Source organism: Bos indicus x Bos taurus, chromosome 20 (genome assembly GCF_003369695.1).
Source record: "Bos indicus x Bos taurus breed Angus x Brahman F1 hybrid chromosome 20, Bos_hybrid_MaternalHap_v2.0, whole genome shotgun sequence".
Classification (NCBI taxonomy): Eukaryota; Metazoa; Chordata; class Mammalia; order Artiodactyla; family Bovidae; genus Bos; species Bos indicus x Bos taurus.
The window spans coordinates 66,935,938-67,008,026 of record NC_040095.1 but is presented as its reverse complement, the minus strand read 5'-3'; positions in this window follow the sequence as shown (position 1 = coordinate 67,008,026).

Sequence of the window (72,089 nt, the reverse complement as noted above, 5' to 3'; positions counted from 1 at the left end):
TCTGTCTGCAAGTGTCCGGGTCAGGCTTCGCATTTCCACTGCCACAGCATGGGGCTGACTGTGCTCGCCGGAACAGAAACATGCTGTCCTACTGTGTGTCCAGAGGGGTGAGAGTTAGAAATGCAGACACTGCCCTGGGCCCTGGGCCCTGAGCCACAGACAGCTCTGGTCATGCCCTTCGCTTGCCTTTGGAAGGCAAAAGGAGAAGCGAGTGGCAGAGGATAGGATGGCTGGATGGCATCCCTGACTGAATGGACATGAGTTTGAGCTAGCTCCGGGAGACACCGAAGGACAGGGAAGCCTGGCGTGCTGCAGTCCATGCAGTCGCAAAGAGTCAGATGTGACAGACCCACTGAACATCAGGTAAGTTTTTTCTTTTCCCTTCGGCCACTGAGGGCCCTGGTCATTTTTTTTCACTGCTTTTAGGTGGTTTTGTTTTGGTTTTTTTCTGGGAAGAACTGGGAAGAGGTAGAGTTTGCCTCTGAGCTTGTCTCCTTGGCCGGAGGTCCAGAACCTTCTGTCCTCTGCCTTCCCTGGCACGAGCATCAAGCCCTGACCTCCTCAGTGGTACCACATCCTTCTCTTCTCATCCTCAGCTGAATACTGATGACCAGAGATGTGTAATCCCATTCATTCTAGGAATTATTAGCTATCCTAGGAAGTATTCTCACCATGCAAGCAGAAACTATTGGTCCAAAATAATTCCTCCTCGGACTTTGTTGGTGGCCCAGTGGTTAACACTTTGCCTTCCAATGCAAGGAGTGCATGTCTGATCCCTGGTTGAGGAACTAAGATCCCACATACCAGAGCCATAAATAAATGAATGTTGCTGTTATTGTTCAGTCACTAAGTCAAATCCGACTCTTTGTGACCCCATGGACTGCATGCCAGGCTTCCCTGTCCTTCACTGTCTCCCAGAGTTTGCTCACGTTTTTATCTATTGAGTCACTAATGCTATCTGACCATCTCATCCTCTGTCACTCCCTTCTCCTTTTGCCTTCAACCTTTGCCAGCATCAGGGTCATTTCCAGGGAATAATAAATATTTAAAAAACAAGCAAAGCAAGCAAACAAACAAAAACAAAGTAATTCCTTCTGTATAATCAAAGCATTATTTTTAAGAGCAGTTCCTATGAAATACTTATTTACTTCTGTGCATCCCATTCCCCGGAGGAGATTCAGATCTTCCCATGAGCTGGTCTATTTGCCAGACAAATCCCTCAGCCTGTCTGAAACTTCCACTGTGTGCCAGGCACATGGGAGCCACTTGCCATCAAGCGTCTGGCTGCAGCTCTCTGAGCCTGAGTCTCTGCCTCTGTGAAATGGCTCCAATCTCTGTCTACATCTTCATGTGCTTCTCGTCTGTGTGTTTCACATCTCTCCCTGCCTCTTCCTTGTACGGCCAACTGTGATGGCAGTCAGGGCCAATCTGGATATTCCAGGATTATCTCTTTACTTCAAGACCCGTAATCACTTTTGCAAAGGCCCTTTTTCCAAATAAGATACCATCCATGGGGTCTAGGAATTAGGACCTGGATTTGTCTTTGGGAGCTGTTATCAGCCTACCTTCTTGTTCTGGACTTTCTTTCAACAGTTAATGTTGAGTCAATAGCTTGACTCTTATTTTTCTTATCTTTCCCCACCCTACCTCAATTCTTTATCTTTTGATATCTTCTGGGGGATTTTTTTCCTCAAATTTTTTGTCTCACAATGTTCTATTGCTTCGTCTTAATGTTTGGTTATCCTATTTAACTTCTGGAGTACCTTCTTTTCCCTCTGATGTTCCTTTTTCATAGTGTTCCAGTTTATCTGTGCTCAGTCACTCAGTCGTGTCTGACTCTTTGTGACGCTATGGACTGTAGCCTGCCAGGTTCCCCTGTCCATGGGACTCTTCAGGCAAGAACTCTGGAGTGGGGTGCACTTTTTCTCCAGTTTATTTATATGGATGCAAATTTGTGCCTACCTCTCTCTGTGTGTATTTCTACTCTCTTGCACTTCCCTTGCTTATGCTGTGTTCTATTTTTTTGTTGTTTTCGTTTCTCTGTCACGTGAGAGCTCTCCTCAGTGTCTGCTTTGGTCACCTGTTTATATTTTTAAATGAGGTAGAAAAAAAAAAAAAAAGAATCCCTGCAGAAGCTCTGTGCCAGTGAGTGTACAGGATGGGAGAGGGGCAGCTGGTAAACCCATGACCTCTGTCTTCCATGATCACATAGGAAGCAGGATTTCTTACAGGGACCAGATAATATCAAAACCTTTTCCTCCTCGTTCTTTGAGTTTCAGGGACAAACCTTCCAATCTGCTACTTGGTTCTTTAAGCTTTACTGTGTATATTTTTTTAAATAAAAGCAGGATGTAAAATGAATATTGGCTTTCAGTGCATCTGATTTCACTAAGATCCCTAGCATCAGCTGCACATGCGATCTCTTCCATGCCTGGAATCCCCACTTCTAAGGTTTCTCTGAATCAGTAGATTTTTTTTTTCACTAATTGAAATCCTCACCCCTTGCTTGGAGCTGGGAGTGACTTGACTGCTTTAAATAGTAAAAGGGACTCTTTCTCCATAGCTTCAGTCAGTTATACCCTCTTATCACCTGGACATATTCCATAGTCCTTGCCCCAAGCCCTAAGGTGGCCCCAGACCTGGTTCAACATTTTTTCTGATTTTGTAAAGGAACATGGCTGTGATCGTTAATTTTATGTGTCAATCAGGCTAGGCCACGACACCCAGATATTTGGCCAAAGACTGATTCTAGATATTTCCATGAAGGTAATTTTTTTAAATGAAATTAACATAGAATGAGTTTGGAAGTTTACCTTCCTCTGCAATTTTCTGGAAAAGTTTGAGCAGGATAGGTGTTAGCTCTTCTCTAAATTTTTGGTAGAATTCAGCTGTGAAGCCGTCTGGACCTGGGCTTTTGTTTGCTGGAAGATTTTTGATTACAGTTTCAATTTCCGTGCTTGTGATGGGTCTGTTAAGATTTTCTATTTCTTCCTGGTCGAGTTTTGGAAAGTTGTACTTTTGTAAGAATTTGTCCATTTCTTCCACGTTGTCCATTTTATTGGCATGTAATTGTTGATAGTAGTCTCGTATGATCCTTTGTATTTCTGTGTTGTCTGTTGTGATCTCTCCATTTTCATTTCTAATTTTATTGATTTGATTTTTCTCCCTTTGTTTCTTGATGAGTCTGGCTAATGGTTTGTCAATTTTATTTATCCTTTCAAAGAACCAGCTTTTGGTTTTGTTGATTTTTGCTATGGTCTCTTTTGTTTCTTTTGCATTTATTTCTGCTCTAATTTTTAAGATTTCTTTCCTTCTACTAACCCTGGGGTTCTTCATTTCTTCCTTTTCTAGTTGCTTTAGGTGTAAAGTTAGGTTATTTATTTGACTTTTTTCTTGTTTCTTGAGGTGTGCCTGTATTGCTATGAACTTTCCCCTTAGGACTGCTTTTACCGTGTCCCACAGGTTTTGGGTTGTTGTGTTTTCATTTTCATTCGTTTCTATGCAAATTTTGATTTCTTTTTTGATTTCTTCTGTGATTTGTTACCTACCTGACTTCGGGCTCTACTACAAAGCCACAGTTATCAAGACAGTATGGTACTGACACAAAGACAGAAATATAGATCAATGGAACAAAATAGAAAGCCCAGAGATAAATCCACGCACATATGGACACCTTATCTTTGACAAAGGAGGCAAGAATATACAATGGATTAAAGACAATCTCTTTAACAAGTGGTGCTGGGAAATCTGGTCAACCACTTGTAAAAGAATGAAACTAGAACACTTTCTAACACCATACACAAAAATAAACTCAAAATGGATTAAAGATCTAAACATAAGACCAGAAACTATAAAACTCCTAGAGGAGAACATAGGCAAAACACTCTCCGACATACATCACAGCAGGATCCTCTATGACCCACCTCCCAGAATATTGGAAATAAAAGCAAAAATAAACAAATGGGACCTAATTAAACTTAAAAACTTCTGCACATCAAAGGAAACTATCATCAAGGTGAAAAGACAGCCTTCAGAATGGGAGAAAATAATAGCAAATGAAGCAACTGACAAACAACTAATCTCAAAAATATACAAGCAACTCCTACAGCTCAACTCCAGAAAAATAAATGACCCAATCAAAAAATGGGCCAAAGAACTAAATACACATTTCTCCAAAGAAGACATACAGAGGGCTAACAAACACATGAAAAGATGCTCAACATCACCCATTATCAGAGAAATGCAAATCAAGACCACTATGAGGTACCATTTCACACCAGTCAGAATGGCTGCGATCCAAAAGTCTACAAATAATAAATGCTGGAGAGGGTGTGGAGAAAAGGGAACCCTCTTACACTGTTGGTGGGAATGCAAACTAGTACAGCCACTATGGAGAACAGTGTGGAGATTCCTTAAAAAACTGGAAATAGAACTGCCTTATGATCCAGCAATCCCACTGCTGGGCATACACACTGAGGAAACCAGAAGGGAAAGAGACACGTGTACCCCAATGTTCATCGCAGCACTGTTTATAATAGCCAGGACGTGGAAGCAACCTAGATGTCCATCAGCAGATGAATGGATAAGAAAGCTATGGTACATATACACAATGGAGTATTACTCAGCCATTAAAAAGAATTCATTTGAATCAGTTCTAATGAGGTGGATGAAACTGGAGCCTATTATACAGAGTGAAGTAAGCCAGAAGGAAAAACATAAATACAGTATACTAACACATATATATGGAATTTAGAAAGATGATAACAATAACCCTGTGTACGAGACAGCAAAAGAGACACTGATGTATAGAACAGTCTTATGGACTCTGTGGGAGAGGGAGAGGGTGGGAAGATTTGGGAGAATGGCATTGAAACATGTAAAATATCATGTATGAAACGAGATGCCAGTCCAGGTTCGATGCACGATACTGGATGCTTGGGGTTAGTGCACTGGGATGACCCAGAGGGATGGTATGGGGAGGGAGGAGGGAGGAGGGTTCAGGATGGGGAACACATGTATACCTGTGATGGATTCATTTTGATATTTGGCAAAACTAATACAATTATGTAAAGTTTAAAAATAAAATAAAATTTAAAAAAAAGAAAGAAATTAACATGTAAATCAGTAAACACTGAGTAAAACAGATTGCCATCCACAAATGTGGGTGGGACTCATCCAATCAGTCAAAAAAACTTTGGAGAAAACAATTGAGGTTCCCCCAAGCGAGGAAAGAGGATTTCTTCCTTTGTATTTGAATTGCAACATCAACTATCAGGGCTTCCGTGGTGGCTCAGATGGTAAAGAATCTGCCTGCAGTGCATGAGACTTGGGTTTGATTCCTGAGTCAGGAGGATCCCCTGGAGAAGAGAATGGCTACCCACTCCAGTATTCTTGCCTGAAGAATTCCATGGGCAGAGCCTGGCAGGCTATAGTCCATGGGGTCTCAAAGAGTCAGACACAACTGAGCAACTAACACATCAACTATCAACTCTTCCTGTGTCTTGAGCCAGCTGGCTGTCCTGAAGATTTTGGACTTGCCAGCCCCGACAATCACCTGAGCCAAATCCTTGAAAAAAAAAAAGTCTATCTATCTATCATCTTATTAGTTCTATTTCTCCATAAAACTCACTAATACACTGTGTCCCATAGTTTACATAGCAACTTCTATTGCTATGCTATAGACAGCATTTCCTCTGACTTTTCACCATCAAAGTTGCCACAGTGAGAACCATATTTGGACATCATTATCTATTAAGAGATCTTTGTCTCTGAAGTGTGCGCTTTTCATAAGTGTGAAGGCAGGAAATAGATGCTGTCTGTGTTTGGAAATCCAGTATCAAACTCGGAACTGACACAGGCCACTAAATCCATAATTACTCCTTGGTCATTGTTTGGGATAAATCTTGAGATGGGTGGGCCACCTGTGAGGGTAAGAGCATTGTGAGGCTCAGGGTGCAGAGGCCAAAGTGCTTCCCAGGACACTTCATCACCCTGGGATGTTTTATGAGGGTTTATTTGTTGCCTCTCTAGAAAGGATGAGAGCTAAACACCTGCTCATTGTAGCATCCTGTCCTTTCCTCAAACAGTCGGTGCAGCTGAGTGTGTGTGTGCGTGTGTGTGTGTGTGTGTGTGTGTGTGTGTCTTTCCCCTCTCCAGGGACAAGAATATCAAGCTGTTAGCAATGAGTTAATAAAATCAGAGAGACAATTCTTTAGTTGAGATGAAAGAAAGGTCAAGTTTTTCCAGATGTTTCACGTTATAATTTAACCTTGTTTATTGCCTAGGATTTTGAATGCCTTTTAAAAAATGTACAGACTACATGATCTTGGAGGGAGCCCTCCCATTTGGGAAAAGAAGCAATCACAGTTAGTCAGGACCAGTGGCCTCCAATGCACCTTTCCACCCATGAGGCTGAGCATCCCACAGGAAGAGAATTCACAGTTGCTCATGACCTTCCAGGAAGCATCATGAGGGAAGCCTGGAGTCTACTTAGATGAACTTTCATAAGCCTTTTAAATATATTCCTTTTCACTGAAATAAAACAACACAAGACAGGTATGAAATAAAGGTATTACTCATGATATTGTATGTAGTCTAATTAATAATAATGGTTACACTGTATATATTCACTTTATAGAAAAATTTGAAAATTCTTTTTTCTAATGATATAAAGATAAACTTAGGGATTGGATTTTTATCAAGAATACATCCAGTACCAGACATCATTTCTGTTTCGTTGCTTCATCCTGCAGGTTAGTGCCTCTCAGAATTCATCTTCCAGGGTTGATGACTCTCTTTTCCCTGCAGGTACGATTGCTGAAGTTTCAAATTGGGCAAGTTAGAACATGGTCAAATGCAGAAAACGGATGCAGTGTGTCCCAAATCCCAGTGTGGATGATCCTTCAGGCCAGGTTCTGACCTTGGCATTATAAGCTCAGAAATACAAACTTGTCGTCACACTGAGAAGGTCCATCATGGGTGGGGGGCGGCTGCTTTTTAAAAGCAAGCTCATGAGACGGACATAAAACCAGAGGACCAGATGGCTACTTCTACAATGTGAACAATCTGATTGTTATTCAGGATGAAATATTCCTGTGGGCAGTTCCAGCAATTTTCTCACTGCAAGCTCGACCCACGTAGGCAAGCAAATCAGGGGTTCATTAGTGAGTGAGCTGACTGAGCCTGGAATTCAGACAAGAGGCCAACAGAGCTTGGAGCTGCCATCGTTGTTAAAGGGCAGGTCCTACCGATGGGGACTGAGGTTGTAAGTCCCCTGCCAGAGGGGACAGAGGTTGTAAGTCCCCTTCTCCCCAGGACAGAGGGGGACACCAGTGTTGACTCTTTTCACTGGAGCTTCATTGGACTATGCTGGTGCCCTTAAAAACTGTCTGCCCCGTGGGTCACCGCTGTCTACCCTCTGGACAGAAGGCTTGTTTCCCTTATTCATTCATCTTTGGCTTACCCATATCAGGGTCAATTCTATTTTGAAAGACTTGCCATATCTTCCCCTTCTCCACCATCATTCACCTGATCTGTAGCTTTGCAACATTTTGAACCAACATTATTACTGTAACTTATTAGTTGTTCTTCTGGCATCTCTGAAATCTTCTAAGCAATATCTACTTTCTTTAGATAAATCAATACATTAAACTATATTTTGCCCAATTATCAAAGGTTGAGCCTTCCATCTTTCAAGGACTGAAAGTGGACAACCCCAGGTGTCCATGCATAACTGGGCGCCTGTTACACAAAGCAGAACTCAAGCACCCAGTATTCGCTATTTTAACATTGAACTTGACCAATGAAAAATGACTCAGATATATGTCAACTGTTTATTGACTGAAGTGGCTTAGTGGCAGTCCACAAATATTGGGGAGAGATAGTCCATTCATGTGATACAGTCTTCAAGCACACCTGTGGGTCAGCACCACAGCCATCCTGAAAAAAACAAATTCTGTGGCCACTGCAATTCTTTCCTTGAAGCAGCTTCCTTACTTGGGTCAGATGTGGACTTAACTTCCTCAGAAGTTGAAGACAACTCCAAAGACAATCAAATAGGACCCACATAGCTTTAAAACACATGGAGAACCCTCATGAAGATCAGCCTCTGTAGTCACCTCTACTGGGGCTTCCCAGGTAATGCCAGTGGTAAAGAACCCACCTGCTGATGCAGAAGACATAAGAGACTCGGGTTTGATCCCTGGGTCGGGAAGATCCTTTGGAGCAGGAAGGCAACCCACTCCAGTACTCTTGCCTGGAGAATCCCATGAACAGAGGGACCTGGTGGGCTACAGTTCATAGGCTCACACAGATTGGACACAACTGAAGTGACTTAACACACTCATGCACTCAATTCTATTAAACCCTCTACCTTTGAAATACCCTTTGTGCCTAGGAGAGAAGTTGGAATAGATTTTATCAACTTCAACAGCTCAGGGGAACCCTGTATCTCTAGAATCAGATTTGGAAGTATTCAGATATTATGAAATGAATGTTGTGACTTCCTTGTATGCTGTGCTCAGTCATACCCGACTCTTTGTGGCCCCATGGGCTGTAGCCCACCAGGCTCCTTTGTCCATGGGTTTTCCCAGGCAGAAATATTAGAGCAGGTTGCTATTTCCTACTCCAGGGGATCTTCCTGAGCCAAGGATTGAATCCACATCTCTTGAGTCTCCTGCATTGGCAGGTGGGTTTCTTTACCACTGGTGCCACCTGTGAAGCCTGTGACTCTCTCAGTCTTCTTTAAATGTTTTCTGGAATCACAGGTAAATATTAGAGACCATAGCATTCATATGAGACTTTTCAATTCAGTTTCTTTGGTTTTTTGGGAGATATTAAAATTTAATATTTATTCTTGCTGTTGAAGGAAAAACATGACACCAGACCAGGTGAGGAGACAGAGGTTGCTTTTATCCTGATGCTATGACTGGTGATGGGACGAGAGCAGAGAGCAAGCCTGGTAACGCGGCTCTGCTGCAGCAAAGCGGGAGAGGGTTCATGAGATCTGGAGGAGGGGGCAGCACACCCACCTTACCCAGGGCGTTCCCACCGTCCGCCTCTACAGCAGGCCTGGAATTCCAGTTTTCCTTTTTAGCCAATTCAACATAAATAATATTTGTATAATTTTCACACAACAGCAAGATACAAATTCTATTCAAGGTCCTATAGACTATAAGCCAAGAGACACTGGAACATATCCAGGGACATAAAACAAGGTGCAAAAATTCCATGGTCTCAGTTCAGTTCAGTCGCTAAGTTGTGTCCAACTCTTTGTGACTCCATGGAGTGCAGCAAATCAGGCTTCCCTGTCCTTCACTATCTCCACGAGTTTCCTCAAACTCATCCATTGAGTTGGTGATGCCTTCCAACTATATCGTCCTCTACCATCCTCTTCTTCTCCTGCCTTCAATCTTTCCCAGCATCAGGGTCTTTTCCAATGAGCTGGCTCTTTGCATCACATGGCCAAAGTATTGGAGCTTCAGCTTCAGCATCAGTCCTTGCAATGAATATTCAGGGTTGATTTCCTTTAGGGTTTACTGGTTGGATCTCTCTGCTGTACATGGTCTAAAGGTGTTGAAATCATACAGTCTGTTATCTTATCACTGTATATTATGGTAGAAAATAAAGTGAAAGTGAAGTCGCTCAGTCGTGTCCAACTCTTTGCATCTCTATGAACTGTAGACCATCAGGCTCCTCTGTCCATGGAATTTTCCAGGCAAGAGTACTGGAGTGGGTTGCCATTTCCTTCTCCAGGTGATCTTCCCAACCTAGGGATCGAACCTGGGTGTCCCACATTGCAGGGCAGATGCTTTACTATCTGAGCCACTAGGGAAGCCTTATTATGGTAGAAATCAGATGGGGAACACATATATACCTATGGCAGATTCATTTTGATATATGGCAAAACCAATACAATATTGTAAAGTTAAACGAAATAAAATTTAAAAAAAAAATAGTTGAAAATAACCCACATATTTTCAAGTGCAACGTGACATTTACCAAGAGAGATCTTTGACATAGTCATTGAAAGGCTCAATGAAGTTAAAAGACTGAAAACACATAGAGGGTGATTGAAGAGAAGAAAGTATTTAAAAGGGAAATTAATATCAAAATGAGGAATTAATATCAAGGGTACAAAAAAAAAGAGTTCTTAAAAAAAGCCCTGTATTTGGAAATTAAATGTTCACTTTTGAAACATGGGTGTATCTATTAACAAGAAGCCGTAACAAGAAAAATCAGAAAATATTTGCAACAGAATAAAAATGAAAAGAGACTTTATCAGAATTTGTTGCATGCACGGGCTTCCCTGGTGGCTCAGTGAAAAAGAATCTGCCTGCCAGTGCAGGAGACTCAGGTTCCATCCCTTGGTTGGGAAGATGCCCTGGAGAAGGGAATGGCAACCCACTTCTGTATTCCTGCCTGGAGAATTCCATGGATGGAGGAGCCTGGTGGAAGCTGTTAAATGCAACTAAATCCAGTGTGGAAACTAGCTCCCTTTTTTGGTGTTGTTCTCTTAGACCCACAAGAGTGGTCAGAAGCTCTGCGTAGCTTGCCGTCTCTCAGTCCTGCAGATCAGCAGGTGTTCCCGGAGGGAGACAACTCGCAAAGCTGGGCTCACCTGTCTGGTTCTCATCGTCTCTCCTGTTTCATCCCACAGACGCTTTCATAAGGCCTGGTTCTCACCACCATTTCAGAGCACCAGTGTCTTCAAGCAAAATATCTTTCCCAGCTTTCCAAGTTGCTCTCAATGAGCACATCTAGTCTCTTCTTTAAAAGATGATTTTATTGCAGTTGTCATATTTAACCAATAGCGGATGTCAGGGATTTGCTTCTTAAGAGATGTAATTGAAAACACCCAAGGGTAAGATTTTTGCTTTCTTAGAGGGAAGATCATTATCATCACAACCTTTTCCTTTCCAAATCTCCTCTTCTCTTTCTATTTTGTAAGTCAACGCTGACATCTCAACATGGAGTTTATTTTGTTGGGTTTATAGCTCTGGCATCTAGTGTGGTTGTCTTGCTTACATGCCACCCTCTGTTTTTACTCTGGCTTCACTGTGATCACTAAGCTCCGATGTGGGTGTGTGAGCTAAGGAGAAGAGCATATTACAAAGCTGCAACGCTTTGTACTCACCACTGTTTATATTGTATGGGTTTTGAACACTATAATCCTAAATTAGTTATGCAACTCTGCATAAGGCACCAGCATCCTATTCATTTTACGACCGAATTTCTGTTCTATCTCAGAGGCGAACATATAGATGATATAGGAGGCTGGATTCCGGTGGCTCTAACTTAGTCGCTGACAGATGTGTAATTCAATGTCTTCGCATGAATTCATAATGAGTAGAGGGGACAATTCCCCGAGCACTTCCTCGCTAATCACCTGTCACAACAACATGGGAGGCTGAAGGCAGCACATTACCGTAGGCAGGCTGCTGCTAAATTTTCAGACTGACGTGGAGGCTGTGCCTTCAGCTGTGAATTCCCTGGAGTGGTCAGAGCACCCGCCCCAGAGTGAGTGGGCTGGTTTGGGGGCATCTTCCTTTCTTGCCAAGTTGGGGAGCATTAATAAGTCACCAGAATCCGGAGCCTGGGCACACACATGGCTGTGGCGTTCTCTCTCTCTCTCTCCTTGTCCCGCCCTCACCCCCCATGCTTTTCTCCGACGCTTGGCTCCATCTTGACATCAGCTCTCTGTGGGTCCTGTTCTTTCCTAGGGTCGTGTGGACACACAGTTCGTTCAACCCTAAGAAGCCAAGTTCCTGGGAACTCTCCTTCCTATATTTGCCACTCCTGGCTATGTGCCTGTTTGTCTTTGGAAATTTCTAGCTATTTTGGAAGTTTCTGGGAGGCAGCCAGGGTACGTCTTACATATTCAGTTCCCAGCAGTCATCTCAGCTCCTGGCACAATACAGGTACTTAATACAGTTTGAAAAGATAAATCAATAGCTTGCTGGCTGAGTGGGATGATCTGCAGTTGCTGGAGGCCAAGTTCCCTCCGTGGAATAAGGAGAGGAGAAGACCAGCGTCATTCCCCTACATGGGGTTGGAGCAGCCACACCCTGCACAGCCGGAAACCCATGACTCCCGGTTCCAGCCTCTTCTTTGTCTCCTCTTCACCCACTGCCATCTCTTGCCACTTGACACGTGCTTCTGTTCATGATCACGTTGCCCTTTTTTTTCAATGTTCAATATATTCTGTTGTAAACACAGAATGACACTTACCGCTCACTGGTGGAATTTGATTCTGGCTTTGCCACTTTGGACAAGATCCTTCATTCCTGGAAGGCCCAATTTACATATCTGTAAGCGGTGTGATTTGACGACATGACAGACACCATCTCTTCCAGATCTCAACCCTTGCGTCTCTACCGGGGGCGCTGGGAGACTTGGGAAGTACGGCCCACCGTGCTCACATGTGAGGCTGGACAGTGCTTCCTCATAGGCGATGGGTGGGCTGAATGGGTGAAACGGAGCCTGGATATGACACGATTCACTTACCTGGACCCCACCGAAGGGAAGCTGCTATCTGTACTCAGAGAAACCCATCGGTCAGGCAACACATGGCGTTTTGTCTGAAGCAGCGAACTGTGTGTGACTTCCATGGGACACCCACAGCACGTGCCACCGCAGGAGGGAAAGACTGGTCCTTACTGGAAAACTGCATGCTCTGGGGAACAAAGGGCCTTGCTTAGCCAGGCTGCATTAGCTGTCTGAATGGCAGCCCTCCTTCAGTTCAAATATTCTGTGCATTCTTCTCTACCTGGTGAGAGTTGTATCTGAAGACTTGGGTCGGAAATGCCCAATCCTTGGTTGCTGAATAAAGGGACTAAAGAGAGAAGAAAGAGCTATTGAATGTTTTGCTTGAAGCTGGCTGTGGTTCTACAGAGTAGGTTTATGCTTCTGAGAAGATGGAGTCATGACCATATGAAAGGTTGTTTTATAAAGAAGATACAGCACTGAGGAAAGAATGTAAGATAGTACTCTTAAATCATGGGGAAAATGTTTAATAGTTATACAAAGCCTCTGATAATGCAGGGGTTTACAAAGGATGAGCCCAGGGTCAGTGACAGTTATTTCATTTTGTTTTTTTAAGGGGAGGGGAGCTATTATACTAGAATGGAATCATAGGCTCAATTTCCTTTTCGTGGAGTGAGAATCAACTTTGAACATATCTTTAAGGCATAAATGTGGTGATTACAGCCGTGATGAACCATCTTCCCACTCACATCTCAGAGTAAAAGCAACTGGATAATTTTCAATATCTACAATGATGTAAATATGGAAGTATACAGAGAAAAAGTAAATCCGTCTTGTGTAGGAAATTAAGTAAAGTCTACAGTTTAGCCATCCTAAGAGGGAAGAACCCTTGTCCAGATGAGGCCTTCTGGTGTCTCAGTGTCCTTCCTGGGGAGCTGGCCCTGTGACCCTTGGAGTGAAAGTAGCAATTGTGAGAGGAGAATACAACCTTGACCCCAGGTCCAAGGAGCCACTAGCAAAGTCACTGAGGGTGGTTCCAATTCTGGGGCTCCCGGCGGTGAGAGCCTGGGTTGGGACCATAACAGGACCATGAACTTGGCACAGGTGGACGATGGCTGGGATTGGTGATGAGCAGGTGGGGAAATGGAATGAGGTGTCACCCAACTCTGGCATGTGAAGGTCATGTGATCTATTTCCTTTCCCTTGGCCTGGCATCTTATTCCTGGCACCCAAATGTCTCTCCTCACCTCACTTGTGTCTTTACCCAAGTGTCCCCTTCTCAGGATGCCTGTGATGACCAGTTCAGTTAAGTCACTCTGTCATGTCTGACTCTTTGTGACTTCATGGACTGCATGCCAGGTTTCCCTATCCATCACCAACTCCCGGAGTTTAACTCATGTCCATAGAGTCTGTGATGCCATCCAACCATCTCATCCTCTGTCATTCCCTTCTCCTCCTGCCTTCAATCTTTCCCAGCATCAGGGTCTTTTCCAATGAATCAGTTCTTCCCATCAGTTGGCCAAAGTGTTGAAGTTTCAGCTTCAGCATCAGTCCTTCCAGTGAATATTCAGGACTGATTTCCTTTACGATTGACTGGTTGGATCTCCTTGCAGTCCAAGGGACTCTTAAGAGTCTACTCCAACACCATAGTTCAAAAGCATCAATTCTTTGGTGCTCAGCTTTCTTTATAGTCCAACTCTCACATCCACATGTGACTACTAGAAAAGCCATAGCTTTGACTAGATGGACCTTTGTTGGCAAAGTACTGTCTCTGTCTTTTAATATGCTGTCTAGGTTGGTCATAGCTTTTCTTCCAAGGAGCAAACGTCTTTTAATTTCATGACTGCAGTCACCATCTGCAGTGATTTTGGAGCCCCCCAAAATAAAGTCTGACACTGTTTCCACTGTTTCTCCATCAATTTCCCATGAAGTGATGGGACCAGATGCCATGATCTTAGTTTTCTGAATGTTGGGTTTTAAGGCAACTTTTTCTCTCTCCTCTTTCACTTTCATCAAGAGGCTCTTTAATTTTTTTTTTTTTTTGCTTTCCCATAAGGGTGGTGTCATCTGCATATCTGAGGTTATTGATATTTCTCCTGGAAATCTTGATTCCAGCTTGTGCTTCATCCAGCCTGGCATTTTGCATGATGTTCTCTGCATATGAGAAATGCTGGGCTAGAAGAAGCACAGGCTGGAATCAAGATTGCTGGGTGAAAAATCAATAACCTCAGATATGCAGATGACACCACCCTTATGGCAGAAAGTGAAGAGGAACAAAAAAGCCTCTTGATGAAAGCGAAAGAGGAGAGTGAAAAAGTTGCCTTAAAACTCAACATTCAGAAAACGAAGATCGTGGCATCTGGTCCCATCACTTCATGGGAAATAGATGGGGAAACAGTGGAAACAGTGTCAGATTTTATTTTTTTGGGGCTCCAAGATCACTGCAGATGGTGACTGCAGCCGTGAAATTAAAAGACACTTACTCCTTGGAAGGAAAGTTATGACCAACCTAGAGAGCATATTCAAAAGCAGAGACCTTACTTTGCCAACAAAGGTCTGTCTAGTCAAGGCTATGGTTTTTCCAGTGGTCATGTATGGATGTGAGAATTGGACTGTGAAGAAAGCTGAGCGCCAAAGAATTGATGCTTTTGAACTGTGGTGTTGAAGACTCTTGAGAGTCCCTTGGACTGCAAGGAGATCCAACCAGTCCATTCTGAAGGAGATCAGTCCTGGGTGTTCATTGGAAGGACTGATGCTCTGAAACTCCAATACTTTGGCCACCTGATGCGAAGAGTTGACTCATTGGAAAAGACCCTGATGCTGGGAGGGATTGGGGGCAGGAGGAGAAGGGGATGACAGAGGATGAGATGGCTGGATGGCATCACTGACTCAATGGACATGAGTTTGAGTAAACTCCGGGAGTTGGTGATGGGCAGGGAGGCCTGGCGTGCTGGGATTCATGGGGTCGCAAGAGTCGGACATGACTGAGCGACTGACTGAACTGAACTGAACTCTGCTTATAAGTTAAATGAGCAGGGTGACAATATACAGCCTTGATGTACTCCTTTTCCTATTTGGAACCAGTCTGTTGTTCCATGTCCAGTTCTAACTGTTGCTTCTTGACCTGCATACAGATTTCTCAGGAGGCAGGTAAGGTGGTCTGGTATTCCCATCTCTTTAAGAATAATTTTGTTTAAGAATAACCAGATAACCATGATGCTGTTATCATCCACCTAGAACCAGACAACCTGGAATGCGAAGTCAAGTGGGCCTTAGAAAGCATCACTACTAACAAAGCTCAGCGAGGTGATGGAATTTCAGTTGAACTATTTCAAATCCTAAAAGATGATGCTGTTTAAGTGCTTCACTCAATATGCCAGCAAATTTGGAAAACTCAGTATTTGCCACAGGACTGGAAAAGGTCAGTTTTCATTCCAATCTCAAAGAAAGGCAATGCCAAAGAGTGTTTAAACTACCCCACAATTGCATTCATCTCATACACTAGCAAAGTAATTCTCAAAATTCTCCAAGCCAGGCTTCAACAGTATGTGAACCATGAACTTCCAGAAGTTCAAGCTGGATTTAGAAAAGGCAGAGGAACCAGAGATCAAATTGCCAACATCAGTTGGATCATCAAAAAACCAAGAGAGTTCCACAAAAACATCTAATTCTGCTTTATTGACTATGCCAAAGCCTTTGGCTCTGTGGATCACAAAACACTGTGATGACCAACTGATTGCAACTTTAAATTGTCAGCCACCCTCCCCAGCTATACCTCTCCTCTCTCCACAGTTATTTTTCGCCAAAATACCTATTGGCTAAACTACTGCACAATTTGTTTGTTTATTTTATGTATTGTCTGTTTCTTCAACATGAGGCCTTGTCTGCTGAATTTTCAGGAGTATTTCAGTGCCTAGAAAAATGAAACTGGCACATAGCAGATAGTATTTATTGATTTAATAAGTGAGAAAAAAATCTATTATGAGTATTTTAAGTACTCAAATTGAGGCAACAGAGCAGCTTTCTAACAAGAAGTTAAATTTGATCTAAACACAAGAAACCTAGGTAATAATGATACAACCAAAATCATTAAAATTATTCAAGATTAATATGCTGAATTGGTCAAAGTGTGTGTGGGTGTGTATGTATTTCATTTAGAAAGTGTAGATAATGTTAAACAGCTAGAAGATAAAAGAAAAAAAACATTTAACAATTGGAGTCCACTTGATTGACAAGCTACAGATTGTCTTGAATAGCAGCCACATTTTGTATATAAAGGTAACTGTTAATTTTAAAAAGCTGAGATAAATTATTTTGCAAAATGAATGTGTTCAGTAGTTTTATTTTAGGGGAGAAATCTCTGTATATCCCAAATTTTACAGGGCTTGTCTTTTAGGAAAAAGCAATCATGACTATAAAACTCATACATGTAAATTCCCTTATAAACAATTGTCTGATAAAGCTTTATGAAGTGCTGCTCACTCAGGCATGGTCAACTCTTTTGCAACCCTGTGGACTGTAGCCCACCAGGCTCCTGTGTGCATGGAATTCTCCAGGCAAGAATACTGGAGTGGGTTGCTATTCCCTTCTCCAGGGGACCTTCCCGACCCAGGGACGGAACCCAAGTCTCCCGCATTGCATTGCAGGCAGATTCTTTACCATCTGAGCCACCAGGGACGCCCTTTCCCCAAATATGACTAAGGGCAGTATCAGCTGAAATGTTTATTATTGTGAACAAAGCTCCTTGGCTCCACTGCAGGCAGTGGGGCAGACTCTGATCTGTAGCGTGCGTGTTGGAGAGCTGGCCACCACTTTCTCCTTGGGCACTGCCCTCCAGGCTTAGTTGGAGACTCCTGGCACACGGGACAGACTAAGGTATGTGAGCCGCCTGTGGGGGAGGGGGTCCAAATGCTCACTCTATAGTGAAGGCGAGGAGAGCTCCCCTCTCCAACCTCCTCCTGCTGCCCCGCCACGGCCTCTTTGTTCAACATCCGCGTGGGGACTGGGACAGGTGCTGGAGCTCCTTGCCTGCCGTTTCCTGGGCTGAGATTTGCCCTTGAAGGACTTGGGACCGAGAGAGATCACATCAGCAGGTCTCTCTGTGTCTTTCAACTGCTGACAGATCCATCTTCACAACCTTCACCAAAGAGCAGATGAAGATGGAACAGAGCATAAATAAGGAGCAGAAAACTGGACTTTAATGGCGCCAGACATCACATTTCTGCTTGAATTGCAAACCGCGCTCAGCACTGACACCAAGGCATTTGTTAGGAGTCTGCCCGTGTGGACGTCCTGAGGCTTCTCACATGCCCAGGTGGCTTCACGGCTTGCCCAGAGCCCCTCCAAGCCAGCCGAGTGTCACATGCCGGCTGGAAAAGATTATTTTCCACCAGGAAACCCTGGTGCCCTGAATAATCTCATTTATGGGCTCCGGCCAAGTAGTATGTATATTGTAATAATTATTTTCTATTTCTGGCCACTGCCGAGGTAGCTACCTGTCTTTATAAATGAAACATACTGAAAATGTATGTCCAGTCCAATCACTGCTCCCAAATGCCAGCCTCTTGCAGAATCTTCTGGCATCATTTTGGGGAGGAACTGTAAAAGTGCGGGCTGTGTCTTAATACAACCCAAGCTGCTAGACTCATCCAGGCTAGCTCCCCGGTTCTCCCCCTGACCCTTTAAATCAGTGTGGAGATCCTGTCAGGTTCCATAGATCCAGTCCAGACTGCCAGCTGGTTCTCAGTACCCACTGCAACCTCGCCAAGCCTGCTGCAAGGCTTGCCTGTGACACGCTGCTGCCCGCCTCGCCAGGCTGCCCGCCACGCCCCCTGGTTTCATGGGGGGCCTGGCTCGTCCACTCTGCCTAAATGTGTGTGCTTTCAGAGTCAGAGGGCTGGCGGGGGGCGGGGGGGCGTGTTAATGTACCTGGTCTCCCCTTCTGGAAAATACATGCCTCACAGTCAGGAAGCCTACCATTTCATCCTCTGTAATATGTAGCTCAGAACCTTGCCCCTAACAGGCCCTCACTAAATACCCGCTAATTAATTAATATGTATTGACTGAGTGACTGAATAAATAAATGAATGACCATCTTGTGGATGAATGACCATCTTGTGGACAGTAAGCCAAATGGATAAATAACTATGTTGATATAGTGTGTGCTTAGTCGCTCAGTTGTGTCCGACTTTCTACGACCCCTTGGACCGACCATAGCCTACCAGGTTCCTCTGTCCATGGGATTCTCCAGGAAAGAATACAGGAGTGGGTTGCCATTCCCTTCTCCTGGGGATCTTCCCGCCCCAGGGATCGAACCCAGATCTCCTGCATTGCAGGCAGATTCTTCACCATCTGAGCCACCAGGGAAGCCCATGTAGAGCAAAAGGTACACCTAATCTGTCCATGGTTTTAGGAAACGTCAGCTTCCCTCTCTATAATCCTCCCCCATACACTCTTCCTCTTAAAATGCTCCTCTGAAGGGGCTCACAGCATCGTCTTGACTGATCAAGAAGAGCAAGAGAAGAACCAAAGCACGTGCCATGGAGGAGAACAAGGCAACTCCCTCATCAGAGTGCCCAGGTCCCGCAGAGAGTCCGTCATTGTGACCACGCACGTGTATTGAATTTCCTCCAGCTTCTGTGATGCTGGTCAAAAGGGCCTCCGTCAGCACTGGAGAGAATCGACCGCATGTGCTTTCTTCATTTGCATGTATGATAATATAATGATTTGTAATATAAAATACATGAAATATATTTTCATATAAAATAATATTAAGACTTATAATAACAAGTTTTAATTGGAATAAGTCCTGTGTTCTTGGTCTCTCCGAAAGAGAGGCTGATTGCCTTTTGCTGTCACGGGGAAAGCTGCAGGGACATCATTTTCAAAAGCTGGATGCAGACAGAAGCTGCCTTCTGGTCCACCTCCAGCTTCACAGACCAGGAGCAGGCTGTTCTCCCGGCCAGACAGGCCCAGCTGGCCCGGGGCGGGGGGCTCTGGGCGTCACCTGCAGCCTGGCCCACAGAAGACCAGCCAGGCTTGGGGGCTGATTCCGGCTCCAGGGCCAGTGGGCAGGGGACCAGCGGCCAGGCAGCTTCCCAGGCACTTTCCTTGATGCCAGGCTCTGAAGCTGCCTGGCACCTGCTTGCCTCTCCGGGTTGGCCTTGCTCTGGTGCCCACTTCCCTGGACGCAGGAACGGTGGGGAGTGGACCCTGCTGTATCCACGGCAAGTTAAAGTGTGGCACAAAAGTTCTGCAGGAACAACAAAGGACAGTGTGCTGAGCCCGTCTGGCATCTGCTGGGACTTCTCTCCTCGTTCTGACCTGGGGAGGCCGTTCCTAGACGCAGAGCGGGGTGCCCTGCGCTGTCCCCTCTCCCACGTAGCACGGTCACTCTTCCCTAAAGGCATAAATTCCGGAGAGTCCGTGTCAGTCTCTCTCTCCCTCATTTCTCACCCTTCACCTAGTTCTCTGCCTTCACCTTGCCCCCTCCCCATGCAATCGAGTCTAGACTCCTGCTCTTCAAATAAGTTTTAATTTTAATACCCTGTGTGGAGAAAAAAAATCCCAGGTTTCTCCAGTAAAGTTGTCTGAATTGGCTTCCTTTCTAATTATTTACTCATTAAAAAAAAAAAAATCATGGCATTCTATTATTTTTAAGTACCAAGAGGGAGAAATGGTCATGATGGGTCCTGTCTTCATGGCTTCTACCACCTGAGAAAGATGGGGAGTGGGAGGAGCAGTGAGGCGCTGGGGAGGACGGTAGTGCTGGGGTGTCAGGAGGAGGGGGGAGCTCGCATTGCCCCCCATCCTTGGAGCACAGGCGCCCGAGACTGGTGCTCACCCTGTGCGTCTCCAGAGCCAGGGAAGGGACACGGCCATCCAGGCAGGGTCCCTAGGACGAGGATGTCTTGGTGCTGAGACTGTGGCCTGGGTGGAGAGGGAGCAGGCTTCTGGGTGGGCTTTTCCTTCCATCGCCATGGAAATGAGAGCATCAGAGGAGGACAGCCCGGAGCCTTGGGGATCTGCCATCGACAGAACCCCTGCAGGGCCCTCTGGAGATCTCCAGGAAGCCGGTGGGATTCCCCCAGAGCCCTCAGCCCCGAGTGTCCCTGTCCCCTCCGCTTGTACCCGGCGGGCATCCTGCTCTACTGCCATCCTGCACCCGAGCCCAGATGGCACAGCAGCTTGGCTGCTTCCCAAGGAAGATGTGGTATTCACTAAAAGGTGAAGTGAGACATGGCAGTCCTCCCAGGAGGGGGCGTGGTGTCCTCCCTTCCCCACCCTCTCACCCAGTGGCCTCAGAGTGATCGCTGAGGCTGCGGCAGAAGACAGAGGAGACGGGGGCCCTGCTCTCCACGATGGACAGATCTCAGCTTCCCTTTGGGTTCGCTAATGCTGGAGACAGCCAAGAGAGGATTCTAGAGTTGAGGGCTGAGTGTCTGAGCCAAGGAACCTGCTTCCTCCTCCCCGGCCCCTCCCTCCTCCTCCTCCCTCCCTCCCTCCTGTCCTTCCTTGCCTCCTTCCTTCTCAGGACCTGGGAGGCATTTCTGGAGGACTCCTGTGAAGACCCTTCTCCTAGTCCCTGCCCTGTCCTCCCGTCCATTTATCCTTTATTCACCTGCCCCCACCCAGCCCATCACTGGATGCACACCCAGGAGGGCCTGGGCTCCAGGGATTGAAGCCCTGGTTTAGCTCTTGGGACCCGACGGTCTGCCAGGGCAGGAGCCGGGGGGACGCGGCCAGCTGCTGCAGTGGGCACGGGGCTGGTGGGGCAGCAGGGCGGCCTCTGGAGTGTGCTGGAGGCGCTTCCCTGAGAAAACGCCTCTTGGGAAGGTTTCCCCCGGTCATCCTCTTGGGTGGGGTGTTGGAGGCGGTGCTCACTTGCGGGGACCAGCGTTTCAAAGGCAGAGGACAGCTCTTTTTTTGGAGGGACTTGGGTTATGTGGGTGGCGGTCTGATTTTCAGGTCATTGATGGACTTGGATTTCCCACTGCTGATGCCCTCCCTGGAGAGGGTGAGACTATTTCATCCACGTGCAGATGTCAGGGCCCAGGCTGGGAGCATGTCCCGGGCCCTTCTTCCCCATCTTCCAGGTTCATGTCGTCCCCTCAAGGCTGTCAACGCTGACAGTGTTTGCAGAGGCCCCCTCCCCAAGGTTGCTCTCCAAGGAGGCACAAACCAGTTTGCAAGCACGTGCCCAGGGGCACAGGCTGCAGAGGAACCCGGAACGCCAGCCTGCTCTCCATCCGCCCCCCCGAGGCCTGCTGGCCACCTTGTTCCTCTGGCAGAGGGCAGTCGGGCTGGGGCTTCCAGCGCTATGGTCTCCGCACTGGCAGTGGCATCCACCAGCTGTTCGGAGTCAGGTCTGCCTTTTGCTCATGCCAGTCAGTGCTGTGCCCTGGGCATGGTGGTCTTCAGGTCTGAGCAAGTCCCGCGGACCACCCCTCTGGGGAACTGGCTTCCACTGATCACCGGATTTTGAAGCGGTTCCCATAGCATCACCAACTCATTGGGCATGAATTTGAGCAAACTCCAGGGAGATAGCACAGGACAGAGGAGCCTGGCGTGCTGCGGTCCAGGGAGTCACAAAGAGTCGGACAGGACTTGATGAGTGAACAACAGCAACAACCGAGAGGCTGCAAGTGAGTCCTCCACCTGCCAGACAGACTGGGTCCTCTGGGCACATTCCGCTTCTCAGAAGTGTGCAGCCGGTCACTTCGTGGGGATGCAGAAGGCTCCAGAAACCTGGGTCCAACCGGAAGCATCCTTGGGCCATGGCCCGCACCCTGTGCCTCAGCAGTAAGTCTGCAGCTTCTTACCTACTCCCAGCACTGCTGGTCTTTGTTTTCCTTTATCCTCATGTCCCTAGGAACTGGAAATCAGTGATGAACTGTTCTTAAAAAACCAAGCATTGTCTCTCTTTTTTCAGCAATGAGAAGGAGATGGCAATCCACTCCACTATTCTTGCCTGGAGAACTCCACAGACAGAGGAGCCTGGTGGGCTACAGTCCTTGGGGTTGTAAAGTGAGTCACGCCGGAGTGACTAACACCGGCATAAGACAAACAATCCAGTCAACCTGAAAGGAAATCAACCGTGGCTATTTACTGGAAGGACCGGTGCTGAAGCTGAAGCTCTAGTAATCTGGCCACCTGATGCGAAGCGCCAACTCATTGGAAAAGATTCTGATGCTGGGAAAGATTGAGGGCAAAAGGAGAAGAGGGTGGCAGAGGATGAGATGGTTGGGTGGCATCACCAACTCCATGGACGTGAGTTTGAGCAGACTTCGGGAGATGATGAAGGACAAGGAAGCCTGGTGTGCTGCAGTCCATGCGGTCAGCAAGAGTCGGACACTACTTAGTGACTGAACAGTAACAACATACAGCAAATATCAAACACGACATCACAAACGTGTCTGGGCATCAGTATCAGTGACACATAAGGGACGTTAGGGTGTTTCATTCCCTAAGAAAACGTGGCCGTCTCAGGAAGTTTCTAGGTTCAGTTCTGATAAACTACACCAACAGCCAATAGCTTGAGAACTTCCCCATGTTTTAAAATTTTCTTCTTTTTTTCCACTGCAGACAATTATTCAGTTTCATGACATTAGCTTTTAACTGTGATTCATGAAGTAATAAAGGGACCTTTTATTCAAGAAGCCACTTATCCTGCTAAAAATTCTTTCTTTATTAGCTTTCTCATTATGAGCCAGTAACAATCATCCATTTCTTAAAAAGAGCCAGATTCCTTATCTCTCAAGAGAGGGATACGAGAGACATATAAATAGTGGAGCAGCCAGATTGGTAATTTGTCAGTAACTCATGAGTAAGTCCAACTTCTCAATTATCCTGGGGACTGGCCGAAAGCTGGAAGTCTCAGAATTCATCTGTGCCTCAGTATGGATCCTCCTTACAAGATGTTGGCTACAACTCATTTTTCACTTAGCATTTGAAAGTGGAAATCGCTCAGTCATGTCCGACTCTTTGCGACCCCACAGACCATACAGTCCATGGAATTCTCCAGGCCAGAATACTGGAGTGGGTAGCCTGTCCCTTCTCTAGGGAATCTTTCCAACCCAGGGATCGAACCCAGGTCTCCTGCATTGCAGACAGATTCTTTACCATCTGAGCCACAAGGGAAGCCCAAGAATACTGGAGTGGGTAGCCTACCCCTTCTCCAGGGCATCTTCCCAACCCAGGAATAGAACCGTGGTCTCCTGCACTGCAGGCGGATTCTTTACAACCCGAGCTCTGAGGGAAGCCTTTGCTCTGAGGTAATTGCATCTGGAGCACCTCTAAAAATCATGGTGGGCAAATTCCCCTGAACTGAATGTATCTGAGACCTTCCTAGCCCATGCCTCCTTTACTGGGGGAACTTCTGGACACTGAATGCATTTCCCTCTGGACACTGAACAAGGGTCGTGTGACCACCTGAGATGATGTAACAGGAAAGTGATGAGACACTGCTCACGTCTGCACTCAGCCTGGTCCAGCATGTGCTGTATGATGTGTTTGTGGGATTTCTTTTCTTTCCCCAGCCACCTGCTCTTCTGAGCATACCAGTGCTAACATTCACGTTGTCAACCTGCAGAGCAGAAAGAGTAGGTGGAGCTGAATATGACGTCTGACATATGTGAATAGACATCTGACATATGTGACTAGAACAGAACTGCTTTGTGATGGGAGGAGAAAATGCCCAACTTTTAATCTCCTTTCTTACCATATACACGGAAGTTGCACATGTTTGCTAGAAAGCCATTTTAGGGATTCAGAGAATCAGTACCTTTCTCTCTCTTTCTTGAAAGGTGGGGTATATTGTATTTTATTCTTTTCATTTTCAACTGAGTAAAAGATATGGAAATGAGACCTTTGCCTAGTTTTTTTTTCTCATCACGCTTCCTACTCATGACAGATCTTGGCTACTTCTCGTGAGACTAATGGGCCCTTTAAAAGTTTCTTTTGTATCCCGAACTTAAAGAGTTGTATATTTCATGAAATGCCAACCAGGAGGTCACCAGCACGTGTGGGCAGGAACCTAGTACAGCAAGTGCCCTTTCTTCCACTGGGAGACAGTGAACCCCATGTCTGCAGGCTGGCAAGTGGCCAGTGCTCCTGTCTTTAAGGATCCTGATCTATTCGGGTTAATAGACATTAGGCAGTGGCATTCCTGGAAAGTGGCAGGAGATAGAACTCTCCCAGGGGACTGATCTGAGGATGAAGATACACGAGACTTTCAAATAAAATTATGACAGGTCATTCATTTAGGCTCTGTTGGCACCTGAATAGCAGCTGAATGAATGAATAAGAGCAGGATAACCAAGCACATGAATGTCTGCAGAAAACCCAGGTCCATTTAGCCAGATCACAAAGAAATGTTAGCCAAGGATGAGACATTGTTTTTCACTTTTTAAAAACACTGGGATAATTGTGTGTCAGAAAAGACTTGTTAATGTATAGATGAATAAATAATAAACTATGAATGAACGCAGAAAAATCATAGGAAACAAATGGGAAATTAAACTGAGCATAATTTAGCTAAAGTTCATTATAGTTGAAGGGAGATTAGGGAATTATCAGATGGGAAGCAGGTTTGGAGAAACTTGAATGTGGCATAAAAATTATGGTAATATGCCTTGGAAGGGGACGTGGAAACTGACATACAAGTTACTGCAATAATCTAGCAATTCCTCAACTGAGATCCAAGGGTTATTAATTTTACATTGTTATATCACTTATAGTAAGGATATTACAATAATGGTGGTAAACAAAGTCAAACATTTTTTTTAACTGATAGCTGTGAATTTCCAAGGAGGAGAAACATAAGGCAGAATGTGAAACAGTTACTTGGTCCTGAGACCTCTTTCTTTTCCCGAGGAACCTCAGAGGACTCCCACCGCATGGGTGACACTTTGGGCAATGCTGGATAAATCCTTGCAAGGGTCTGCTCTGGGCTTGGAGGGTTGTAAAGCAGACAGGAAGGAGCGATTCCGAGAGCTGCTGCAGGCGTGGAGCCAACAGGAGAACAGAGTCTCATGAGACGGAGGAGAGAACTTAGACATGGTGGATCTGGCTGGAAGCATGGGATGGTCAGATGGCATCACCAACTCAATGGACATGAATTTGAGCAAGCTCTGGGAGACAGTGGAGGACAGAGGAGGCTGGCACGATGCAGTCTATAGGGTCACAAAGAGTCGGGCATGACTTACTTAGTGACCTAACAAGAACAGCACTCAGACGCCTAGACACCCCTCTCTGCCGTCTCACGCCCCTGCCTTCCTCCTGAAGTACCTGCGGCTCCATCTGTGGCTGCTTCTCCAATCAGAGGCGATCATCTGAGACTGCCCGAAAGCGCCCTCAAATCAGCGTGCCTGGGAGCAGCCTCCAGCCGACGGACGGTGGGAGGGATGGTACGTCCGTGTTTTCCCTTCCCACAGAGCAGTCTACACAGTCTCCCAGAGCCCCAGGTTTCCACAGCTGTGACTCGTTCAGGAAGGCACTCTGCCTTGGCCTTCTCACCTTCCTACTCTCCCTTCCTCGCTTTTTCTGGTGCTTCCTGAAGTCAATTTAACTATTTTGACCCGAATCTTGGTCTATAGGTTGGTTCCAGGAGAACTCAGGTGTTTTAGTGAAAAAGAGAAGAAAGCATTCTGTGTCTCCTTGGGTGGGGAGGGTGTGATGGGTCTCTGCTGCTGCACGCGAGCTGTTCTCTAGTCGCAGAGAGCGGGGGTGGCTCTTTGTTTCCGTGTGAGGGCTTCTCATTGCGATGGCTTCCCTTCTGTGGAGCTTCAGACGCTGAGGCTCACGGGCTTAGCTGCACTGCAGCCTGTGGAAGCTTCCCGGATCAGGGACTGAACCGGATCCTTAACCATTGGGCCACCAGGGAAGTCCAAGGCACTCATCATTCTCATCACACGTTCTTGTCCTACTTCATCTTTTCTGTATAAGAGCTCCAACCACCTTTGTGTCTGTTTACCTGTTTATCCGTCTGTCACCTATCAGTCAGTCATCTACCCATTTGGTCTATTACCTTTATTTCTATCTGTCTATCCATCCATCCATCAGGATAGAGGATACAAGTAAATGTGCAAATGTACTGGGTGTGGGTCCTCACTGGGTGACACGGACACGGGAGAACAGACTGTGTGCGTGTGCGTGTGTATGCCTTTGCATGTTGTTCAAGTCCTCTAAAACAGATATATGCTTGCTTTTATATTTAGGGGAAATTATGAAAGTGAAAGTCACTCAGTATTGCTCTACTCTTTGCGAACCCATGGACTATTCAGTCCATGGAATTTTCCAGGTCAGAATACTGGATTGGGTAGCCTTTCCCTTCTCCAGGGGATCTTCCCAACCCATGGATCGAATTGCAGGCGCATTCTTTACTAGCTGAACCACAAGGGAAGCCCTAAGACTTCTTCCTAGCCCAGGGACTGAACCCAGGTCTCCCATATTGCAGGCATATTCTTTACCAGCTGAGCCACCAGGGAAGCCCGAAAGTACTAGAGTGGGTACCCTATTCCTTCTCCAGGGGATCTTCCCGACCCAGGAATTGAACCAGGGTCTCCTGCATTGCAGGGGGAGTCTTTACCAACTGAGCTATCAGGGAAGCCTATAAATATCTTTTAAATGCTAACATAAAGGACTAAAGATTTCATATTCAACTTCTGCACGGTTCCTTGGAAGGAAGGACAACTTAACATGAAACTATGTACCTAGCACCTCCCCCTCAAAAAAGTTATTTCCCTTCAAAGAAAAGGAAGGAAGACAGAGAAAGGAATTGCAGAGCATCTACAGACTGGTTAGTACAGTCCTACCTATGAAGGAGGGGGGTGAGGCTGTGTCATTAGCTTCTGTGGGGGCTGGTTCTCCTCTTCTGCGGGTTGAAGTCGTTTACTACAGGAACACAGGCATTCATCACTCTGCCTTCCCTGGGGATTATGACTCATCCTCGCCCACAGGTTCACTTAACGGCTTTGGTTTGTGTCTGAGTCTGTGACATTTCAGTCCTTGGTGCTGCAGACCATTTCCATTAAACATGTACAGTCATGGTGATGCCCTTAAACCTAACTCAAAGATTGAGTCTGAGATAAAATCTTTGTCAGGAAGATCAGCTCGGTTAATAGGGATGTAGAAATTGTCTGGACGTGAGAAAGAGCATCAGCTTCCTACCTGAAGGGTCTGTGGGTAGGGTGGAGAGATGGCCTGAGGGAGAGAAAGAATTTTCATAGTTCTCTAGGTTCCATGTGGGGTGACAAGCCGTAGGGCTCCCGAGGGGATGTAACACATGAGGGGTTTCCAGAGTGTCCATGGTGTATGTGGGAGTATGTGTGGTGTGTGTGTGTGTGGGGGGAATGTGTGTGTGTGTGTGTGTGTGTGTGTGAGAATGCGTGTGTGTGTTTGTGGTATGTGGGCATGTGTGTGTGTGTGTGGGGGTCTTTGTGTGGTGTGTGTGGCAGAGGGTGTGTGTGAGTGTGTGTGTGAGGTGGGGGGGCATGTGTGTGAGTGTGGGTCTTTGTGTTGTGTGTATGTGTGTGTGTGTGTCAGAGAGTGTGTGTGAGTGTGTGTATGAGGTGTGTGTGTGGGGCATGTGTGTGTGGATGTGTGTGGGGTGTGTGGGTATGTGTTTGTGTGGGTGGGTGTTTGTGGTTTGTGGGCATCTGTATGGGGGAGTTTGTGTGTGGGTCTGTGTGATGTATGTGGGTCTGTGTATGGGTATGTGTGTGTGGTCATGGTGTGTGGGTGTGTGTGGGTGTGGTTGTGTGTGGGTGTGTGGTCACGAGTGTGTGTGTGTGGGTGTGGGTGTGGGTATGTGTGTGGTCATGGTGTGTGGGTGTGTGGGTGTGGGGGTGTGTGGGTTCCTGTGGTTGTGTGTGGTTGTGTATGTGTGGGTGTGGGTGTGGGTGTGGTCGCAGGTGTGTGGGTGAGTGGGTGTGTGTGGCTGTGGGTGTGGTTGTGGGTGTGTGGGTGCGTGTGGTTGTGTGTGGGTGTGGTCGCAGGTGTGTAGGTGTGTGTGAGTGTGGTCGTGGGTGTGTGGGTGTGTGTGGTCACATGTGTGTGAGTGTGTGTAGGCATGTGTGTGGGTATGTGTTGGCCGCGGGTGTATGGGTGTGTGTGGGTGTGTGTGGGTGTGGCTGTGTGGGTTTGTGTAGGTGTGGGGGTGTGTGTGGTCACAGGTGTGTGGGTGCATGGGTGTGTGTGGGTGCATGGGTGTGTGTGGGTGTGTGTGGGTGTGTGTGGGTGTGTGTGGGTATGGTCGCAGGTGTGTGGGTGTGTGTGGGTATGGCTGTGTGGGTTTGTGTGGGTGTGGGGGTGTGTGTGGTCACAGGTGTGTAGGTGCATGGGTGTGTGTGGGTGTGTGTGGGTGTGGGTGTGTGGGTGTGTGTGGGTATGGTCGCAGGTGTGTGGGTGTGTGTGGGTGTGGCTGTGTGGGTTTGTGTGGGTGTGGGGGTGTGTGTGGTCACAGGTGTGTGGGTGCATGGGTGTGTGTGGGTATGAGTGTGGGAGTGTGTGTGGTCGTGGGTGTGTGGATGTGTGTGGGTGTGGTTGCAGGTGTGTGGGTGTGCATGGTTGTGTGTGGGGGTGTGGTAGCGGGTGTGCGGGTGTGTGTGGGTATGGTCGCAGGTGTGTGGGTGTGTGGGTGTGTGTGGGTGTGTGTGTATGGCTGAATGGGTTTGTGTGGGTGTGGGGTGTGTGTGGTCACAGGTGTGGGTATGTGGGTGTGTGTGGGTATGGGAGTGTGTGTGGGTGTGGGAATGTGTGTGGTCACGGGTGTATGGATATGTGTGGTTGTGTGTGGGTGTGGTTGCAGGTGTGTGGGTGTGCATGGTTGTGTGTGGGGGTGTGGTAGCGGGTGTGTGGGTGTGTGTGGGTGTGTGTGGTTGTATGTGGTTGCAGGTGTGTGGGTGTGGGGGTGTGTGGGGGTGTGGGTGAGTGTAGTCATGGGTGTGTGGGTGTGTGTGGTTGTATGTGGGTGTAGTTGCAGGTCTGTGGGTGAGTGGGTGTGTGTGGTCGTGGGGTGTGGGTGTGTGTGGTTGTGTGTGGGGGTGTGGTCGCGGGTGTGTGGGTGAGTGGGTGTGTGTGGTTGTGGGTGTGTGGTCGTGGGGTGTGGGTGTGTGTGGTTGTGTGTGGGGGTGTGGTCGCGGGTGTGTGGGTGAGTGGGTGTGTGTGGTTGTGGGTGTGTGGTCATGGGTTTGTGGGTGTGTATGGGTGTGTGGGTATGGTCGCAGGTGTGTTGGTGTGTGTGGGTGTGTTTGGGTGTGTGTAGGTGTGGGGGTGTGCGTGGTCGCGGGTGTGAGGATGTGTGGGTGTGGGAGTATGTGTGGTCACGGGTGTTTGGGTGTGTGTAGGTGTGTGTGTTCCGCAGCTGGCTTGATAACCTCGGAACATCAGGGCTGTGCCTGCCTGAGCTGGTCCTCTGTGAACACCGCTTGGAGGCGCCGCATGTTTAGTGACGGGAGGACCAGCGTGCACGGCCTGGGACGTGAATCCCGGCCCGTCTGCGGTCCCGCAGGCAGCGGGCACAGCGTCTGGAGGCGGGCGCGGCGGGTGCGGCCGGAGCGTCAAGGGAACCGGCGGGCCAGGCTGGGAATGGGTTTGGCCACCTTTTCCACCTTCTTGCTAAGCTGTGACTTTTGTGACGTTCAGAACTATGAACAACAGCCTTCTCTTTAAAGAGACTTCAGCCGCTGCTCCCCGTGAAGACAGACCCGTACGATGAGCATCCAGGCTTCATAGGGACCGTCAGACTGTCCTGGAAGCAGCGGTGAAACTCCAGCCGCCCTTCCCGCAGGGCGTCCCCCTCCCGCCCTGTGTCGGCCTTCACCCGCTCCTCATCCCTGGCCTTCTTCTCGCCTCTTTGGAGAGGAGGACTGGCGGACACCTTGCAGCCAGAGGCGGGCAGGGCGCAGCCACAGTCTCAAGCAGACCCACGGGCAGCATGCAGGGTCGGACAAGGCCCACTGAGCGCAGAGAGCCCTGGGCTGGTCATGCTCTGTCTGCCCCTCTGGGCCCATCTCTTGCAGCCTCTGTCCCCTGCCCTGGGCTCCCGGGGGACAAAAGCATGTGGTCACTAGCTCCTGGTCCCCTGGGCTTCTCGTCGAGGACAGTCATTGGAGACTCAGCCAGAGAATGAGGTCTGTGCTACAGACCCAGGGGTTGTGGCCCGGCTTCATTGCTCTAGAACCTCCTCTGGCTCTAGCTCTCTCACCTGTCTCAGGCAATGCCCCTGCCTCCCCTGCCTCCCAGCTGCTAGTACAAGGGGCCCGGATGCGCGTGGGTTACCTGAGCTCAGTTACGTGAGCTGACTTTCACGTCCACAAGCAGCCCCATCATTAAACTTGGTGGTCCAGCGCCTGTGAGCCAGACTCTTTTGCAGAGACCGACTGTCAGCACCTTTGGTGTTAGAGTGGGTGCAGCCAACATCCTATTAGGGGCATGGAGGCAGGGATGTTGCTGTTCAGTCACTCAGTCGTGTCTGACTCTTCGCGACCCGTGGACTGCAGCACACCAGGCTTCCCTGTCCTTCACTATCTCCCAGAGTTGGCTCAAACTCATGTCCATTGACTGGGTGATGCCATCCAACCATCTCATCCTCTGTCATCCCTTCTCCTCTTGCCTTCAGTCTTTCCCAGCATCAGGGTCCTTTCCAATGTCGGCTCTTTGCATCAGGTAGTCAAAGTACTGGAGCTTCAGCTTCAGCGTCAGTTCTTCCAATGAATATCCAGGGTGGATTTCCTTTAGGATGGATTGCTTTGATCTCCTTGCTGTCCAAGGAAGGATGAGAGACCTTTAGTTCCGTTTCCTTCCTGGGTTCCTCCTGTTTAAGCAGGAGGGTCGTCTCTTCCCTTGAACTGACAACGTCAGTAGCCATAGGTTTCCCAACTTCTTCTATTTCAGAAGCCTCTCAGAGCAGTCCACTCCTGGATACTAGCAGAGGTGGGGTGAATAGGCAGTTGGGTTTTACCTGGACCGTGGGTGCTTGTGACTGAAACTCAGTGTTCTGGGACACAGCTCCGCTCACACAGTCTGCATCAGCATTCAGAGCTGCTGCCCTTGGGGACGCGCTTTCCTTAGCTCTTCCTGCTTCTTTCCCTTGTCTCGGAACAGAGACAAGGACAGGGTCCCTGGTGATTTGCCCCTTGCCTCATGGAGTCTGAGCAGTGAGCTGCCCACATGACCCTCTGCGGGCTCGCCTAGAGAAGAGACAAGCCCGCACACTGGACCTGGACCGCTGGGGCTGCCGAGCTCCCCGATCTGGGAAACCCCAGGCCTGAGCGTGGCAATCCCCCTCTCTCTGGAGCTCTATTCCTGTCCTCACTGTTTCCTCTAACTCTCTGGCCACCCCAGCTCCGAGCATCATTCTTGAACAGAGACCGCCCCCCCCCCCCCCACACACACCTCTGTTTCATCACCCACAAGGATCACCAGCTCACTCTTGGCAGTCCTGTTTCCAAAACGTTCTTCCATCAGATTCACTGCTCTTGGTCCCCACCAGCCGTGCCCTGTTTTAATAAGCGGCTGTCTCTCCTGGAATACCACAGCGTGTTTCTCCCAGACGGGTCTCCTTGGCTCCTACCTTGGCCTTCACAGTCATTCTTTGCGTTGCTGTGAGTGTGTCCTTTCTACCCACACCTGGCCACAGCCCCCTGCAGCTGAGGACCCTTCAGTGGCAAGTCTTCAGCTAACTCACAGGGGGCAGCATGCCCCTCACCATCTGACCTGCTCACCTGTCCAGTCCTGTCCCTTGCCAGTCCTGTCTTCCATCTTATAACCCCACTGGTTGCCATCCTGGGACCCCCGGGACATGAACAAAATAATCTTGTATCAATTTCTTCTTCAGTTTGCCTTTTCCTCTAAACTTCTTAACTGTATCTTCCTCCAAACAGGATAGATGATGTTTTTAGAATGTTAACTTGTGCTGGCTTCCCATTCAGAATCTAATGCCAACACCCAAACCGTGACATAACCAATTCAGGCCTGACAATGTGAAATCCCATTGAATCACCTCTAATTGTGAGGACAACCTGCTTACAAAGCAGGCATGAGTCCTGGAGAAGAAGGGTAGGGCCAGGGAGGAAGAGAGGGAAGAGATTTCTATCTGTAACCCCTCTCCACTCTCACCCTCAACACACACTCTCTGGCTGGTTATCTCTCTGTGTTTTCCTCTGTCTCAGACATAAAAGCTTTGACCATCAAATAATCAAGCAATCACCCAGGTGTAAATATTGCATTTGTGTGTGTGCATGAGAGAGACACAGAGAGAGAGAGAGAGAGAGAGAGAGAGAAAGATCTCTCACTTGAAACCCTGAATGTTTCCTTGGCTCAAAAAGACTCTCCCTGGCATTTCACTGCCTGGGAAATACTTTCTTATCCTTCAAGACCAGGAAATCTGTTACCATAGCATTCTTACATTTGTCTGCAGCAAAACTCATTGATTTGTTGATTAGTTCACATGCAATTCACTTCTCTCTTTCACAGCTATTTATTGTCATTCTCCCCTGCAACACCACCCAGCTGTCTTTAAAAGCCCCGTAATGTTCTGTTGCCCTTGAGAGGAGGACAGATCACCTTGATGCGGATGACAAAGGCTTGCACCGACTGGTCCTTTCCTGTATCTCCAGCCTCTGCCTGGAAGTGATACACATCCATCTGATAACAGTGCGTAGATATCAGATCAGTGCACCAGGAAAGCCTAGCATGTAGGAGATTTCAGTACCTGGGAAATGGCTCCCTACAAATCATGGACAGAGATGAAGCCCACGCGGTATGCACTTTTGCATACATATTGTATTGTTTGTCTGTATTTTTAACTGTTTACAAAAATCTCCATAGACTGTCCCCTCACATTGCAGTTCAAAATAATCTCAAAGATATGAAAAAGATAAATTATGACATTAAAATATAAATATGTTTATAAATGAGAAAGTTTTTCAATGATTTTAAAAATACATTTACATTTAAATTAAAGATGGGGAAGGATTTGTCAGCATAACAGCAAAAGAAGAAATTGCAAGAATGACCTTTTATTGATTTGATTAGACACCATTTTTCACCATATTGGCAACATCACAGGCAAAATGAAAGGATCAAGAAAACTCGGGTGAATATTTGCAATGAGTTTGATGAAGAATTTATGCCTTAAATATGTAAGAAACTCATACACATCTATTAGTGATTCACTGACATCTCTGGGCGACAGACTCCAGCATTTTCAGTGCTCTGAATAATATAAATTCCTTATTACTCGTTTGCTGTTAATCTCACTATTACTGAAACATAGGGAGAAAATACAAGGCCCAAAGGTACTAAAAATAAGGATGAAACACATAAAACAGTGTCCATGCTCATCTGTGGTCCCTGAGCTTTAAATGCTTGACGGATACAATTGCTATTATTTTATTAAAAAGTGTACTATTAGTACACTAGCCAAGGCTGTTCAGTGTATGGTAATAATTAACACTGTTTATCAAAAGTTTTCTTGATTTTATCTTTGGGGCACTGATTTTGCTCCTGAAGGTGCGTGTGACCAGGTAATTTACTGCGGACAAAGGCACTTAGGCAGAAGTGGTTGTGTCCCTTGTGGGCGGAGCTTCCAGACCCCCCCCCCCCACCGCCCCAGTTCAGTTCAGTTCAGTTCAGTCGCTCAGTCGTGTCCGACTCTTTGCCACCCCATGAATCGCAGCACACCAGGCCTCCCTGTCCATCACCATCTCCCGGAGTTCACTCAAACTCATGTCCATCGAGTCGGTGATGCCATCCAGCCATCTCATCCTCTGTCATCCCCTTCTCCTCCTGCCCCCAGTCCCTCCCAGCATCAGAGTCTTTTCCAATGAGTCAACTCTTCGCATGAGGTGGCCAAAGTACTGGAAGCTTTAGCATCAGTCCTTCCAAAGAACACCCAGGACTGATTTCCTTTAGGATGGACTGGTTGGATCTCCTTGCAGTCCAAGGGACTCTCAAGAGTCTTCTCCAACACCACAGTTCAAAAGCATCAATCCTTTGGCACTCAGCCTTCTTCACAGTCCAACTCTCGCATCCATACATGACCACTGGAAAAACCATAGCCTTGACTAGACGGACCTTTGTTGGCAAAGTAATGTCTCTGCTTTTCAATATGCTGTCTAGGTTGGTCATAACTTTTCTTCCAAGGAGTAAGCATCTTTTAATTTCATGGCTGCAGTCACCATCTGCACTGATTTTGGGGCCCCCCAAAAATAAAGTCTGACACTGTTTCCACTGTTTCCCCATCTATTCACCATGAAGTGATGGGACCAGATGTCATGATCTTCGTTTTCTGAATGTTGAGCTTTAAACCAACTTTTTCACTCTCCTCTTTCATTTTCATCAAGAGGCTCCTTAGTTCCCCTTCACTTTCTGCCATAAGGGTGGTGTCATCTGCATATCTGAGGTTATTGATATTTCTCCTGGCAATCTTGATTCCAGCTTGTGCTTCCTCCAGCCCAGCGTTTCTCATGATGTACTCTGCGTATAAGTTAAATAAGCAGGGTGACAATATACAGCCTTGCTGTACTCCTTTTCCTATTTGGAACCAGTCTGTTGTTTCATGTCTAGTTCTAACTGTTGCTTCCTGACCTGCATATAGGTTTCTCAAGAGGCAGGTCAGGTGGTCTGATATTCCTATCTCTTTCAGAATTTTCCACAGTTTATTGTGATCCACACAGCCCCCCCTCTAGTATATGGAAATACCTTATTCTCAGCAAAGTCTAGAAGCTCATTGTCTGTGCAGCCTCTTTCATCCTGGGTCTTTGAGACTGATGATGGAGAAAGAATGCCAGCCTGCAGTGGATGCAGGACATGGACAAAGAAGAACCTCTTTTAAGTATTAAGTTTCTGAAACAGCAGCGTTTATTAAAGTAGCCTGTTCCGGTGGATACCACCCATAGGGAGAATATAATTCTCCCTTTCTTGGGAGCATCTTTCTTGGAAACAACTGGGCAATATATAAGGACACTTTGAGGCATCTAAGATTTGGGCTGACTGCTGTTCAAGTCCTTACTCACTAGGTAAAGATTTTGTGAATTTGCTATGAGTTAGAAAACCCAACAGTCTCAGGGAAAACAAAACAAATGCCCACACACGATCTCATAACAATTTACTCTCAAAAATTCTTTCCTAAGAAGTATTAGAAATATAATTAATAAACAAACAAAAAGCATGCAAAATGCATATTTTTATCTGTTATGTTGATCAGTTGGATACAAGGCAAATATCCACAAATAGGAGAATGGAAAATGAAATGTATTCTGTCTAAACAATGTAAGGGGCTTCCCTGGTAGCTCAGTGGTAAAGAATCCGCCTGCAATGCAGGACACACAGGAGATGCCGGTTTGATCCTGGGGTTGGTAAGGTCTCCTGGAGAAGGAATACCCACTCCAGTATCTTGCCTGGAGAATCCCATGGACAGAGGAGCTTGGCGGGCTACAGTCCTGTGGGGTCACAAAGAGTCAGACATGACTGAGCATGCACAAGATAGAATGAAATAGTCTGCTTATTTATAATTTAAAAATAATATTCATAGACATGGCAAATACTAATTGTATAATAATTAGTGAAGAAAGCAAAATGGTGTTCAAAGTATAGCATAGTCTAAATGTTATAAAATGGAGGCATATATTATAAAATAAGGTAGTGTTATATCCAAATTATTAAAATTTATTATTTTGGGGTAAAAGGAAAATGCAATTTTTTGTATCTTTTGTAATGAAAATTAAAAATGGACTTGCTCTACTTTTGAATAAAATAAAAAAAAATAAAGTAATTTAAAAAAATTCCCAACATTCACAGCTCTCTGGAGGATGAATTAAATTACATTTTCAGAGTGCTTACAATTTATGCATAACAACCACAGCATTATTAAAACAAAACACAGACCTAACTCCAAAAGAAACAGAAGGATAAAAAATAAATTATAATCTGATCCAAAATGATAAAACTGTTTGGAAAATAGTATTTCCAGTGGCTTAGTGCCCTAGAAATAGATTGGCTTCAATCCAGTAGGACTATAATATGCAATTAAAGTATAAATTTGCATAATAATAGCCAATTCTCATTCAACTTCCAGTTTTAAAACTGAGTTAAAAACAAAAACATGATATGAATGAACATAGAAAGATAAATTTCAATGTAACTTGCCACATTAACAGATTAAAGGAGAAATGAATTATTCTTTCATCTCAGTAGACACAGGAAAAAATTCTACAAAAGTAAATAGCCATTCATCATCAGACAAACAACATTTAACACACCAGGATGGAGGGGCTTTTCCTTGACTTGGTAGAGAATCTTCTATAAACCTAAAATAAATATGATACATCATGGTGGAATATTGGAAATTTTCCATTTAAAAATCAGGCATAGCACCAGGTTGCCAATCTCACACCAGTATTCAAGATGGCACTCACTGTTTTAGTGGAAAACAGTATGAAAAAAAAAAATTTAAACAGATGGAAAAGAAGGAGGTGGTTTTGCCACTCTGTGAAGATTGTATGATTGTTTACACAGTAAAACCAGGAAAATCAGGGAATAGGCTATTAGAGCCAATGCAATTTTCATAAGATTGATGGATACCAATTAATATGTACTTTACACTGGAAGTAAAATTTTTTTTAATGCAATATTAAAAATATATATTTCATCACAGGAAAAACACAACTATCAAACTGCACACTGAGATTAAAATAAACCCAGCCAAAAAAATGCACAGTCCATTCATTACGGGGGAAAAAAGCCATCCATGCCTTTTTTGAATAAATGCAGAAGACTGTCCTATTCACAGGTGAGAAGACCCAGGGTGGTAAACACGTCACTTCTCCCCAGATTTTCCTGCAAATTTAAAACAATTTTAATCAAAAACCACACGGTAGTATTTTTGTGATATTTTCCAATTAATTCAGAAATTTATATGGATGATTAAAAGTGTACAAGTAGATAGGATGATTCTGAATTAAGTTTTAATTCAATCCACAGTCGGTCTGGATGTGAAGACGTCCCAAGGACTGTAATGAACTACATGTGAAGCTGGCAGGAGAAGATGCGAAATAGAGACTACAGTGGGGCCGTGCACATGTAGAACGGGGTGGGTAAGGGAATTCACATCATGCGCCAGTGGGGAAAGCTTGTTTCAGTGAGTGGAATCAAGACCATTAACTATCCATATGGAGAAATACAGTAAAATAAAATTAGATTCTTCATTTAAGCAGTACACAAAAATAATTCCAATTGAATTTGGACACTAGAAGTGAAGAAGAACTCTAAGACAATGCTCCTCTGTCCTGGATGTTATAAAGTTATTCTTTTCTAGTTTGTTCTGGTTATTTAAACCTCAAGCAATTAAAAATATATTTCAACTAGATTATTTCAAAATATAAAACTCTGAAGTCACAAAAGACACTGTAAATTTTTCAAATACAAGTAACAGCCTAAAAAAAAGGATAATTTCAATGCATGTAATAGGCAAGAAATACATATGTTTAATAAATGAAGGACTTTTAGAAATTGATAAGAAAAGTAAATGAAGGAGGAAATGTGAGTACCTGTGAATATCTGTCATAGCTTTGAAAAGATGCTCAGAGAAATACACATTAAAACAGGAAGGAAATACTGCTTTTACAAAAGAAGTAAAATATGCTAGAGTACGTGTTGGTCTGAAAGCCAGAGTGGGAAGTGGCCGTTACTACTCAGCCGGAGAGGTCTAACTAGTCTGGCTGTTGTGGAGATAGTGCATCAGCTCTTAAAAAAGTAAAAAAACAAAAACAAAAAAAACTCTATATGTCCTTTGAGCAAGCAATTCCACTTCTGGATACATAACTACATAAACCAGATGAATGTTTATATATGAACGCCAGGTGATACGGGCTTTCCGGGTAGCTCAGCTGGTAAAGAATCCGCCTGAAACACAGGAGACCCCAGTTCAATTCCTGGTTTGGGAAGACCCCCTGCAGAAGGAATACGCTACCCACTCCAATATTCTTGGGCTTCCCTGGTGGCTCAGATGCTTAAGAATCCGCCTGCAGTGTGGGAGATCTGGGTTGGATCCCTGGGTCGGGAAGATCCCCTGGAGGAAGGCATGGAAACCCACTCCAGTATTCTTGCCTGGAGAATCCCCACAGATAGAGAAGGCTGGTAGGCTACAGTCCATGGGGTCACAAAGACCTGGGCATGACTAAGCAACTAAAGTCGGCACAGCACAGTCAGGTGATATGCACGAGAATGTTCATTGCTACATGGCTGTAATACTGAAAGTTTGTCGACAAACCAAATGTCTATCAGTTGGAGGTGGGATATGTAACACGGAACCAGTTGTAATGCAGGAGCTCAACTATAGTATTTGTGTTTCCACATCAAAGGCAGACATGCCTCAAAAAAAAAAAAAAAAGGAGAATGAAAAAGAAAAATGAATACCAGTAAGTACAGTGTTATAGTCTCAAAGTGAAGGTGAAAGTCGCTCAGTCATGTTCAACTCTGTGACCAAATTGACTACACAGCCCGTGGAATTCTCCAGGCCAAATTCAAAATAATGTGTGACTTTAGGGGTATGAAAAATCACACAAGAAATATAAAAATGCGGTAAGCATAAAAAATAATAGTCTACTTTTTTTTCCTTCTGATACTTGATTCTTGACACGGAAGTTGCGGTACAGAGGACTTCTGTTGGTGGGAGTCATGGGGAGATGATTGTAGCTATAGCTTTAATAGTTCATGTCTTTAAACAAACTGTAATTAAACAGTATACAACCGTTAGCTGTTAATTATAAATGTAGGACTATGGATTTAGTTTTCCTACTCTTAGTAGTTACCTCTATTTACATTTTTTTTAAAATAAAATTAATTTCCAGAAGGATCTCTAATCAAACAATGCCAGGTTCGTGTGGCTTGGCTAAGCCCGGCCTTCAGTCATGTGTCTCTGTGCATTAAGTTTTCCTGCTTTGATCTTCCAGCCATCTTTAATAAAACTTCAAAGTCACATTGGAGCCGTTGAGACTATTCAGCAGACCTGTGAGGAAGGGAAACTCAATTGGAGTCCCGGGGCTTTAAAATGTGTTTAGCTTTGATAATATCTCGTGTTCGTATGAATCCTTTCATCCCCAGAATATTAAGCTCTTCAGACACGTTAGCTCAAGGGTCCCTATGTCCCTTTTGAGGCCAGGATGTTGGCCGGTGTTATTTGGAAGAATCCAAACTGATAAATTTAGATGCTACACGTCCCAAAACGTCAGGATCAAAGTGCCAGTTTCACCATATACGAATATGTAGCCGTGTAATTTGGGTTAATTCTCCTCTCCCCATTCATCGCCCCGTGCCCATCTTTTCAATTATGCATGCTTAATGTCTCAATTATAGTTTCATGCTCATCCTTTATGGTTCTTTCTCTTATTTCTAAGGTTTTGTTTTCTTTTTTAAGTAATCATATCTAGAATATTTTCTAAGTTTCAGGAAGTATCATAACAGTTTCATCAGCAGAGCAATATAATATGATGACTTCTCCACCTCTGATGGTTTTTCATTTTGTCCACTGGGCCATTAAATTTCCCCAGAATAAAAACATCTTTCCTTTTGTAATGCAGGTGCAGCAGAATCCGCTATAACTTTAGGTAGGTTGCCACAGAGAAATGTAAGATCTCTTGCCCAAACAACTATTTTGTGCATCTGGGAGTGAATGAAGCAACGATTTGCCACGAAGATGAACTGTACACAAGACTGGACTCCAGGGCACCCAATATGCCATCTTTCTTTCCACTTTTCAGACTGTAGAGTTGGAAACAAACCCCCAGCACGTGTCTGGGTAAGTGTGATCTAGGAGTATCCCATCCCTTCATTACCTTAGAGCCTAAACAAGACTGACATCATTGTTTTTCAACTTCTATTTCAAACTGGAAAGGGTTCACTGATTCCATGTTAGTAATGAGAAAAGGCTGAAGAGGAAGCAGGACATGGTGAAAATGTTTTGAAGATGTCCAGGATGACAAATAGTCTGTGTACACCTGTGAATCTCCCCATTTGGAGCCATTTCCTTTCAGTTAGAGAAAGAGAGAGCTGTTCCGTGGCTGCGTGCCCTCGTCCTGCCATTGGTTAAAGGCCACGTGTCATCTCAGAGAATTGGCATCTCACGGGGCTTGGACGGAGGCCGAAGGGAGAACCAACACTGGAACGTGGCTTCATCCGCCTCTTACTGGCCTCTCCCGTGCCTCTGGGTAGGTTAGACACAGAGTGCATCCTTTATAAATATTTGGTGAAAGAGTGTTTGGAAAGCCCAAATAACCCGATGACTATGTTCCCTGCAACTTCCCAGTAATTTCATGCAGAAGATGTGGTGTGTGTCTGTGTGAGTGTGCGCGCCTCCAGTCATTTGCTTTTGCATGCCAATTCCTCACTCTAACAGCTATGTTTTTTAATGGTCTCTAAGCCTGGCTGCAGGTATACAGATATATCCAGCCTGGGCAAAACTCGAAGCAAATCCTAAACAAACCATTATGGACCAAGAGAGTTATTTTGCCTGGGAATTTGAGCAGCCAGCCAGCTGTCCTGGAGATCGGCAAGCAGGGTTCTGATGCACAGCGTCACTGGAACAGCCAGGGAGGCCTGGGTGAGTTGAGCTCTGGGTTATCCTGTCCCATCCATCAGGCCGTAAACCACACCAGAGCAGAGCTGAACGAGGCCCACAGACAGCTCAGCCACGCTTGTGTCGACATCATGCATGTGAACAGACGGTCCCCGGGTGCTGAACCTTTGTAACAGCCCTGATTCACACTCTCATCCTACTTCTCAGCCCCCTCACCCGTGCTGCATATGTGTTGTAAAACTGAGTGTGTGGCTTCTGCTAAATGGCTTATTTAGGAACAGCCTTGAAGAAACACATGGAGACGACACTAGCTTCCTCCTGCTTGTGACTTACTGAGTGTGCAGCACCTGGGAATCCATCCCGGAGCCGGGAATTGTGCTCAGATATTCTCCAGACTGCATGAGTTCCGCCTGGCTGGAGGGCCAGGCCCTGTGTGTCCAAAGGTAGACTCACCGTGATGTAAGCACAGTGTGTCTACAAGCCCACACGCTCCCTTTGGAGGGGAACTTTGCTCAGTAGAAGTAGACGTGCTTTCCATTCATTGTTTTGACATAAAGGATGTGAACTGGGAGACATTCGCAAAGGCAGTTTGAAGACGAGGATGATATTTTTAGGTTCCACAGATAAGCAATATCGTTCGCCTTTCTCTGACTTATTTCACACACTTTGATCATCTCCAGATCCATCCGTGTTGCTGCCGAACTTATTTACAAAACAGAAAAAGTCTCACAGACTTAGAGAATGAACGTATGGTTACCAGAGGTAAAGGGTGGGGAAGGATAGATTGGGAGTTTGGGATGGACACGTACACACTGCTACATTTAAAATAGATTACCAACAAGAACCTACTGTAGAGCACAGGGAACTCTGCTCAATACTGAGTAACAACCTTAATGGGAAAGGAATTTGAAAAAGAGTAGATACACATACACGTATAACTGAGTTACCCTGCTACCCAAAAGTGGCAAACACTGTTGCTGTCCAATCATTCAGTCATGTCCGACGCTTTGCAACCCCATGGACCTCAGCATGCCACACTTCCCTGTCCTTCACCGTCTCCCAGAGTTTGCTCAAATTCATGACCCTTGAGTTGATGATGCCATTCAACCATCTCATCCTCTATCATCCCCTTTTCCTCCTGCCCTCAATCTTTCCCAGCATTAGGGTCTTTTCCAATGAGTCAGCTCTTCACATCAGGTGGCCAAAGTATCAGAGCTTCAGCTTCAGCATCAGTCCTTCTAATGAATATTCAGGGCTGATTTCCTTTAGGATGGACTGGTTGGATCTCCTTGCAGTCCAAGGGATTGTCAAGAGTCTTCTCCAACACCACAGTTCAAAAGCATCAGCTCTTCGGTGCTCAGCCTTCTTTATGGTTCAACTCTCACATCCATACGTGACTATTAGAAAAACCATAGCTTTGACTATAGGAACCTTTGTTGGCAAAGTGATGTCTCTGCTTTTTAATACACTGTCTAGGTTTGTCATAGCTTTTCTTACAAGCAGCAAACCTGCATTGGCAGGAAGGTTCTTCACCACTGAGCCACCTGGGAAGCTTTATGACATTGTTAATCAGCTATTTTTGTTGTTTAGTCACTAAGTCATGTCCAACTCTTCTGCGACCTAATGGACTACAGCCCGCCAGGTTCTCCTGTCCATGGGATTTCTCAGGCAAGTATACTGGAGTGAGGTTCCATTTCCTTCTCCAGGGGATCTTCCTAGCCCAGGAGTTGAACCTGCATCTCCTGCATTGCAGGCAAATTCTTTACCACTGAGCCACCTGGGAAGCCATACTCAACTATATTCCAACATAAAATAAACAAAAAAAATTAGAAAAACACAAGTTATTAAAATGGACATATTCAAAGGACATTTATTTATGGTACAAAGCTATGGGATGTTTTCCTTATGCTTTAAAAAAAAAATCTTGCTAGTTTCTCCCTATTAGCTCATTCACTGATAGACTCACGTATGACTTAAATGTAGATTCAGTAAAGAAATGAATGTTTGCGCAGAAAGTTAAGAAAAAGAAGATAATGAGGCTAAGGAGTCCTTGACTGCTTCTGCTAGTGGGGAGCAAACAGCAGGGGCCATCAGACTGAACAGCTCAGAAATTTGGTTCCAGATGCAACTCATACCTGAGTCTCTGTCGTAGGGCCTCCCAGGCAAGGGCCTCTGGGTGGGGGAGCTGTCAGCCCTCCAAGCCACTTCTGCCTGAAGGGCAGATCACTTCCTGAAGGGCACATCCAAGTCAGCCAAGGGGAGCTGAGAGCTTGCTGTGGCATTAAGGCATTACGAGCAGTGTGAGTGTGTGTGTATGTAAGAGTATGTGGTATGTGTGTGTGTGTGTGTGTGTGTGTGTTCAGTAGTGTTCAGCTGTGGGTGGTGAGATCCAGAGGGGAGGATGAGGGAGGCACACTCACCATCTGCCCCACAAGCTCCCACAGTGGGGGAGCCTCGGGAGATTGGTAGGGAAGGTCTGAGTGGTCACTCACTGTGTTACGCTGTGCTACTCAGCATGGAGAGGTCTGATGTTTGGTGGCTGCTAGCACTGGTGGAGGGGCTTCCCAGGTGGTACTGTGGTGAAGAATCTGCCCACCAGTGCAGGAGATGCAAGAGAAGTGTGTTTGATCCCTGGGTCAGGAAGATCCCCTGGGGGAGGAAATGGCAACCCACTCCAGTATTCTTTCCTGGGAAATCCCAGGGACAGAGTAGCCTGGCAGGCTGCGGTCCATGGAGTTGCTCAGAGAAGGACCTGACTTAGCTACTGAGCATGCTAGCACAGTGCTGACTTCTGGGGGAAAACGAGGGCCATTCTTGGAGCACTACCCATGCAGTTCACATACGCACATTGATTCAATGAATCAGAAGTCCTGGAAAAGCCCTGGGAGTTATTAAATAAAACCATGAGGTCTTTAAAATATCCTGAGGGATGAGATTCCCATCCATGGGTCCATGCTGGGCATTTTCCAAGCCCTTCTTTATTTAATCCTGTGAGCAATTGCACCCATCGGGAAAGGGCAGGATTTTGCTAAAGTAGGCAAGCAGCAGCAAATCTCAGGTCAACTCTTGCTCCCAGCGGGTCCACAGGGGTCCAGTCAGCTTGTCAAAGCTGCTTCTGCCATGAGTCAGACTAAGGTCCAGACCCACTCCACTACTGTGCTGTTCCTACCTGTGCATCTGCTTTCCTAGTCACTGGAGCAGGGGAGAGAACACAGAAAGCCACAAAACAGCCTTCAGTTGCTTCCAAAAACGTGTCATATTGCGTTGGCCAAAATATATCACATGGGCATTCTTCCCTCTACAGGAAAGCAGAAGGGACAGGAAACTGGATACCTACGTATCTGGATGTGCTTGTGATGTGTTCCAGGGATATCAATCATTTCTGTTTTCTGGGGGAGCGTGCCCTTCACCTTTGCATGCAGATACTAAGAGGTGTACCAGGATTCTACAGCAGATCTCTAACTCTCTGCACTTTACACACCACACACACGACACCCATCCAGCTGGACCTGGCAGTGTGTGACACAGTTGTCACTCCTCTGCTCTTCCCTCCACGTCCTTCTCTTGGGCCCCCAGGCTCTGCACTCACTAGTCTTCCTTCCCTCACAGGGTACTTTACTGGCTCCTCTTTATCCCTTCAAATTAGCAGGTTTGATTTCCCACCTCCTGAACTCTTATGTATCACATCCAGTCTCAGGGACTTAATTATTTATAGCCAGACAGTTTGAAGATTTCACGTCTAATTTGAAGACACTTTGGGCACTTCTTTAGGAAATCTATAAAACCGTAGACCTGACCATTCCTCTTGACATGAACAACATCAAGCACCCAAACCTCTTTGCTCCCACCTTGCCAGACTCCCACCACCATCTTCCCTGCCTTGGAAAGTGACAATTCTGCCCGTGAGGTTTCTCAGGTCAAGGATATTGAAGTCAGTTTTGGCTTTTATCACTTCTTATTGTCAATCTAGAACAGCCTTGTGAACTCTGCCTCCTCGATATATCTAGAAGGTGACCCTTTCCTATTGACACCTTGGTCTTTGTTCCTGTCATCTGGGTTATTGTAAGAGCTTCCTAACTTGTTTTCATGGATCTGTTCTCTTATCCACTCAATACTATCCTATTTCTATCATCTGTGTAGTAGCTGGAGGGATGATTTAACTCTTCTACATAAAACCTTGTAGTAGCTTCCATCTCAGAGTAAGTTCACACTTTCTTAGTTTCAGAAAGCCTTACAAATCTACCTCCATTCTCACTGCATGCTCAGTTGTGTCCAACTCTTTGTGACCCCATGGACTGTAGCAGGCAAGGCTCCTCTGTCAGTGGGATTTTCCAGGAAAGAATACTGGAGTGAGTTGCCATGCTCTCCTCCAGGGGGTCTTCCTGACCCAGGGATCGAACCTGCGTCTCTTACATTGGCAGGTGGATTCTTTACCACTAGCGCCACCTGGAAAACTTCACTACGTCTCAGATAATATTTTTACTTCTTCTCTTCTCCCCGCACACTAGCCGCATCGTCCTTCTTGGTTCCGCATGAACATGGCAGACAGGCTTCTAGCTGGCAGCTTTTATTCCTACATCTTCAGTCTTGCATGTTCGTCCACTAAGTATCCAAGGAGTTGGCGTTCTCATATCCTTTAGGTCTTTCCATTATGGGTTTCAAAATCAATTCCACAGTGGCCAGAGAACAACTTTGGTGGGACTTAAATCTTTTCCAATTGATTGAGACTTGTTTTAAGGCCCAGAATGTGATCTATCCTGGTAAAGGTCCACGTTCTGCTATTGTGGGTTGGAATGGTCTGTAAAAGTCAATTATGCTAATTGATTGATAATTTTGTTCGAATCTCCTATCTCATAGCTAATTTTATGTCTATTGTTTGTATGAAAGTGAAAGTCCCTCAGTTGTGTCCGACTCTTTCTGACCCCATGGACTACACAGTCCATGGAGTGGGTAGCCATTCCCTTCTCCAGGGTATCTTTCCAACCCAGGGATCGAACCCAAGTCTCCTGCATTGCAGGCAGATTCTTTACCAGCTGAGCCATCAGGGAAGCCCATTTTTTGTATGAACTGAGAAAGTGCTATTAAAGTCTATGACTATAACTGTGTATGTCTCTATTTTTCTCATAATCTTATTAGATTTTATTTCATGTCTTTTGAAATACTGCTGTTAGATGCATAAACATTTAGAATTAATATGCTGTCTTAATCAACAGACCCTATTATATTTGTGAAATGATTTTATTTACTCATTGCAACATTCTTTACTCTAAAATCTGCTTCTTCTGGTATCAGTATAGCCACCCCTAGTTTTTTTTAATTGGTGTTAGCATTGTATACATATTTCCATATTTTTACTTTTTACCCTCTTGTGTCTTCTTAAAGCTTTTTTCTTGTAGATAATATATGGTTGAGTCTTGCTTTTTAAATTCACTTTGACAATCTATCTTTGAAATAAGATGTTTAGACCATTTGTATTTGATGAGATCATTGATATAGTTAAGATGAAATCTGTTATCTTGCTATTTGCTTTTCATTTCTCCCATCTGTTCTTTGTTCTCTTTCCTCTCATTTTATGCCATCTTTTGAAATACCTAAGTACTTTTTGTTGATTGCACTTTATTTCCTTATTAGCTATAACTAATCAGGCTAGTAGAATACACTTTTCAGTTCAGTTCAGTCACTCAGTCATGTCTGACTCTTTGCGACCCCATGGACTGCAGTGTACCGGGCCTCCCCATCACTGACTCCCAGAGTTTACCCAAACTCATGTCCATTGAGTTGGTGATGCCATCCAGCCATCTCATCCTCTGTCATTTTTCTCTCCTCCCGCCTTCAATCTTTCCCAGCATCAGGGTCTTTTCCAATGAGTCAGCTCTTCACATCAGGTGGCCACAGTGTACACTTTAGCTCATCATTTAGCTCCCTTCAGCTAGTGTTCTAACACGCATCCTGCAAGAACCTGCTGTCGTTTCTCCCCCCCACCACCGGTGCCATGACCACCATGCTTTACTTTCCCACAGAACAAGCTCCACACTACATTGCTGCTACTCTTACTGAAGGAATCAATCATCTTTTATAGAGACTTAAATAATGAGGGAAAATACATTATACACTTACACAGGAAGTTACCATTTCTTTTTTCCTTCTTGTGCATTCATATTTCTATCTGGCTTTATCTCTGTTCATCCTAAAAAAATGTGTTGAGCACTTCTTGTAGCATGTATCTGCTTGCCATGAATTCTCTCAGCTTTTGTGGAAAACAGAAAGCTCTCCTCTGTTTATGAAATATGTTTTGTGTGGTACAGCCCCCTCGAAAAGTGCGTAGCTCCTTGTTTCCTTTCAGAACATTGAAGATGTTCCACTATCTTCTCACTCACGTTGTTTCTGATAAGAAGCTCACTGACATTCCTAACTATAGCTTTTTATTTATCGTGACTTATTCCTTCTCTGGTTGCTTTTAAAAAATGTTCCCTTCATTGCTGGTTTTGAGCAAGTAGGGTATTAACGTGCCTTTGTGTAACTTGCTTGAGATTCATCGAACCTCTCAAATCTGTGAATTTACAGTTTTTATTAAATTTTTAAAACTTTTGGGCATTATTCTTTCAAATACTCTTTCTGGCCACCCCTCCTCCTGTGCCGTGGAAGTTCTACCACTAGTACCATGTGGCTCTTGAGTCTACGTGGTGGAAGCAGGTGCCATCCCAGCTCTGTGTGAAGGCCGAGCACTGGTCTTCCGACCCCTTAGGGTAACTTCACGCCCCTCTCGTGTAGCTTCCTCACCTGTGTGTGCTGCCTGTCCCAGCCTACCCCTTTGGATGTTGACTCCACACCCTTCCTCGCCATTTCTGTCTCTCACGGTTTATTAGTTTCCATAACACTCACTGCCTAAGCACATGAGCTGATAAACAGCAGGGATGTGAACCCGCCTTGGGCACTGCTGTTTCCCCAGCATCTAAGACAATGCCACACTCACACGGCAGATACTCAATAAATAGGCACGGAGTGAATAAGTAAATTGTGTGTTTGGATGAACAACTGAATGAAGAAAGAATAAATGAACCACTCCTGGGGGTGGGGGTGGGCTGTCCATGTTCCTTCCTGTATCTTTGAAAAAATGGATCATGTTAGAACGATTTGGATAAATTCAGACTCAAGAAACATTCAGGAGTAAGAATGAAATCAAGAGGGGATGAAGAGGAGCAGGGGAACGTGTGCACAAACCTGGGGTTCCAGACCAGTCGTGTTGGATGGTGGATGCTCTTCCAATGCCCTTCATTCTGGGCTTTCTCATCAGTCCTGTGTTTTCTCAAACCAGCCATCCCAGTTGCCATGGGAACATTTATGCTTCTCAGACCTTAAGGCTCCAGTTTGGTTTAGAAAGCAACAGTGTTATACAAATAGGGCCAGCATGTGTCTCTGGCTTCAGGATGGATACTTGGAAGATGAGGGGCCCAGGAACCATTTTCAGGCTGGAATGCTGATGCACCAAATTAGATTCACATCTCATTTCGGTTAATTGTGAAGCAGAATGCCTGGTGATGAAGGCCAAATGCATCCTGAAAACCCAGCAAAGATTTCTAAATATCAATCATAGCTTACAAAGTAAAATTCAGAAATTCCAGCAGATTTGGAACAGCTTAAAAATATGAATGTTTTTCCAATAAAAAATCTACTTTTTAAAAAAAATGTATCTGGTTGCCTAGGAAGGAGTAACATTTAAAAGAGCAATTTCTGAAACTTTATGACATTTATGTGTGAAATCTAACAGCAAAAAACACAGCATCTGACAACATCCATTATAGAAAATAATGTTTTGAAATGGGAATCAATTTTTAATGTATTCTTGGAGATGGATGCTCATATGGTCTAGATCACTTTCTGTACCTTCAAAGCAGAGGTCAAAATGTTCATTTATTATTGAACCTAAATCTGATGTGAAATTCAAAATGTGCTGTAGACATTTCAACACCATGCCATTTATTAATGAGTACTACCCTTGGTGAACTTGGGGCATTTTATGTAAAACCACACATTATGGCCTTTGCTATGGAAAGGAAAATCGAATACTTTGATCCATTCCTCTCTGTTCTTCATGGCTGTAGGTTTTCATAGCAATTTAGGGTCTGCAGACTAGCCATATATATTCCTGGCTCTTTTTGATAAATTATGATTCCTGGACTATTGGCGTACATCAGTGTGCTCCGAAAAGGGTAGAAAATGTCTTCATAGTGGCTTTCTCAATTCAGGCTTGAATGCATTTTCTTTTTATTTTATTTTGAGTAGGAGGTGGTTTATCCATTATCCCTGAGTGACTGGCACAGTGGCCAGCAGTAGTATGGTTTTGCATCTCAGCATTTCCTCAGGGAACCCTCAGCTCGGACACATCTTGGCAGCAGCAAGGCCCTCTAGACAACCTCACTGAGGTCATCAGTTTGCTGCCTGGGTTACACCCTGAGGAGGAGGGGTACAGAGCTGGTAGAAGGCAAGGGTGTTGATACCCATTTCGTCTCCTTTCCTGCCTTCTTCATGAAAGCGCATCCCAGAAGAACCTCGAATCACCGGACAGAGGATGGGGGTTTATGAGACCTATTTATCATCCCTAACTATTGATGCTGAAGTTTTAAATTCTTGCATGCTTCACAGAACTGGCTATGGCACCCAATTGTTTTAACTGAGAATACAATTGAAATGGTAATTTTATTGAAATTGAAATCATTGACATTACATTAAAATTATAAGCACATGATTTGCTTGCCTTATGGAGTGAACAGTGAAGGGAGGAGGAAGAATTATTAAGCTTACTAATGAGATTAGATGATTTACATAATCAAGTGTAATGAAATTTAAGAAGTGACAGCTCTTTGCCCCTTGCCAGGGTGATTTCTAAAGTATAAACACATAGATCCATCCTCTCCTAGGTTTAGAAGAGGTGAAAAGGGATGTTTTATAAACTCAATTATGGAAAACAGTGAATATCTGGATTGCAAAAATAAAATGTTTGCACTCTGCCCCTCCCTAGAGGAAATGCAGGAGGTTTATAAACACACAGGTGGAGAGCAGGGCAGGAGCTGAGTAATTAGAAACAGACAGGTGTGGCTTTAGGATCATTAGCATGTTGGTAGCAGGTTGCTGCTGCTGCTGCTGCTAAGTTGCTTCAGTCGTGTCCGACTCTGTGCGACCCCATAGACGGCAGCCACTAGGCTCCCCCGTCCCTGGGATTCTCCAGGCAAGAACACTGGAGTGGGTTGCCATTTCCTTCTCCAAGGCATGAAAGTGAAAAGTGGAAGTGAAGTTGCTCAGTCGTGTCCGACTCCTAGCGACCCCATGGACTGCAGCCTACCAGGCTCCTCCGCCCATGGGATTTTCCAGGCAAGAGTACTGGAGTGGGGTGCCATTGCCTTTTCCGTGGTAGCAGGTTAGAGCCGCCAAAGGTTGTCGCTCACCTGCCAGGCTGGGGAAGGAAGGTGCCCAGGCCCACAGCCTTTCAGACTAGAGGCCGGGCTTGGAGCTGGCGCATCGCTGCCCAGAGCAGGTGTGTGGACACGCGGGAGAGCTGAGCATCTACTTCCTTCTTAACCCTTGTCTCTTCCCTGAATCAGCCTCTCTCTTGGCCTTTCCAGAATATATATATATACATATGTGTATATATTTGCTATTGTTAAGTCACTCAGTCGTGTTCAGCTCTTTGCAACCCCCTGGACTGTAACCCACCAGGCTCCTCTGTCCATGAGATTTCCCAGACAAGAACGCTGTAGTGGGTTGCCATGCCCTCCTCCAGGGGATCTTCCTGATCCAGAGTTCAGGAACCCGCATCTCTTGCATCTCTGCATTGGCAGGAGGGTTCTTTACCACTAGCACCACCTGTGAAGCCCTATATGACCCTGAAATGCAGGCAACTGGACTTTTTATCGCTGCTGCTATGTCCTGAGTTTACCTGTTTCTGAAAACATAGTTTAAGATTCTTTCTGAGGGTTAGGTTGAAATCCGTCTTCTTTTATCTGTTTATAACATTTACTTTTGGAAAAGCTGGAAGTCTGGAAGCTAATAATGAAAGACAAATTCCAAAGCCAAGAGGTTCTGGATTGCATGGGAGTCCCTCAGCAAATTTCTGTTGTTTTCTGCAAAGAAGAAATCATGCATGTGGTAGAACTGGCGGTGACTTTGGCGCCTTTTAAGATGTCCCTTAAACTAGCAGAATCAAGTGCAGGGACTGACTAGTGATGGGGCCACTTTCTCCTGAGTCTTGGAGGAAACACTTGGCAGAAGGCAGCTGTGACCTAAGGACCCAGAGCTCTGTGTGTATTGTTTTTTTGTCACTAAGTCGTGTCTGACTCTTTGTGACCCCATGGACTGTAGCCTGCCAGGCTGCTCTGTCCATGGGGTTCTCCAGGTAAGAATACAGGAGTGGGTTGCCATTTCCTTCTCCAAGGGATCTTCTCAATGCAGGGATCAAACCCAGGTCTCCTGGGTCTCCTGCATTGGCAGGCGGATTCTTCACCAGTGGTGGGAGAGGAGATATCACACAGAAAATCACTCATTACATTTCCAGGCTGATTCAACCTCTATCACTGCAGTAATAAATTACTGCAGATTCAGTAGCTTAAAGCATCATAAATTTATCATCTTGGGCTTCTGTTCCCAGGACTCCAACAATGGTCTCATAGGCTAAAATCAAGGTGTCAACAGGCTGCTTTTCCACCCCCCGTATCTCGTAGCACCTGAGGACTTGTTTATTCTGACTGGCTGCAGAGTTCAGTTCCCTGAGGTTGTCGGACTGAGGTCTTGCTCTCCCGCTCGCCATCAGCGGAGATCATCCTCAGCTCTGTGAGGCTGTCTTCATCCTTCGGCTCATCTCCACCTCCTCCATCTCGAAGACATCAGTGCTGGTCGAGTGCCCCTCATGATGCATCTCCCTGACTTCCTTGCTTTGGAGGGTTGTTGGGCTTGGATCCCATCCACTTATCTAATCTAGGATAATCCCCCCACCTCTCAAAACCCATAATCTCAATCTTGTCTGCAAAGATTCTTTTGTTACTTTTGGCAACATATCCTAACATATCCATATAGTTTCCTGGGATTAGTGTGGGCATCTTTCAGGGGTCATGGCTCTTATTCCCCCTATTGTACTGGAAATTTAATAACAGAAATAAGATTGCAAGGCTAATAGATACACTGCATACCACAAGCAAGTAATCTTATGCTAATTGAAGATATCTTTGGGTATCTTCTAAAGACCTTACCTGGTAGAATCATTAGAACTTAGTTTAAATAATTAACCTTAAATTGTTTCTAAAATGTATTAATCCATTCTTCTTCCTAACTCTGATTGATCTCTCTGTTCACTGACAGTAGAGAGTAGTTAGAAGCTACTGTAAACCAGCGTGTGCCCGAGGTCTGGGCCTTAGCCTGGAACATCTCTAGGCCCTGTTGTGCTTTGATGCTCAGGACTTTTCATAATGGTTGCTGCCCTTATTCTCAGTCTCTTTTCTTCAGTATTCCTGTTTGTTATCTGCCATCCTTGCTTGAAACTGCAGGGGTCATGGACCCTTTCTCAGAGAGCACACAAACCTATCTGGACAAAAGCAGCTTAAGAAACAGCTGCCGCGCAGGAGCACAGTTTTGAATGAATTAGCGGGTGGGCGTGCGGATGGATAGATTAGTGGATGCTGGTGGTTGTGGTTTGGTCGCTGAATCACATCTGATTCTTGCAACCCCGTGGACTGTGGCCTGCCAGGCTCCTCTGTCCATGGGATTCTCCAGGCAAAAAATGCTGGAGTGGGTTGCCATTTCCTTCTCCAGACTAGTAGATGGATGTGATACATGGAGTATTCCCTGCCATGTCGGTAAACAATGGGTGTTATAGTCATTAACAAATATTGCAGCCTCAGCCTATGATGAGTTGGTGGGCCCTGCAGGAACTCGGGAAGGAAAAAATATCTGCCCTCTAGCAGCCACCAGCCTGAAACCACTCCCCACAGTGAGCCCTGAGGAAACTCAGGATGGGAAAGCACAGGATACTGGCCCCAGACAGCTGAGGTGCAGATCAAAGGACTGACAATGAGCCCAGACTCTTGCATCTTCTCATACATAAAAAAGCGCTAAATTCCTTAACTTATCTGCCTTTTACAATTAACAATAATCTTTTGATGCTCAGACTACATGCCCTTTGTTGCAAAATTCCTATGTATCCTAGCTCTCACCAGGCCTCCTCAGAGCAGTTCTCTCAGGATTACTTGAGATGCTGCCTCCTGGGCTTCAGTCCTAAAACTTCCCACTGAATAAAACATAATCCTCAATTTTTGGACTGTGAATATTTTGTTTAGTCGACACTACTAACATAACTAAGAGTGAGCACACTCGGGAGTTGGTGATGGACAGGGAAGCTCGGCGTGGTTCAGTCCGTGGGGTCACAAAGAGTCAGACATGGTTGAGTGACTGAACTGAAGACATAACTGGAACGCCCACCGTACTCAATTTCATTTTTAAGAAATTGAGACATAAAAGGTAGTATTTGAAAGAAAGAACAGAATTCTGAACTCCTAATTTCCAATCCAGTACTTTTGTTCTATATTAAGTCCTGTTAGCACTCAACCAGGCCACCCAACCCCACTACATACGAATTCTGATAAATCCGTGGATCTAACTTCCAAATGTTGGTTTTCAAACCTGACAAGTACGATTCTGTACTAAATTCCAAAGACTAGCCTCAAACTCAGGTGTCTGGGTGTGAAGTGAAAACACCAGCGTCCTTAGGCACCGGGACTTTTCCTTATCCTTGGGCAAGATTTTTTTCCCCACAATCTAGGGACATTAATACTGTAATTTGTTGCTGTTCAGTGATAAGTCATGTCTGACTTTCTGCAACCGCATGGACTGTGGCACGCCAATAGGGAAGAACAAGCCTGACTCCATATTGGATCTGTTTCTTCTACCTTAACCCTTGTATTTTACTGCTTTTGCTACAAGTTAGTCACTAAAGGAATGTTGCCTATAGCTTAAAGTGTATATAATGGAGCACCTCCAGGGACCTTGCCTCCTATCCCTGAGTGTTAAGCTTTGTTTAGCTCACAGGAAATATCCTGACTGGGCCCACCTTAAACGGCGGCAGAAAAAAAGAAATTAACGTATCCAGCACCAAGAAATGCATGGTAACTTGTCACCTTTTCACTGTACCTCCTCAGCTCTCCCTCTTTGTAACATAAGAGAAACTAGCATCCAAAGTCAGGCAGGATGTTCTTTAGGACGCTGGTCCCTCATCTCTGGGTGTGCTGGACTTCTGAATAAAGCCACTGTTCTCAGCCCCAACACCTCCTCTCTCACCCATCAGCCTGTTGTGCAGCAGAATAAGCTTGAACTCAGTAACTATACTGTATTTTCAAGATTAGAGCAAGATAACATGTCTAAAAGACTTCTATCAGGGACCTACAGATCTCTGAAACATTTAAAGTCCAAAACTAAAGTTTCTACATATTCAGGGCCAGTCTTCAGGATCTCAGCAGATCTCTGGCATCCTACGAGAAGCTGTGAAGAGAAGAGCTGAACAACGGATCCCACATCTGAGTGCACTTTAGAGAGGGGGACAAGAAGACATTGCTGAAATTCGCAGTCAGCACCAGGGGTTGTGACGATTACGTTGCTTGTTTGCCCTGAAAGCCCTCTTGGTGAGGCCCTAGGTTTTAGCACTAGACTCCATTGCTCTGCTTTGCGTTTGTTTTTTGTTTTTTTTTTTTTTCCCTCTATTTCCTACAGAGTTAATATACGTCCACCTAGGAGTCTTAAACACAACCACTAAATGCTTCCGTTTGCAAGAAGACTTTGCCCTGTTGCAGGAAAACAGCCTTCATCCTTCCTTTCCAATAAGATGCTGAAACACCTCCCTTCCCACCCAGTGAGAAAGAGGCTCCTTCACCCACCACACTCTCTTTCTCTGGTTAATACCAGCGTATTTTATAGAACCTGGATGCGTTCAGCTTGGTTTGGCAAGAGACGGAGGTTCTGTATTCTGTCTGCACCGTAGTTAATTTACATGATTTGAACCTCTTTTGGAGACAATTTGTTCTGTGTCATCAGATTTAAGTGTCTCCAAGCTGCTAGCAGAGGAGCAGAGAAGCTTATGACGGTCCTTTCATAGGAAACATGCATCGCAGGAATATAAACCAGCCCCTCAGAGGAGCAATGCTGACATAAATCTACTCTGATCCTACTCAAGGGTGTTGGAATGTGTTTATTTTCTTGTTGTTATCATTTCAGTGTTTGCCTTCTAGAATGAACCTGGCTGTTAGGGATTGTTAACTAAGATAAAGTGTTTCCACTGAAACCTCCTGGTGATGCATATTGGCCAAATCTTCATTTTGAATCTTGCCCAGAAATAATCATTAGAGGTTGTTTTAGTGTTGTTTAAGGAAGGAAAAGGAGACAGCAAAGAAGGAGAGGAAAGAGGAGAAGAAGAGGAGGAGGGGAAGCAGACATTTTACATTTCTGCTTGGTCTTCCAGCTGAATTAGTTTATTTCAAGTTTCTCTTAGCAAGAGCTTCCTCGGAGAAACGTTATGGTACACTAATCTATTCTGAATAGATTTGTAGAAACTTTTCCTTAAGTAGGTCTTGCATTTAAGGGCTCCGTATAGCATTCACGTTTGGAAAAGAGCTGCTCTGTGTCCGTGTTCTCTGCAAACATGCATGCGAGAGCCCTGGATGCTTATGCTCAGGCGTGTGGAGCTGCTGTGTTTAAATAATGGCTCTTGCCAACAGCAGAAACCTGCCCATATCTAATTTGCATGGAAACTAAATAACTGGCATTTGGCTGGGCTGATTGAGCACATCATGATTTTAAATATCATCTCGGTGTATCAATGTTCACCAAGAGATCTTAGTAAAGTACAATACACAAACAGCAGATTTCAGACTAGAATACTGATGTTCATAGTTACATAAAAGACACATTGAAGGTATCCTACAGCAAGGGTTGGTACTGTTGTGCTTTTTTATACATTGCTTGTTCTCTCTTGTGGATCAAATTTCTGGGATACAATTCCTTATCCTTGCTTCTCTGGGCATAACTGACTTATACCATTCATGGTACAGGCACAGGAAAGGCTTTTAAATGACAGCAACTAAGAGCAACAATGAAGCTGAATTCTGCATATTTAAGATGATTTCTTTTTCCCCACTGTAACAGATGCTCACCAGGCTCAGAGATGTTGCAAGTGGTTACTTAGAGATGGCACAGCTCAGGATAAGATGGTGAGCTGCCCTGATGGATTCCATGTGCTGAATGTGATACTGGAACAGCCTCACTGGCAACTGCCCTCATTAATTGTAAGAAGAGTCTTAGGCTAACACCACTAATTAGGAAAAAATTAATTGCTTGGACCAAAAAACAGGCATTTGGCAGGATACCGAGTATCTCTGTTGGTTTGTGTAAGTCCTGCCTGGAGGCAGGTAAACAAACTAAATTGCCATTTTAGACTCTTCAAGCTTTTATGATTTTTTAATAATTAATATATAATTGGATAGTTTGATCAATTAAAAAACCAACTTATTTACTTTGAAATCATGTAAGAAAGAGTTTTCTCGTTTTTTCAGAGGAGAAGTGGCTCTGCCAAGAAGCACACCAGTGGAAAGTTCACCTGTGGAAGCATGCATTCCTCTCCCTCACCTTGTACTCCCTAAGTGTGTGCATATGGCCTGGACTGGACCCTCACAAACTCGCTTCCGCATTGACCAATGTTGCCAACCGGATGGCCGCATGATAGCCTGAGAGCCTCTTGTTCCATCTCTGGGATTCTCAAAATAGGAACTTTGCCTATGTCCAGTCTGCGTTACCTGTGATACCTAGCACCCATCTAAGTGTCTCTCTCTCTATTTGCCCATCTCTCTATCCTTTATATGCAGCCATCTACCTGCCCAAGTTTCCATCTGTGGTAGTGACTCAGTCTCTACGTTATGTCTGACACTTGCGACTCCATGAACTGTAGCCCACCAGGCTCCTGTGTCCGTGGGATTTTCCAGGCAAGAATATTGGAGAGGGTTGCCATTTCCTTCTCCAGGAGATCTTCCCAACCCAAGGATCGAACCTGTGTCTCCTGCAGTGGCAGGTGGATTCTTTACCACTGAGCCACTTGGGAAGCCCCAAAGTATCCATCTAGTTGCAACTAAAACTAATAAGTAGATGAATACTCAGTGGAAGTATAAAGACTACATGTCCTCCGTAATATAGTAAAATAAAAAGTAGTTTGCCCAGTTTTCTTAAAAAAATTTTTTTTTAATTGAGGAGTCATTTATTTACAGTATTGTGTTGCTGCTGCTGCTGCTAAGTCGCTTCAGTCGTGTCCGACTCTGTGCAACCCCATAGATGGCAGCCCACCAGGCTCCCCAATCCCTGGGATTCTCCAGGCAAGAACACTGGAGTGGGTTGCCATTTCCTTCTCCAATGCATGAAAGTGAAAAGTGAAAGTGAAGTCACTCAGTCGTGTCCGACTCTTCGAGACCCCACGGACTGCAGCCCACCAGGCTCCTCCATCCATGGGATTTTCCAGGCGAGAGAACTGGAGTGGGGTGCCATTGCCTTCTGTGTTGGTTTCTGCCAAATATCAACATGAATCAGCCACAGGTATATAAATGTCCCTTCCCTCTTGAGCCTCCCTCCACCACTTTTCCCATCCCACCCCTCTAGGTGGTTACAGAGCCCCGGTTTGAGTTCCCTGAGTCATACAGCAAATTCCCACTGGCTATCTATTTTGCATATGGTAACGGAAGTTTCCATGTTACTCTCTCCATACATCCCACACTCTCCTACCTGCCACCTCTCCGTGTCTGTATGTCTGTTCTCTATGTCTGTATCTCCACTGCTGCCATTCAAATAATTTCATCAGTACCATCTTTCTAGACTCCATATATATTTGTTAGTATATGTCTTTACCTCCTGACATTCAGAGCATGACGGGTTCCTGGAATCAGAAGGTCCTCTGTGATCATGAGAATAAGAACAGAGAAGTCAGGAGAAGTGAAAGAACTTTCCCAAACAGTGCTTCTTAAAAGCCAGCTGGAACTCGAGTGCATTTTACCTTGAACATCTTGCCTGTATTTATTTCAGTGGTGCAATGCTCACCAGAGGAAGTTAAAGTTCCTGAAACATCACTCTTCCAGGATAAGAGAAAGATTTTCTATTTTAACAAGCTTTGCATGGCATGAAGCCGCATGGATTACCTGGAGAAGGTTTCAAATTGTTCCTCAAGATCATGGTCCCAATAAGGTGGCCAGAAGCAGCACAGGAAAAGGGCAAAAGCTTTGACTTAAGTGGAGCTCACAGTGGAGGGCAGCAGGGAGATGGAGTCAGTACTAAAGGACAATGAATACCAACAAATGGATCAGACGATCTTGTCTAGTTCAAGGCTGGCCTTTTCACCCTCCACCCTGTTCATGAAGGTTGGCCAAACCAGAGCTCTCTTTCGGTTTCATCTGCTGAGATGGCCTTGCTTTGAAACCACAGAAATTGTTTTTTCTTCTACACTGAAGTCCCTCACTCATCATTCTTTTATTTTCTGTGTTTATTTCATAGTATTCAACGATTATGAGTGGAATCATCTCATTAATTCATTGCTGGCAAGAACAAATGCTCTGAGATGTATAAGGATGACAACTCTCTGGCATGAATCTCTGGCAGAATCTGGGGTATTTTGTCTATAATTCAAAAGGGTCTGTGCCTGTGAAAATCCTTCAGAAAGTAAGCCACGAAATTACCTCTAACTACTTTCATTATGTGGAACAATCCTCTACCCAGAGCACATTGTGTTACAAAGGACATAGAAATGGCCAGATGGTATTTTGAGTGTTCTGGGTAGCGTTATTGTACAGAACACAGGAGACAGAGCGGCTGTTAACTGCCGGGAGCATCCCAGACGTGGCCGACACTGCTCAGTGGGGCGAGGTGGCTCAGTGAGAACTCTTTCAAACACGGATGGCCTCATCCCAAAGTTTAAATTCTGTCAAATCACCCCTCTGTGATGATAATTGCTCATAGGAGTGATACATGGGCCTCAGTAAAACAGGGTCTGGGCAGCTCTCTGAATCAACTTATTAAAATGCAGAAGTTTGATTCCATAAGCTGACAGTTTAGAAACAATTTTTACTCAACCCCAGGAACCATCTCCAGACAGCGGGCTAAGACCAATTACCTCATTCTCTATTGCATGTGTCATCAGCTGTACAATTGGCAGGGACATCCCAGGGTATCGTCCTGGCTGAGCTCCTAATAACAGCAGGGTAAGCCCAATTAGCGATCCAAAATCTCTAATCATAAATGAATGCCGTAAAACACCTACAACTGTAAATAAGACTAGCCTATCTCTGAACTTCAGATTAAATTATAGAATGTGTTCCTCATAATTAAAACCCCAGATAGTTTCTTCCATTCAGCTTCACACAAACTCTGTAAAAGCAGTGTTAAATACCTTTATGAACTTTCGGGAGGATGCTACAGACACAGGTGATTTCTTAGGTATTTAAGATCCAAGCTGGTTATTGAACTAACCTGTAAGAGCACACAGAACCAAAGAAACCACAGAACTTACGTACGTATCAACATCTCTTTATTCAATCCTCTTGTTTCAGAGCTTACAACAAAGTCTGCTTCTAATGTTAACATGGACATTTTTTCTTCCTAGGAAGTATTTCCACATTTTGCATCATTCTTTACCCATAAGAATTCCTTCTTTTTATTTCATTTAAAGATTTCTTGCTTGTCACCATAACAAGAGTTCTGAGTAAAAACAAGAGTTCTGAGCAAATTGCAAGATGTGTAATTAAAATCGACCTTTCGGCATAGACCATTCATTTGCTTAGCCAATAAGTATTTATAAAGTTTCTCTTTGTTGTGGCTTTCGAGAGATTTGGGGAAACAAAAGAAACAGAAGAAGTGTACGATATGGCAGCATGCTGGAGAGACGTCAAGCCTAATTTAGAATGTATGCATGAACAGGGGGGATCTAATTATACCAGGGCTTTCCTGGTGGCTCGGGTGGTCAGAAATCTGCCTGCAATTCAGGAGACCTGGGTTCGATCCCTGGGTGGGGAAGGTCCTCTAGAGAAGGCCATGGGAACCCACTCCAGTATTCTTGCCCAGAGAATTCCAGGGACAGGCCATGGGATTGCAGAGAGTCAGACACTATTGAACGACCAGCACACACAATTACAGAATAATCTTGATAAGAAAAGTGCAGCTAGAGCCACAACGGGCCACTGCACCTCCTCATTGTCTCTCCTTTGCTTATGTGATCTTTTCCCAGGACAGTAGCATCCCCATTATGGGATTGTTACCCATTACCTTCCATTCAAGCTCTCTTATTTTAATATTTGATGCAAAAAAGAACACTTAAAAATTCAGCGTGCACCCTGGAGGGATTCAAGCCCTCTTCGCTTTCTCTCACCAGATAAGTGGTCTCCGTTCACTGGTCTTCTGAAATGGTCCTCTTCTCTGTTATGAAAAGAGTGCTTGGAATCACGTCAATTTACATATTGCTATGAATTCCTCTGGCTTTTAGCAATACTTTTCAAATCTTCTAAGGAGAGTTCAGAAAAAGATTACTTCACTGCATGCATGTCTGACTTACAGAAATTGGTGAGACCTGCAATTTCAAATTGGCTCCTAAATAGTCCTCTACCCTCTCCCACCAGGTTCCTGTCATTCTGAATGCTTCCCGGGCTGCCTTCCCCGGCACAAAATCAGAGCGAGGAAACCAGACATCCTGGGACTGAACAGCTGTTGGCAGTGTCAGCTTCTCCAAACCTGCCCCCATTCTTCCCATGATCCCAGGTGGAGATAATGCCTCTGCAATTCATAACCAAAGAATACAGGTCCCACAGTCTCCCAGACACACCCCAGGTCTTGTATTTCTGGTCTTGCAGAGATGATGTAACTTTTAAAAAATCGTTATTATGGCTTATGTGAGCAAATTGTGAAGCTTCTCAACATTTACATTTATTTTTGATACTTGGAGACTGAAAGGACAGTCTGCTGCAGCCGCAGCTTTCATATTTCAGCCATTTGTAGGAAGTATGCTCTGTATGGACCTTACATGTTATAATAATCAGATGGTTATCTTTTACTGGGTGAATGATTTATTGCAAAGAGGAGGGCAGTTCATGCAGAACAAAGAAAATAAGGGTTGACTTGTCAAATAAATGTTAGATGATTCACTGTAATCTTTTTTGTTTGCATCTTAAAATGTTCTCCTCTCTCTAAGGAATATGGGTCTTATAAGCCTCTGTATTATGGAGGTAATTATTTTAGATTTTGTTTGCTTGTTTGGGAGGGAGGGTAGCATGCCCAGATAAAGGCAAATGGAAAAGCTCAGTAGCTCAACGATTTATGCGCGTATAAGGAAAGCACTCGGAACGGCCTGGGAGGGACACTTCATTGCGGAGCCACAGACACTGGGACTCCCCGCTCCTGGGAGAGGCCACCTCTTCCTTGGACGTCCGCACCTATGAGCGCTGGGACCTGGCGGGTGTTGCAGATGCTGGAGACACCGAGGGCTGCTTGGAGGGCTGCATCTGCATAAAGGACTTTGGGGCTTCCCGGCCATCAGTTCACCGAGAGGGGAGCCCCGTCCTCAGACCTGGGACCCAGAATCAGACAGGGCCAGGGCGAGTCTGAGCACAGTTGGTGTCCACCAAACCAATCCTTCTCCGGCCTGGCCACCCAGAAAGCCATGCAGACTGTCGATGCAGAGGCAGATGTGCTACAGGTAAAACCCCAAAGAGCCGTCCTTGGAGCTTTCCTGGTGGTCCAGCGGTTGAGAATTCACCCTCCGATGCAGGGGCACAGGTTCGATCCCTGGATGGGGAACCAAGAGTAATTATTGCTCTCTAACAATAACAAAAAAATAGGCTTGAAAAAACTCATCACATAATCCAAAAGTCTGTTCTTTACATCTGTGTCTCTTTTGCCACCTTGCATACCAGAGGGATGGGGTGGGGAGGGAGGTGGGGGGTGGGGTTCAGGATGGGGGACAATGTACCCCTGTGGCTGGTTCGTGTCAAAGTATGGCAGAAACCACCACAGTGTCATAAAGTAATTAGCCTCCCATTAAAATACACAAATTAATTTTAAAAACTCATTATAATAATGATATCTGATCCAAAGAGAATGTAGCTGGTTGTTTCCATCCATTTTCACGTGCAATTTCTTCTGCTGTCTTCAGCTTCTTTTCCACTGACAACTCCTGTGCTGGAGCCTAAGCTCAGGTGTGTTCCCCTCCTGAATTTTTGCCACCCTTATTACTTCTCTTCTGTCCTCAGGTTCTAGGCTATAGAGCACCACCTTCACAATGTTTCAGGTATAAAGGCCCAGATTCCATGCAAGAATGCAAGGACCCCAGGGTTTGGGAGCCTCTCACAGCACCCAGAGTGAAGAGAAGTCGAGTAAAAATTCTGGGAGACTCACCGACCATCCCCTGCTTTAAGGCTTCACCTCTAGTTAGCATCTGTTCAGCAAATGATCTTTCTGGAAGGTTCTTCCACTGAAACATTCTCTGGCTATACCCGCACTCACTACTGTGCTGCATTTGAAGACTCGCCTTTGAAAACCCCAGAATCTTAGAATGACAGGAAATTTAGAAGCCTTTAACCAGCAGTTTTTGTGAAACTATTTTCTAGGCAGACTTTAGCAAAATCAGATGCTGCTGAAATTGTGTGGGACTCGTTCTCCTTGCAGAGTTCAACAGGACAGGAGGTGGTTTTTGGAGGAGGCAAGGGGCCTGGGCTGAGAACGTTAGGACAATACGGTTTTCTGTAACGGGGTGACATCATTAAAAGTGGGGGATTTGGGCAAATCAGGCCCAAAGGGAGATCCTTAAAGCCTTGGGTATGTGTGGAATCCCAAGACCTCTTTCTCCACCATCATTCTCCCCAAGAGTCTTTGTCACCTGTCACCCCTGCTTTGGGGTCTGGTGCAATTCTGTAGCACAGGACTAATCACTGCTCTAGGAATCTTACGGCCCCTACAGTCCCCGAGGTGAAGAATCCAAGGAAACAGGCTGAACGGCCTTAAGCGCAGACTCAGCCGACCAGGCGCTGCCCTGTGCCCACGTGCCTACCCATCTACCAACTGGAAACGTCTGCTGACTTGACAAAGGCGCTGGACCTGGACTTTCCCGGTGGTCCAGTGGTTAAGAATCTGCCTGCCAACGCAAGGGACATGAGTTCCATCCCTATCTGGGAAGATCCCACAGGATGTGGAGCAGCTAAGCCCGTGTGCCACAGCTGCTGAGCCTCTGCTCTAGAGCCAGCGTCCTGCAAATACTAGACCCTGTGCCCTGCAACAAGAGAAGGCACCAGCGTGAGAAGCCTGTGCGCTGCAGCCAAGAGTGGCCCTTGCTCACTGCAACTAGAAAAATACCAGAGCACAGCAACAAAGACCCAGGGCAGCCACAAACAAACACATTAATTTTAAAGAAGGCATTGGACCACGTGATTGAGATTTCTAGGCACAACTACACATGCATGGTTTTTCCAGTGGTCATGTATGGATGTGAGAATTGGACTAGAAAGAAAGCTGAGTGCTGAAGAATTGATGCTTTTGAACTGTGGTGTTGGAGAAGACTCGAGAGTCCCTTGGACTGCAAGGAGAGCCAACCAGTCCATCCCAAAGGAGATCAGTCCTGGGTGTTCATTGGAGGAACTGATGTTGAAGCTGAAACTCCAATACTTTGGCCACCTGATGAGAAGAGCCAACTCATTTGAAAAGGCCCTGATGCTGGGAAAGATTGAAGGCGGGAGGAGAAGGAGGGGATGACAGAGGATGAGATGGTTGGATGGCATCACTGACTCAATGGACATGAGTTTGAGTAAGCTCCGGGAGTTGGTGATGGACAGGGAGGCCTGGTGTGCTGCAGTCCATGGGGTCACAAAGAGTCGGACACGACTGAGAGACTGAGCTGAACTGATACATGCACCATTTCTTCAGCAAAACTGTGCCCACTGGCAGAGGGCACCCATCACCAGCACCTAGTGGGCGGGGCAGGTGTTAGCTGTGCTTCCCTGTGTTCAGTAAAGGCAGAGGGCTGTCTGAGAGCATTCCAGTGTGTGTGTGTGTGTGTGTGTGTGTGTGTGTGTGTGTGTGTGTGTGTGTTTATGTGTGGAGGGGGACTGCTCTTTTGCGGGTCATGCATATTCAGAAGGTCTGCAATGCCTGCCTGCTTACAATGCAGTAACATCAGTGGTCTTAAAGATTGGCATCTGTCCTTTCTTAAATTCAGCCTCCTTTGAGATGCAAAATCACCTACTATCTTTTGAATATGAGCAGATTATTTTAAAAGCTACATATCATATCTCTTGGTATCTCTTGATTTGCCTGAGAGTTCATCTTGATGCATAATTCCTTGGGCAGGGGGGGATGCAAAGAAGGAAAACAATGTTTGCAGAGTTAAACTCTGCAAAATGCCTTATCCACTCACAGGAGAAATCTGGAGGTCTAAATTGTGCAAATGAGTTTAATTCCTGTTTAAAGGGCTTCTGTTTAAATCCTTTCCTTATCCCTAAAGCAAGCTAAAATTACCAAAGACATTTGGGGAATTTGAAATGTAAAATCCTTCTTAAAGAAAATTCCTGTTTGCAGTCAGAGAGTTTCAGAGACAGAGAGAAGAAAATCAAGACAGGAATCCATACATCTGAATACTGTATATACAGAAATCTTGTTTTCTGTGTGTTTGCCTCAAATGAGAATATCACCACTGAGAAAATTAGTACAGAACCAAGGGGACAAGCTCGACAGGCATTTAGAGTACTTCGCCAGAATTTCACTTTTAATGATGCAACTGCAAATGAGTGCAGGTTTGTAATTAGGAGAGAGAACAGATGGTGAAGACTCCGTTTAAAGTGTTCATTAAGATAACCTACACTGCCAAGTTCCGTCCCTGCTACGCAGCTGCTGCTCGGTTGAAAGGCATTGCGCAGAGATGAGGAGGAAGGATCGGGGCAGCGGGAAACAGCGCGGCGTACTCCCCATTGTCTGCCGGTTTCCAGAAGTGCGCAGCGCGGAGCCCAAAGGTGGTCACGGAATAGCGAACATCCGCGTCCCAGATCACCCGCGTCTTCCAGCTCTGTGTCAGGAAGTGCAGCTCCCTGGGTGGGGGGTTGGAAGCAGCCTCTCTGAGGGACGCATCGTATCCCCTTTGTAGCGTCCCCACTCCTGAGTGTGGGCTGGACTTTACAGCGGGCTTCTAACAAATACAGAAGATGGAAGCAATGGGGTGTCATTTCCGAGATTAGGCTGCAAGGACACTGGCTCTCTCTTGCTTGGAGGGAAGCCAGCTCCCAGGCTGTGAGCTGCCCTACAGGGAGGTCCAGATATGAGGAACTGGGGTCTCAGGCCAACAGTCAGGGCTGAGGCCACCAACATCCATGTGGGAAAGCTTGCAAGTGAACCTTGGATGAGGCTTTTGAGGGGCCTGGACTCAGAGGCACCAAAGTGTACACATTCGGATCCTTGGCTCATGGACATTGTGGGGTCATTGGGCGATAAATGCTGTTTTAAGCATCAGGCAATTCCTTATCAGCCGTAGATAACGAACACGTTCTCCAAAGAGGCAGGGGCTCAGAAACCCAAGGCTTCTGTCCAATTATTCAGTGGGCAGATGGCCCACTCATTCTCTTTTTGTTTTCTCATTTTATGTAATTACAGTCGAGCAGTGGGTTCCTGGAATCTTAGTGAGAACATAGGATGAAAGACCTTGTCAAAATATTCGATAGTAATATATTTGGTTGAACTCTTACACATAATTAAAATGTCAAATTGATCTTGCAGGAAAGTTAAACAGCCTGGTTATCTTTAGAATAGGTTGCCAGGGATCGTGTGTTTTCATTTCTGTGTGGCTGGAGGTGGAAAAGTGTGCCCAGGGAGGTTTGACCCCACGTCTGTGCAGTCAGGTCCTTGTGAGTATGTGGTGCATGCACACACACACCCTGAGCGCTGAGCTCCTGCAGTGAGGGTGCGCTGGCTGGATGCTCCCTTGGACTTGTTTTATACAATTTGCATGAGTCACAGGTGTCTTGCAGCATCTGCTTTTCTACACAGCACCCCATTTTTAGAGGAAAAGAAAACTGAAACTCACATGGGTTCCTTTCTGTCTTACTATCTAGAAACCATCTTGTCCTCTTGTTCTCTGTTTTCCGTTTCTAAGCTTTGCGATCCTGTGGGCTCTGTCTTAAGAACTCTTCTCTTCCGTGTATTTTCTCCCTTGCTGTTTTCACTGTTCCGTCACTAAGCCACGTCCGACTGTCTGTGACCCCACGGACTGCAGCACCCCAGGCTTCCCTGTCCTTCACCATCTCCTGGAGTTTGCTCTAACTCAAGTCCTCATTTTCTCCCTAGGTGACCTCATCTGGTCCCGATCCTTAATTGCTTCATAAGATTGCGGACTCTCAGACGCATGTGACTGGTCCTGAGCTCTAGACTCATGCACCTTGACATCACACTTGGACGTCTAAAAGAAATATTCCATTTAAAATGTCTGGAAGAACTAACTCCTGATTTTTCCTGCTGGTGTTCCCTGCTCCGCACTTTAGCCAACGATACGCTTATTTACCAAGTGAGCACATATCTGGGGGATAGCTTTGACTCTGGAAGCCCCACATTGAAGCCATCAGTGGGTTTTGCTGCCTCTGTCTTGAAGACATATACCAAATATGACCGCTACTTACCACCTCCCCTGGATTCAAACGAGGCCAGCCCACCAGCACCTATGTCTGCACCAATGCACTGTCTTAGGCTAACATCCTAGGCAATTTATCATGAGGAAGCCTGAGTGATTTGTTAAAACCATATATTAGATTGTACCAGCTTTTTTTTTCTGGTTCAAAACCCTCCAGGGTCTTCCTATCCCCTTTAAAACAGAAGAAAAAGCACATTTTAAAAGCGTCATCAGTCTCATTTCAACCAATAAAAAGGTGGCTTGAGCAATGGGATCATTGAAGAGGATGTGGTGAGGGAACCAGACTGTCAACAGGGAAGTAACTAGCTGTGGTGAGACAGGCTCTTGGGTTAATCAGCAAAGAACCGAGAGGGAGAGGAGACATTGCAATGTGATCAGTTCACGTCCTCCACCGAGCTGATTATCTTTGCAACTATAAAACAGGAAGCAGGGGATGAGGTTATGGTTAGAACCTAGTCCTGATGCACATTTAGTAAGGGTCATTCTTTCCTGTTTACTTGTTAAAAAAAAATTATTTATTTAGTTTTGGCTGTACTAGGTCTTCGTTGCTGTGTGGGCTTTTCTCTAGTTGCAGTGAGCGGGGCTACTCCGTGGCTGTGATGCACCGGTTTCCCCTGCCGTGTTCCCTTGTTGTGGAGCAGGGGCTCGGGGGCACCGGCTTCAGTGCTTGTAGCTTGTGAGCTCGGTTTCCGGGCTCTGGGCTCAGTAGTCGTGGCGTGGGCTTAGTTGCTCCCTGGCGCATGGATCTTCCTGGATCAGGGAGCGGACCTGTGTCTCCTACCTTGGCAGGCAGATTCGTCACCACTGAGCCACCAGGCAAGCCCCTGTTTACTTTTACAGTAAAGCGCAGTAGGTTTTGCATTTGGAAGTTAAGGAATGTATTAACTTTGGACCCTCAGGATAAAACTTCCTACTACCCAGATCTCGTAACAATCTAGGTCTCCCTGGGGAAAGGAGCAACCTACTACCCAGATCTCGTAACAATCTAGGTCTCCCTGGGGAAAGGAGCAACCCCCTTATTCCCCTATCTGAATCCTTGGTTGGCTCACCACCGCCAACTCTTTGAATCTGGGATTGTTTGTGACCCGTGCGCGCCCTGTGGGGGTGCAATGGAAGTAAACTTTACAGATGAGGTAGCTGATGGTCAAGGGACTGAGTTCCTGAGTGTTGTATCTAAGATCACTGTGTTCAGTGATAATCAACCAGGACAACTGATACATTTTTGCCATGTAGACCTGCTCATGTTGCACCAAGGTTATCTGGATTTAATTTCCTGTCGGATGGAAATAGTAAACGACAACCAGAAATTTGACCCCAATGCTGCCAAGTTTGGACACTGAATCTAAAACACGGGTGACTCTGGGCATTTTCCAGCTAGGTCATTAAGCTCGAATAACAGCAACAGTGACAGTCAGAGAAGGAAGAAAGATATATCACACCCTGGAGCCAGACGCTTTGAGGCAACTTCGTCCAGAGAGAAACACGGACACATCACTCAGGAAGAGACGAGCAGCCCTGGGTGCTAGCCACTCTCCAGCCCAGCCGTGTCCACTCTCCAGCGGACTTTCCTGTCTGTCTCTGCCCAGCTGTGATCCCAGGCGGCTCGCCTGTGCACCAGTCATGACTTGGGCCTCAGAAGTACGGTCCTGGTTGGGCTCAGCCATCAAGAAGCAGAGCAAAGCTGAAGAGACAGGGGTGTTTCTGCCCTTTTACCTCCAGGTTTCAGTTCTGCATCTCAGGCAGTTGCTGCCCCCCCGCACCGGCGATGCCAGCGGGCCCTTTCTCTTGGATGTGGGGTGCTCATGGACCCCCGGGGCACAGCTTCCTCTAAAGTCCCGAGAGCTCTCTGGTCTCGCTGGTCTCCAGCTTCTCAGCACTTGCTCTCTCAACCCTTCCCTTAGAGATTCCCCCTCATATAACCACGGTCGTGAATTTCCCCTCCTGCTGCTGCCCTCACTGATTGATTGCACTGGGAGTTCACACCCACGCTCACTTTGGATGGGGTTAAATATTCTGAAGAAGGAAGTTTCCCAAGAAGTACCATAATCAATTTAAATGTATGCAATATTAAAAGCATGAGATTTGAATTCTGTTCTATAAATACCTCATTTCCTTATTCCTGCAGTATTTGAGAGTTCGAAATGAAATACAATCAGCATCCCTTTTGTCAAAAATGCTTTTTTTCTTTCTTTTTCAAAAGGAGCTTTTTATTAACCCGATTTTGGTTTGAACTCCAGAATCTGGGAGGTCGAGTATCCTTGAGGGAATCTTTTTGTTCCTGTATTATGTGGAGGTAAGCAATGAGGTAAATGTGTGTGAAAGAATATTTTTCCTCTTCTCAGGTCTTCGCTGCTGTTACTCCGTTAGTACTTGGCTTGATAATGTCTGTTTACAACTGAACGATAAGTATCATGTCATTTATGGGTATGAAGCTTGCTTTATTTTTTTTAATAATGTGTGTTGATGGGTGTAACAGAGAGATACAAACAGACCACATATCCCGACTCCATGTCAGCTGAGTCTTTATTGCCCCATTTTCATTTCCTGTCATTGCCAAGTCACTAGACCTATAAAGGCAGGCAGCTTGTCTTATCTGATAGTCTGTTCACAATGAAAGCAGAATCCATGCTTCTGGAGGTCTGATTATTAGAAAATGGTAGCAGAGCAATATGTGAGTGGAGACAGAGCTGGCATGGAGGCAGAGAGAGAGACAAAAAAATATATTAAAGAGAAAACAGAATAAGGAAGAAGAGAAGGAAAGGCGGGTCGCTGTGAGTTACTCTGCACACCTGCTCCAGGGGCAGGCAGGAGGCGAGGACACAGAGGAATGAGGATCCAGGAGAAGTCGGCCAGCAACCTCAGGTACTCAAGACCACGTTTGAGGCTGCAGTCCAAGCTCTCAGGTGATGCTGTAACCAGGATATTGGTGGACTTGAGAGCAGAGATCATACACGTCCTGCCAGAGACCTCCATTTCCACCTTGCAGTCAGAGAAATGGAGACCTTCAACTAAGCGGGGAGGGATTTGAAATGTCTCTCAAGATTTCTTTAATTGGTAAATTCTCCCTTCATCTTCCGTTTGTTTGTTTCCTCTCAGTTTGTCAAAGAAAATGACATTTGTCCTATAGAGCAGCGGTCCCCAACCTTTTCGGCACCAAGAACTGCTTGCATGAAAGCCAGTTTTTCCATGCACGGGGAGCAGGGGCTGGTTCGGAAAGACGCGGGTGCAGCACATTCGCTGTGCACTTTGCTTCTGTTAATGTCACATCAGCCTCAGGTCACCAGGCATTAGATCCTGGAAGCTGGGAACCTCCGCTGTGGAGTTTCCCAGAGTCTGGATTTTGTTGGTTGAAACCTTGCCCTCTTGCCCACTGATAAATAGAGATTTGATCAAGTTCAAGTTTGCTTTTTTCTCCCCACAAGATCACTTCAAATATGTCTATGGTCTTCAAAATGGATTATCTGGTTGTCTTTCATCTTGGGGTGTGGGCATGGATTGTGTGTGAGTGTGTGTGTGTGTGTGTGTGTGTGTGTGTGTGCCCAGTCATGTCTAACTCTTTGTGACCCCCACATGGACTGTAGCCTGCCAGATTCCTCTGTCCATGGGATTTTCCAGGCAAGAATACTGGAGTGGGTTGCCGTTGCATTCTCCTGGAGATCTTCCTGACTCAGGGATTGAACACGTGTCTCTAGCATCTCCTGCACTGGCAGGTAGATTCTTTACCAACTGTGCCATGTCTCAGGCTTAGATTAGTGATCAGTAACTTGATCTTTTCATCTCTTGGGTTGAAAGAATCAGTTTAGTTCAGTCACTCAGTCATGTCTGACTCCTTGTGACCCCATGGATTGCAGCACGCCAGGCCTCCCTGTCCATCACCAACTCCCGGAGTTTACTCAAACTCATGCCCTTCGAGTCGGTGATGCCATCCAACCATCTCATCCTCTGTCATCCCCTTCTCCTCCTGCTTTCAATCTTTCCCAGCATCAGGGTCTTCTCCAAGGAGTCAGTTCTTCACATCAGGTGGCCAAAGTATTGGAGTTTCAGCTTCAGCATCAGTCCTTCCAATGAATATTCAGCATTGATCTCCTTTAGGATGGACTGGTTGGGTCTCCTTGCAGTCCAAGGGACTCTCAAGAGTCTTCTCCAACATCACAGTTCAAAAGTATCAATTCTTTAGCGCTCAGCTTTCTTTATGGTCCAACTCTCACATCCATACATGACTACTGGAAAAACCATAGCCTTGACTAGACAGACCTTTGTTGGCAAAGTAATGTCTCTGCGTTTTAATATGCTGTCTAGGTTGGTCATAACTTTCCTTCAAAGGAGTGCCGGGGACCAGCCCCGGCTGATCCAGGGTATTCGAAGGAGAGACGGCGTAGGCGAAGATCAGGAAACAATTGCTTAATTAAATGTTAATTAAAGATATAAAGAGTAATAGAATGAGGATAGCTCAGTAAAATTCAGTGAAGAAAAGAGGCTGAAATAAGGATAACTCAGTGAAGAAATTCAGTGGAGAAAAGAGGCTGAATAATTCAGCCAGAAGGTAAGAGAAAGAACGACATGGTGAGACCAAGTTTCAGTGAACAAGGCCCGCACTTTATTTTTCAAAGTAGTTTTTATACCTTAAGTTATGCACAGAGGATAATGGGGGAAGGGGTAGAGTCTTGCAGCAAACCAGGCTTTCTTCCTGCAAACTTATCATATGCAAAAGCTTAGGTGATTTGCATCATCTTCTGGCCCGGAGGCCTGTTAACATTTTAAGACCTTTTCTTCAGAAAACTTATTTTTCTCTAAAGGTGATTGGTCAGGAGCCACCCTCCAAAAGCATTAGATAAAGTTGCATTCCTACAGAGCAAAGGTGTGGTGGGCTACAACAAGAAAAAGAATTAACTCAAGGGTCCCAGGTTACAAACATTAAAGCTACTACTTACACCAATTATATTAATCAATACACTGCCAGGGACACAGCAGGTAAGGGATATGGAGACTTAGCAGCAAACATTGGCCCAACAAGTGAAAATCCCTTCACCAATACAATTTCTAATCAATCTTTTAACTACTCAAAAGAATCTGTGTTTAGACAGTTTAGAACATCTCCTGCCTCTCACAGTTGGGAGGCTCTGAACAATCACATGTGGCCGGAAAAACCTATTCAGGCAGGCTAGAGGATTTCCAAAGGAGTTTGTAAGTTAAACACTGTCACACCCAGGAATTATTAACTGGAGCTGTAAGCTAACTTTTTTCAGAGAGGTAGTGGGGGACAGCCCCCCGTAAAGTCAGAGGTGTAGGTGAAAGCACAAAGCAGAAAGTAGGCAGACT